The sequence below is a fragment of the Strongylocentrotus purpuratus genome, unplaced genomic scaffold (genome assembly GCF_000002235.5).
Source record: "Strongylocentrotus purpuratus isolate Spur 01 unplaced genomic scaffold, Spur_5.0 spur5_scaffold_7, whole genome shotgun sequence".
Classification (NCBI taxonomy): Eukaryota; Metazoa; Echinodermata; class Echinoidea; order Camarodonta; family Strongylocentrotidae; genus Strongylocentrotus; species Strongylocentrotus purpuratus.
This window is the reverse complement of record NW_022145613.1, coordinates 16062121-16134209: the sequence shown is the minus strand read 5'-3', so window position 1 is coordinate 16134209 and position 72089 is coordinate 16062121. Positions and strand designations below refer to the sequence as shown.

At 39.9% G+C, this 72089-nt stretch overlaps 7 protein-coding genes across 7 annotated transcripts in view; 3 read left to right on the top strand and 4 right to left on the bottom strand.

Annotated features, from left to right (window-relative positions):
- Positions 1-3780: 3780 nt before the first annotated feature.
- Positions 3781-5058, bottom strand: LOC100891994 (probable G-protein coupled receptor No18). The gene has a single exon (XM_003729935.2). It carries the CDS (start codon positions 5056-5058, stop codon positions 3781-3783), a length of 1278 nt encoding a protein of 425 aa, XP_003729983.2.
- A 12910-nt stretch (positions 5059-17968) lies between these two features.
- On the bottom strand, positions 17969-19247 carry LOC581527 (5-hydroxytryptamine receptor 2B-like). The gene has a single exon (XM_030974325.1). The coding sequence runs from the start codon at positions 19005-19007 to the stop codon at positions 17976-17978; it is 1032 nt and encodes a 343-aa protein (XP_030830185.1). The 5' UTR covers positions 19008-19247; the 3' UTR covers positions 17969-17975.
- Positions 19248-23471: 4224 nt separating this feature from the next.
- LOC581582 (alpha-1B adrenergic receptor-like) lies at positions 23472-24728 on the bottom strand. Its single transcript, XM_030974434.1, has one exon. It carries the CDS (start codon positions 24726-24728, stop codon positions 23472-23474), a length of 1257 nt encoding a protein of 418 aa, XP_030830294.1.
- A 5721-nt stretch (positions 24729-30449) lies between these two features.
- LOC584729 (exosome complex component MTR3-like) lies at positions 30450-42021 on the top strand. Its single transcript, XM_030974681.1, has 7 exons — positions 30450-30664; positions 32250-32307; positions 33326-33579; positions 34691-34751; positions 35729-35814; positions 36443-36613; positions 40661-42021. The coding sequence occupies exons 1-7, from the start codon at positions 30575-30577 to the stop codon at positions 40784-40786; spliced, it is 846 nt and encodes a 281-aa protein (XP_030830541.1). The 5' UTR covers positions 30450-30574; the 3' UTR covers positions 40787-42021.
- Positions 42022-45650: 3629 nt separating this feature from the next.
- On the bottom strand, positions 45651-53596 carry LOC584709 (arylsulfatase B-like). Its single transcript, XM_030974433.1, has 7 exons — positions 53588-53596; positions 52617-52803; positions 51328-51590; positions 50118-50325; positions 48919-49180; positions 48011-48162; positions 45651-45975 (listed from the first exon to the last, which is right to left on the bottom strand). The coding sequence occupies exons 1-7, from the start codon at positions 53594-53596 to the stop codon at positions 45707-45709; spliced, it is 1350 nt and encodes a 449-aa protein (XP_030830293.1). The 3' UTR covers positions 45651-45706.
- A 73-nt stretch (positions 53597-53669) lies between these two features.
- On the top strand, positions 53670-56699 carry LOC752633 (strongylocin 1; the record flags this gene model as incomplete). The annotated part of the gene is given in 4 exon segments (NM_001170817.2): positions 53670-53853; positions 54372-54443; positions 54877-54951; positions 56402-56699. Coding segments are annotated over 4 exon segments (252 nt in total). The 3' UTR covers positions 56413-56699.
- A 14564-nt stretch (positions 56700-71263) lies between these two features.
- LOC753728 (strongylocin 2) overlaps positions 71264-72089 on the top strand; it is a 6172-nt gene continuing 5346 nt past the window's right edge. The window contains 1 exon segment of the mRNA NM_001170818.2: positions 71264-71519. Coding sequence (NP_001164289.2) covers positions 71429-71519 — 91 coding nt within the window. The 5' untranslated portion in view covers positions 71264-71428.

The window sequence follows — 72089 nt, the reverse complement described above, 5'->3', positions numbered from 1 at the left end:
AAAAAATCCCACCCTCCATTTATTTGACACCTACAAGTAGAAACCATAATCATGACCGATTTTCACCTTAATTCGAAATTTTGACCACGATCCCGTCTTCTGATCAAAAATTGAATCTCATCACATGAGTAGAGTAAAGACGCAGCCCCATCATAATACACAGTTAGAACGGTGTTTAAAATATCGCTGTTTAAAAGAATGTTGTTTAAAAACGTAAACAACGTTGTTCAAAATCGAAAAATCAGTGCTCGATTGGCTTAAACAACTTTTTATTAAAAAACAAAAAGATTTAATTAAACAGAGTTGTTTAAAAAGTCCCGGGGGAAATATCACGTGATAGATTTAACCAATCATGATTTCGCGTCGATACGCGATTGCAATTCGCGCGCACACATGCGATTTGCACAAAGTACGTACATAGTATACATGCATGCAGCATGCAGTGCTATAGTGCAGTGCAGACGAAAATGGCGGAACAAGGGCAAGGCGACGACTTGGTTCTTCTCGGCTTCGCCGATCTGGTTTAGGTGAAGTTATAGAGACAAATAATAATGTTGTCTGTCACCGTTAAATTAATATGATGAACAAATGTTGAAGTATATTGGCAACAAACTCTACATGTAACAGTGTAATCTTTGTGATTATTGCAGGAGTGGTTCCAGTAGGTCATTTCACAAATTTAAACAACCAGGTAATAACCATTAAACAGTTCTGTTTAAAATTTAAGCAACTCCTTTTAAACAACCCTGTTGTGCAGTAATATTGAATAAACAACAGTTGCTTAGTAATTTAAACATTATTGTTTAAAATGTACACAACTTGCTTTAAACAACCGAGTTGTGCAATTTTATTACTAAACAACTGTTGTTTAAAAGTTTTCCTAATTTTTAAACAACTAAGTGTTCAAAACGTAAACAACCTTAAATTGTTTAATTTTTAAAGAACAGTTGAGCGATTCACTGGGTAATTTGGGGTTGTTTAAAATTTTAAACAACTTGTTTAATTTTTTTCTAACAGTGTAGGATTTTAAATCTTCAAAAAGGGCTGAAACGCGAAGTAAATTGGTTCAATAAGCATTTTCACCCACGTTTGACAAATGCGTACACGACCGCCATGGCGCGCGTACAGACATCGATATGACTTAAAGTTTACCCATGACGTCAATTCTATGCATATCAAATACCATTCAGAAATGACAAAGTATGACGGAATTATGGTCAATAATAGATATTAACAAAATGGCGCCTAGATGACGTAACGCATCAGTATTCAAGAAAAATCTCTTCGTTAGGATCAATAATCATGCATTTGGCACATGTCATGAAAATTCCATCGTCATTAACCATCTCGTTCATAAGATATAAAGCAAAAATTAACCATACATAAAGAATAGGGGAAAAGATAGATTCTGACGAAATCAATAGATCCTCTGCTAAGCTACAGATCACCTAATAATGATACCTCGTCGTTAACCGTGAGAATATTCACTTCTAAAATATACACTTCCATCTCTCTCTGCTAATTCCTGCGAACAATGGAATCAACCGAGTGCAATCCATCCATCCATCCATCCAAAAGATATTTGATATAGCGCCTTTTCCTTGCAGTTACAAAGCGCTGCACACACGCTCCACAATGTTTGGGCCACTTAAAAACAAAAATTAAACACTTCTCAGAGATCAGTAAAGTATATGTAGGCTGGTAATTAGTAGTTTCTAGCAGAATAGATGTGACTTGAGTACAGGGGCGTACGCGGGATTTTTTCAAGGGGGGGGGGGGAGGTTTTAAAAATCGGGCCCAAAATATTTTGCTCCCGAAAATTTTTAAAATCGCGCCGGCCGAAAAGTCGCTCAGTGGGGGGGGGGGGGGGGGGGTCTCTAAATTTGAAAATTTGACATTTTTCTTCGTTGGGGGGGGGTAAGGTCACCTTTTTTAGGTTAGCCGTGGGCATATTTAAAAAAAAAAAAAAAAATCCAAAGGTGGGGGGTTTTAGGTTTTTTTAGGGGGGTTTACACACATAAAAATACCAAAGGGGGGGGGGTTTGAACCCCCAACCCCCCCCCCCCCCCTGCGTACGCCCCTGCTTGAGTAGTTTCTTGAACTGGTCAACAGATGAGGCCGTCTGCACAGCAGTAGGTAGTTGGCTCCACAGTTATTTCGGACTCGAGGACGACGAAAAAAGCAGTCAGCTATGTACGGGGGACATCGGTGGTTGAGAGACTTGTAGACCAGTAGTAGGATCTTAAAAGCAATTCTCTGTCGTACAGGCAGCCAATGGAGTTCAAGTCGAAGAGGTTGTATGTGAGTCCGAAGAGGAGCAGAGAAGACAAGCCTTGCCGCTGAGTTTTGGAGTCTCTGAAGGCGATCAAGGTCCCTCTGGCTGAGAACACTGAAGAGGCTGTTGCAGTAGTCTAGTCTGGAAAGGACAAGAGCCCTTGCCGCAGCGTGGCATGTTGACTTCAATAAACCGCCTCACCCTCCACAGGTTACGTAGGTGGTACTTGATGCTTCTGCTGAGAAGGTTGACATGAAGACTTAAGTTCACAGATGGTTCAAGTGTTACTCCCAGATTGCGGATGGACTTACATGGTTGGAAGGATTTCTCACCAATCATCAGTTTGACATCGTTCATTAGATAGGATGACCGATGATGCGGTGAAGCAGAGACAAAGAATTCAGTCTTGCCATCGTTAAGTTTGAGCTTGTTCGCATTCATCCAACGCTGAATTTCAGTGATACAACTACTGAGTCTGCCAAGCGCAGCATCAATTGCAACTGGATCAGTTGGGTCAAACATCACTTAGATCTGAATGTCATCTGCATACATGTGAAAGAATACTCCATGAGCCCGAAGAATATTACCAATGGGACGAATGTAAAGGGTGAAAAACAAGGGTCCGATGACAGAACCTTGTGGAATTCCATGTGGCAATCTACAAGCTTTCAAAAGCCGACCAGAGATTAGAACATGGCTGTTCCGGTCTTCAAGGTATGAATGGATAAGCTTGAGAGCGAGACCTGTAATACCAAAATGGTCTTCAAGACGATTCAGCATAATCTTATGGTCTACTGTGTCAAACGCAGCAGAAAAGTCAAGCAGCACCATCATTTCTCCTTTCTGACTGTCAATGGCTTGAAGTAAATCCGTCTGAATGTAAAGTAGTGCTGTTTCAGTGCTATGGTGTTTTTTGTATGCCGATTGCATGGGCTCAGCAAGTCCATTGTCCTGGATGTGCTCAGTAAGTTGTCTAAGCATTATTCGCTCTATAATCTTAGACCGAAATTGTATATTTGACACAGGGCGATAACTCCGCAGATCATTTCTATCTAGTGACGCTTTCTTGATGACTGGTATCACTAGCGCCTCTTTGAGATCAGTAGGAAAGACACCACTAGACAGAACCTGGTTCGTAAGGTTTTTTGGTAAATTCTCAATGGCTGTCAACTGTTAAACTTATTTTTCATGAGTCCTGAAATATTTATTTGCTACTGCTTGTCATAGTAGTATGAAATCTTACCTCTCAAATGGTAATCATTCCGTCACGTAAGTTTCTCACTTTTCAACAGTTATTATAAGTACTTCTGTAATTTCTAATTCTGTTTTATTTGATGTAGATATTAAAGGGGGTATATATATATATATATATTTACAGCTATTGCTAAGGAGGCATTTATCCTGCGATTTCAAGTATTACTCTCTGACATTTTTTCTGTGACCGACAATGTATGGATGTGAAACCGTCTCGAGTGCTGTTGCTCTACTTGGACTATCCCATTCCATTAACGAAAGCGACGGATGCATGCGATTGGTTCAGTGATGTCCTTGAGGCGACAGCGAATGATGGCTAGCATCACCTTGCGGAACTCTGGCATTGTCCTGGTGTAAATCAGAGGGTTGACGCAACTGTTGAAGGTCAACATCAGGCCTGTCCAAGGGATACCCGGATTGCTTGAAGGAATGAGAACGCTCACAGTGAACGGAAGCAGGCAAATGACGAATGCTAGGACCACAACAGCAAGTCTTTTCGTAACCGTGACGTTGTAATTGTTCAGGTGTGGGTCTGCCTTGTTATCTGGCGAACGTTGCTTGATGGGTCTTAGACGTTTCTGATTAGCTTCGGTACTTTTTGGAGACTGCCTTGATTGATTCTCAGAATTTTCAAGGGGTGTGTTTTTTGGTAAATTCTCAATGGCTGTCAATTTGCCCTCTCCATTTGATATATCGGTTTCGGTTGTTTGTGATGTTTCAAGGTTTGAAGTTGACCGGCTTTGTGTGATGTTCTCTTCAGGTGTGAGAGTGCTCCGTTTAGTAGAGGGAAACTCTGATGAGCTAATTTCCATGTTGACATTGTCTATGCCTCGCATCTGGGGTGCTCCGGACTTTCTGAGCTGTTTCATCTTTTTACGTTGTCCCGAAACGAAAAGATAGATCCGAACGTAGATAACACCCATGACAATGAACGCAGGCATGATGGCGCATGCCCCGGCTATGAGGCTATATAGGAATGAAGTTGGAATTGAATTATCCTGGGCGCAGGCCTTAAAATTGTTAGAATATCCCAGTCGGCCCAACCCAGCAAAGTGAGGTAACAGGCACAAAAGAGCTGGGTACATCCAAGCGCTAAGCAGCATAAAGCATATGTTTCTAGTTGTGTAGAGTGTCTGGAAGTGCATCATTGACTTTGTCAGCAGGTACCAGCGGTTAAAGGCAATGAGGGCCAGCGTCATGACGCTGGCACCCAGACATATCCATGCCATGGCCGAATTGGCTGCGCAAATCCAACCGGGCAAAGGCCATCCGTCACGGCTTAGCATGGCGACAACATTAAACGGGAGACAGAGGCATATGAGAAGGTCGCAACAGCTTAAGTTGACAACGAACCAGTTGGTGGATGAGCGGAGTTTACGGGAAAGGACTACTGCGGTGATGACGAGTGTATTGCCGATGGATCCCACAACGAAGACGATACATAAGAAAGTCGCTATAGCAATGCGCTGGTTGTAATCTTCAAACACAAAGATATCCGTATCGCTACTCCTATTAGTGATTATGGCCATGGTTGTTGGGATGATATTACCTTCCATAATTATCTCGTCTTACGTCGTCGGCTCGTCTTCTGAAAAATAGAAATAGAAATCATGAAGAGAAGAAGTAGATTAAATCAGTTTAAACATACGCTACTGTCCGTTGCATATGCGGCGTCACTTGACTGACGTTTTGGACTGCGTCCATGATTAGTACTAGAGCGCTTTCGCAAACACGACGGAAGCAAAGGTGACGGGAGAATTCACTCAACTGAGATCAATTAATGTATGTAGTTCGGATTCTGTCTATTGGAATATTATTATTCTTATCAGGTGAATGAAATAATTTGTTTTGAGGTACTTCACAAAGACTTATGCATTAAATTGGGATATACGAAAATGGCCTATTGTACAGTGAAACAGCTTTCCCGTCGTGTTTGGAAAACGAAACTATTATGGTCGAGAACGGTCGTGAAAATCAACAAGACGGAGAAAATGCTGGTTCGCGCATGGGCAGATTGATTGTTTCGCTCGGTTACCCTCGTCTTTGCCTGCCGTCGTGTTTGCGAAAGCGCTCTAATGTCCTTTATGACGCGCAATGTTGGGATGATAAAAAGTGATCGTAAAATGAAAAGGGCATCCATCGATACGAAATGCTAGTTCAAGCACAAATTGCCAGCCATCAATGGTCTAATTAATATAGCCTTTATATATTACGCAATCGAATTGTCGCCCCGTGTGCAAAGCATAGGGCATAACATGTAACGCATACACGTAGCCTCTTTCGGATGAAATGGACGACATTATGTATTTCGTTTCAATTGCCGAAAAACAATACCGACTTTGTCAAGATTCGTGTTAGCCGGCTTCATGCATGAATGGACAACGCCATGATCACTTGATGAACGTTATGACGATGATCGTCATAATGTTCCAAATGCTGAAGGTACAATATCTGATATCACTATAGAACTAAATTAGCATGACACATACGATCTATGTCATAAACACCTTTATATAATACTTTCAGAGCGAACAAAAGAAAAGAAATAAAGGATGCTTCATGAAATTCGTTCATGATTGGATGTTAAGTAGAGCTTATCCATGATCATACCCATCATTTCTTTGACTTAAGTATATTTATTGTTGGTTATTAAAGGGACAGTTGAGTTCTTATTTAAAGGTACTGTGTCCCATTTGCAGCCAACATCATATGCATTTGGGTTTCACTTTAAAAGAAAACGTTGTATTTAACATGAATGAATACAAAATACCAGCACCAGCAAACTCGGTATTGATCGACGCCTTCTTCTTTCTGTTTTTTACTCTCCACGATCATTTACATGTATTCATGAATTGTATACATTAGGGCCCGAATTCACAAAGGAGGTTTGTCGACAAACCTTGGTTTTCGTGCGTCATATGACGCGTTTCGACGCGTTTTTACAAACCAGGTTTGTAAAAAAAACCTCCATGTTGAATTCGGGCCTATGAGTTGAGTTTGAGTTAAAGATAAAGGTGAGTTCTGGTCATCCGATTAATTGTGAAAGAAAAGGTGTTGAATGGATCAGAAAAAATTGATCATGTATGATGTAGCATGTAAGTATTAGTGTGTACTCCAAAGTTCTGGAGTCATCAAAATCATAATAAATTTGACCCAGTCTTGGTAAGGTAACAAGCACTGTACAGAAAGATTTATATGGGACTACACAAATGATGTCGGGGCTACTTACCTTGATTTCCTAATCTTTCAATGCTCATTGAATTGTTTGGTGAATGACATTTATTTGTAATCTTGAATATTCAGTGTAAGTTTCGTTTGATTCTGTGAGAATTCATTTTCATTTTTTTTTTACCAGAACTCACCTTTATCTTTAACAGAACTTAATGGTGAGTTTATATACTCTTGACAGATAGCAACCAAACTATCCATATTTCCAACAGGAAAAAGAAGCATTCCAGAATCAAATGTAAATATCAAAATAATATTTACTTACACGGTATGAAGATGAGCAGTTTGCACTACGATGGTTCTACAAACTGAGTGACTCCAACGCCGTATACATGTAGTAAATAGATTATGAAGTACACTGACTGCCATAAAAGACTTCCTGTACCCTGTTTGCCATCATCAGAGTGTGATTAAAGAAGCATGGCAGCCAAAGTGATATAGAAAGGGCGAGAGAGAGAGAGAGAGAGAGAGAGAGAAAGAGTGAGAGAGATATGGAAATATAGTTTTGTCCACACATGAAAATGGAAAACCTGTCATGACGAATGTTGGCAAAAGATAACAAATGATTCATTGAACCGATCGGTTTAACAAAGAAGTTATTCTTTTGTAGCGCGTCACAGTTTTTGTATAGGCTGAGCGATGGATACCCTCGCACGAATCAATGCTAGGAAATATTTTGAGAATCAATTCTTGACAATGTCGGGGTATATGGAATTAAAGTGACTCGGTAACATTGCTGAAGGTTGATGGAAAAAATGCGTCATTTTTGTATCAATGTTACTTATTATATTCCTTCTACTGTACTAATCCCCTGACATGCACAATTTCCTGAAACATTCTCAAACCACAAAGATATTTATAGTTTTCTTTGAAGGCTTCACTGTGCGACATCCTCTAAACAGTGAATTCTCCCAACCGTTTTTGAATTTACCCAACCGTTTATCTATGAGAAGAAGACATAATACAAGTTGTAAACAAAATGTCAACACTTAAATGTCTGGAACGGTATATAGAGCCAATTTTTTGCTATTTGTGACGATTTACATTCACCTAAAATGTAATTAAATTGTAATAATATAGTTGGGAGAATTAACGAATCGATCGGAACAGTTTTTCCCGATTTTTATCATTAATAATGGTCTGTTTTCACTCAAACTTCCAGACTATCTTTAATTGTATATGTAACATTGAAGTTACTACGTTAGCACCATTTTATCTCATCTGAACAATGTTACCAAGTCCCTTTAACAAAATGTTCCAGATAGTAGGGAACCTTGGAAATATTACCACGATCAAACTATATTCTTACGCCCAGGTGAGTTGTTTGCTTTGTGTGTTATTTCTGCAAATAGTTTCAGTTGAGTTCCTCCTTCGGAAGCACCTATACACGATGAAATGATACACACATTAAAAGAGTATTCGATAGAGAGCAAATGTGTCTTTAAACAAATGAAAAAAAGGAATATCTTTACAATAATTATCAAAAACAAAAGTTATTGTCGATGGCTAATGCCAACTCTCTTTGCAAGAGTTTATTATGAGATTTGAAACTGGGTCATGCATATCTGCATATTACATTTAGGCCTACAATGTACATGTATTATATTTGTTGTAAACGTTCAAATATTCTTGCATTCTATACAGTCTCTGGTATTAAAAGCAAATCGTAAAACGAGAAGTGTACTTCGTCTCATGAATTCTTATGAATCTGCTGAAAAAACGAACCGAATAGTACTTTAAAAAAAATTAAAACTTATAATTCCAACATGTCTAGCATGTTAAATGAACGATCTGAATAATATATATCAGTGGCACGTCCAGAAACCGATAGACTCGAGGGTGGGAAATTTCGATTCCTACATATAGGGAGGGGCCGGGAGCGAAGGCCTATACCTGCATGGGCAGCCCTGTGTGATTATATTTTTTTGTCGTGGCATCAAACGGGTGCGAACGTCAGCTCCATCCCTTGCTCAATACGCCACCGAATGAATGTTAATATGTGTTTGCTAACATTATATGCAGTAACAGAACGTTGTCGTTTCCACATCGACGTCTTCTAATTACATGTATATGCACTATTTCCGTGTTGAGGCCTCGTAACGTACTTGACTTACAATTTGTCCCTATTCAGGCATTGTTCGAATATCGAGGTTAAGTTGGTACAAACTGAGCCGTGTTAAAAATAAAGTTTGAATACCGTCCTCTCCGATTGCATCAAAAGTTGTATGCCCAATAATATTAAATTCCTGTATTTAAAAACATAATTTTTCGTTGATTTTTATATTGTTTTAGTACATTCGATAATAATTGATTTTGTTTGAATCATATTTCTTTATTTTGTGTGACAGCTAGATATAAGCATATCGATATAACAAGAGAGAGAGAAAGAGAGAAAGGGGGTACGAAATCCGTCAAGCAATAGAGAGGCTTCGGTAGAATAGACAGACAGAGGAAGAAGCTAGAGAGAAACTTGAGTATTGGGTTATTTAGACAAACAGAGAAAGCAAAAAGATTGATCATTGTGTGTGTGTGAGAGAGAGAGAGAGAGAGAGAAAGAGAGACTGAAATAGAAAGGGGAAGACTGTTTATATGTAGCTTATCAATCAGAGTTTCCACACGGTCATAAAGGTCCTGTTCACATTTAAAACAAACTTGGGTAACGTGTTTACACTTTGCTACAGTAAGTCTATGTAAGTGGCCACAGGCTTGTTCACATCCCAGTTGTCAGTTGTGAAATGGGTGCCACACACACTATCATATCATGAGGCGTTCATACACATCGTAAACATAATCCTACTCTTATTTTAAAGTGTATTGAATTAGTACACACATAATACTTGCAAAATTAACTCATCAATTCATTATACTGTTTAATAACATATACCGGCGATTTATTGTGTGTCTCAATACTGAAGTAAATCAGCATTAACTTACTCATCCAATTCTTCGGATGCATATTCACATCCAACACCTATTTACAAGCTCATTAAGAGATTTGCTACACTACGCGACCGATCATCTAATAACTCAAAGTCAATGAGAAATTCGGATTTTTAAGAAATAAATCCCACCCTCCATTCATTTAACACTAACAAGTAGAAACCATAATGACAGATTTTCACCTTGTATGGAATTTTTGACCACTATCCCGTCTTCTGATAAAAAAAAAACAAAAAACGAATCTTATCACATATGTACTGTAAAGTCGCAGCTCCATCATAATAGGCTTTTTAAATGTTAAAAAAGGACTGAAACGCGTAGTAAATTGGTTCAATAAGCATTTTGACCAATTATAAAGTTTGACGCACGCGTACACGACCGCCATGATGCGTGCACGGACATGGGTGTGACTTAAAGTTTATCTTTGACTTCAAGTCTATGCATATCAAATACCATTCAGAAATTACAATGAATGACGGAATTATGGTCAATAATAGATATTAACGAAATGGCGTCTAGATGACGTAACGCATCAGTAGTCAAGAAATATATCTTCGTAAGGATCAATAATCATGCATTTGGCAGATGTCATGAAAATTCCATCGTCATTAACCATCTCATTCATAAGATATAAAGCAAAAATTAACCATACATTAAAAATGGGGGAAAAGAATAGATTCTGACGAAATCAATGGGTGCTCTGCTATGCTACGCGACAGATCACCAATGATACATCGTCGTTTACCATGAGAATATTCACTTCTATCTCTCTCTGCTAATTCCTGCGAACAATGGAATCAACCGAGTGCAATCAACTGTTAAAAGAATTTGCAATGAGTCCTGAAATATTTATTTGCTATACTGATTGTCATACAAGTATTAAATCTTTCCTCTCAAATGGTAATCATTCCGTCACGTCAAGTTTCTCACTATTTATTACAAGTACTTTTGTAATTTCTAATTCTATTACATTTTATCTATATATTAAAGAGATAATATCTTTACAGCCGAATCCGGACACCTACCACCTGGACATCCACCCCCGGATAACCATCCCCAGTCAACTACCCACTAGGACACTAGGACAACTACCCCCTGGGACAACTACTCCGTAGGGTAACCACTCTCTAGGACGACTACCCCCAGGACAATTCCCCCTGTACAGTTACCCCCACACAACTACCCCCTAGGACAACTACCCTCTAGGACGACTACCCCCAGGACAACTAACTACGGATAAGTACCCCTAGGACAACTACCCCCGGACAACTACCCCCAGACAACTAGCCCCTACAACAACCATCCTCTGCGACAACTACCCCCCGAATAACTATTCTAGGGGGTAGTTGTCCTATGGGGTAGTTGACTGGGGTGGTTATCCGGGGGTGGATGTCCAGGAGGTAGGTGTCCTAGAACCCTTTACAGGAGGCATTTATCCTGCGAATTCAAGGACTACTCTGTGACATTTTCTCTGTGACCGACAATGTATGGCTGTGAAACTGTCTCGTGGGTTGTCGTTCTACTTGGACCATCCCATTCCATTAACGAAAGCACCGGATGCATGCGATTGGCTCAGTAATGTCCTTGAGGCGACAGCGAATGATGGCTAGCATCACCTTGCGGAACTCTGGCATTGTCCTGGCGTAAATTAGAGGGTTGACGCAACTGTTGAAGGTTAACATTACGCCTGTCCAAGGGATGCCCGGATCGCTCGAATAAATGAGAACGCACACACCGAACGGGAGCAGGCAGATGATGAATGCTAGCACCACAACGGCAAGTCTTTTCGTAACTGTGACATTGTACTTGTTCAGGTGTGTGTTGTGGTACTATATGAACAACACCAATAGTTCATTGATGTGCGTAATGAGGCCGCGATTGGCGGAAGGATATGGGAATAAAGCACTTTCAAGATGGCCACTTATACATGAACCTTGTCTACAGTGATCTCTTATTTATCCGTTCATCTGATCTTTCAACATGGTGGCAGCGGTCAAAAGAATTGCCATATCTATTACTAGTGAACTGCAGATCACATAGGGCAAGCAATAATCTTGAATGACTTATGAAAGATTGATAAGGGACGGTTTTTGGACTGCCGACAATCACACTGCACAGCCAGCAGAGTAAACTCACAGCCGCGTCTCCAATATGACTTTGTGTCGGCGTAAGGTTGCGCACTATATTACGCGGGAAACACTACGAGTAGACTAGTGTATTGACACTCAGACTAAAGCCCTATACATTCAGGACCAGAACTGATGCGGAGGCAGAACCAGAGCCTAGAGGCTCGCCAGGAGCAGAGCCTAGAGGCTCGCCAGGAGCAGAGCCTAGAGGCTCGACAAGACCAGAGCCTAGAGGCTCGACCGGGACCGGGAACAGTACAGCTCTAAGGCCGCTACCTCGGACTTCCAGCCCTGCACTGCATTATGGTTTTGGAACTAGCCGCCACTCGGACCCAGAGCGTTGTGTTGCGGACCGTGCAAGTAGATCCAGGACTGATTGCTGGACTTGGCCGGATCTGATTGCGGAATGAAAACTAGATACTCTCAATCAAATGGACTATAATCTAAGCAGACATATAATGTTTGGACTCGGTTTGAAACAATTTAACCATAATTAGTCTAATGTGCTTTGTCGTATAAAACTGGACTAGAGTCTAGTCTAGTCTAGGGGTCTAGATCAAGACCTAGCCTAGATAGATAGTCTAGACACTTTTTTCTAGTCTAGACTCCACTTATGGATCTAGACTAGACCGAGTATGAGAATGAGTATGACTAAGAAGGTGTAATTTGATCAAAATCTACTTTCACCTTGTTCTATATTACTGGACCTGGTCTAGATCTGGACTAGGCCTAGTCTAGATTTCTAGATGTGTTTACTTTAGACCTTAACAAGTCCAATTTCTACATGTGGACCTGTCCTAATTAAGTGAATGATACACACATATCTCTTACATGTATGTAGAAGTGCTGATGTACTATTACTAACTTAGATCTAGATCTAGTGGTGGTAGACTCTACTGCCACTGGTACTATAGACCAAACAGTGGTCCGTGGTATCCCCTTAAAGCGGGTCCAGGACCAGTTGTCTTTGCTAGACCAATTACACAAGGGGGTCTAATTGTCTATGGATCTAGACTTGATATATTTTGATACATTTGAACCTACATTTTGAAGTTGTACATATAGATCTAGTCTATAGTGTAAATGCTAATTGCTATGTAGGCCTACATGTCGATTTAAGTCACAATTCATGTATTACATGTAATTACCTGTGTAGTCCAAGACCCCATTGTAGAGACCAGGACCATAGCTCGCTATCCAGAGATGAAGTGGGACCCTCAGTGTGGTCTCGCTGAAGAATTCACGTTATTTCAACAGCGAATGGAACTTTGCCTTCTCGATAATGAGATAACTGATACTACAAAACAGGCAACAAAAATAAAGATAGCTCTTGAGAACGAAGGGTTACGCAGGATAAACGCCTCTAGCCTCAGTGTAGAGGATCAGAAGGACCCAGGCAAGCTATGGGCCCTAATCGAAGGCCAACTGAATGTCAAAGTGAACTTCAGGATTCATCGTCTCGAATTAATGCGATACAAGCAGATGTCTGGAGAAACGATCGACGAGTTCGTCAATAGATGTCGGAGTAAGGCAAAGGAATGCAAATTCACCGAGGGGGAATTGAGTGAAAGACTCATAGAGCTGGTGATTTCGTCTACACAACTCGAGTCATTTCAGAAAGACCTACTCGACAAAGAAAAGGGGTTCTCAATTGATAAGCTTCTCGAAGAAGGCCGCAAATATGAGGCCATTCAAGTCGGTAAACAGTGCCTGCAGACGCTCCACACCATTGGAAGTGGGAACATTGATGCTGTTAGTCACGACAGTAGGCAGAAATGCAGGAACTGTGGTCTTTCACACCTTCCAAAGAGGTGTCCAGCCTTCGGGGACCTGTGCAATTCGTGTGGCGTCAAAGGACACTGGGCGAAGATGTGTCGAAAGACGAAAGAACAGGTCAAACCGAAGATCCCTCCTAGACGTCCACCATCACAAGACAGGTGGAGCTCACAGCAGAGACAGCCCAGAAACAGGCAGTATAGGCCTACATCCTTTCATAGCAGGAACCAGCGTAAGGTTGACGAAATTGGACCGGACGACACAAACCAACCGGACAGTGGGGAACGTGAATTCCACATGATACATATATCGCTAAACTCTATTGACTCGGAGGAGACCGAAGCATATGCGAGTATCAACATCATATGTCCAGACCTGAGGGGTCATCATCGCCTCAATGCAAAGGTTGACACAGGAGCCAGCGGTAATGTTCTGCCACTGCGGACGCTGAAGGACATGTACAGGGCTCGATGGAAAGATGTTATCCGTCCCACTACTACGCGACTATCTGCCTACGGAGAAACGCCTTTACGCTGCTTAGGCACCTTGATGATGTCGATGATGTATGAAGGGTCGCCTTGGGTCGTAGACCAAACATGGTATGTTGCGGACGTAAAGGGACCAGTCATTGTCGGACTTCCTACTTCCAGAAAGCTAGGGATTGTTACGATTCACACAGTAGAACAACAGATGGGCCTGGACAGTCCAAATGATCTTCCTCCCATCAGGTCAGCTAAAGACCTACAGGCGGCTTACCCAGACCAGTTTGACCAGATTGGGAACTTCAGTGGCAAGGCAACGTTGCACTTGAAGAAGGATGCAACTCCATCAATTGATGCGCCTCGAAAATGCAGCATCCACCTGAGGGACAAGCTCAAGAAAGAGCTGGATCAGATGGAAAGTAACGGCATCATTAGGAAAGTTACTCATCACACAGATTGGTGCAGTTCCCTCACCACAGCCCTGAAGAAGGATGGGTCATTGCGAGTCTGCCTTGACCCCAAAAGGCTCAATCAAAACCTGAAAAGATGCCCTCACAAGATTCCAACTCTAGAGGAGCTCAATCCTGCATTCTCACAGGCCAAGTACTTCTCGAAATTGGACGCAAAGGCAGGATATTGGTCAGTCTACCTGGACGAAGAATCGCAGGAGCTTACTACATTCAGATCACCATTTGGAAGGTATTGCTTTCGCAGACTTCCATTTGGACTTTCGGTGAGTCAAGACATCTTTCAACAAAGGATGGACACAATCCTTGCACAGGCGCCAGGCTGTGAAGGTATAGCTGACGACATAGCTGTATTTGGCAAGACTGAACAGGAGCATGATGATAATCTCTGGAGACTGATGGGAGTTGCACAAAAAGAAGGTCTGGTGTTCAACAGTACAAAGTGTGTGATCAAGGCGAGAAGCATCAATTTCTTTGGTTCACTGTACACAGACAAAGGCATACAACCAGATCCTAGCAAGTTGGAGGATGTCAGAGAAATGCCTACACCACAGAACAAGGACGATCTTCAGCGAGTGTTAGGGATGATGACCTATTTATCACCATACATCTCAAACTATGCTGAAAAGTCAGCAATACTGCGTGATCTTCTGAGGAAAGATGTTCCCTTTACCTGGCAGGAGGACCATGAGGAATGCTTTCAACGATTGAAATCAGAAATTTCAGAAGGAAAGTGTCTACGGTACTATAACCCCAGTGTCCCAACAGTACTAGAGGTAGATGCATCGCTCAAAGGACTTGGAGCCTGCCTCCTTCAGAATGAAAGACCAGTCGCATTCGCCTCAAAGAGTTTGTCAGATGCACAATCAAACTACTCAAACATCGAGCGAGAGACATTGGCACTTGTTTTTGGGATCCCACGTTTCCATTCATATCTGTTTGGTAACCAGTTCACAGTCTACACTGACCACAAACCACTCGAAACGATCTGTAGAAAGCCCCTGGGGAGTGCGCCTCCAAGATTACAGAGGCTTCTCGTCAAAATACAGGGCTATGATTGTGATATCCTATACAAGCCCGGAAGTCAGATGACATTACCAGACACACTCAGTAGGTTGCCAAACCCCAGAAAAAGAGGAGACGTCATCGTTGAGCTCCATGTAGATGAAGTCATGGAATTAGAAGAGAATCATGACAATGATCTGGCAAGCTTCACACCTATGAAGCAGACACAGCTGCAGAGAGAGACAGCAAGCGATCCAAACTTGAAGCAGCTGAGTAGAATTATTCACGATGGATGGCCAGACGTGATTAAGCAGGTTCCAAGCAGCTCAAGGATTCACTGGTCGTACCGAGAGGAACTGGGTGTCGCCAACGGCATTATCTTCAAAGGAAGACAGGTGTTGATACTTTCAACGCTGCAATCAGACATCCTGGAGCAGCTACACACGAGTCATATGGGTATAGAGAGAACTCGTAGACTAGCAAGGGACACGGTATACTGGCCAGGCATCAATAAGGATATTGAAAACCTTGTCAAGACTTGCCCTGCTTGCCAGGAGAACCAGGATCGGCAACAAAGGGAACCACTACAACCGCACGAAGTTCCAATGACGCCATGGACAAAGGTAGCCACAGACCTGTTTTTTCTTGATGGAACTGAATACTTACTCATTACTGACTATCATTCCAAGTTCCCTGTGATCAGGAAAATGCACAGCACCACAAGTGCTTCAGTTGCTACCGTAATGAAAGAAACCTTCAGCCTCCTGGGAGTGCCCTCCGAAGTTATATCTGATAACGGACCCCAGTTCATTGGAAAAGCTTTCAAAGACATGTGTGAGTCATGGAACATCAAGCACACCACCTCATCGCCGAGATATCCGCGCTCCAATGGCCTAGCTGAGCGGATGGTACGCACCATAAAGTCGATGATTAAGAAGTGCAAACAGACAGGACAAGATGTCCAAAAGGCACTTCTCCACCTTCGAGCAACGCCTCAATCGGACCTGCCATCTCCTGCCGAAATGATGTTTGGGAGGCAAATGAAGACAACCCTTCCAGGTCGCCATGATCATGACAGACAGATGAGCGATGTCCACGACCAGCTCCAGCGAAGGCGGGATGTGATGAAGACCGACCATGACAGACATGCCGGTCGGGTACTGTCCCTCCTGAAGGTCGGCCAGAAAGTCAGAACTTTGCATCCAGACGACAATACATGGCTGCCGGCTGAGGTTTCAAGAGTTTGCCCAGAACCAAGATCATATGAAGTGACAACACCAAATGGCAGGGTGTTAAGGAGAAACAGGTCCCATCTTAGAGAGACGCCGATACAAATAGAGACGGCAACAGCACCCCCACCAGGGACAGAGCATCTTCCAAGAGAGGATGGTGACAACCGCACAACACCCGCAGGAACACAGGATTTCGATGGTTCAATCCCTCGTTCTGATTCTTTTGCCTATGTCACACGATATGGTCGCAAGGTTAATCCCCCATCTCGTTATCAAGAATAAAAACTTCATCGATTAATAGATTGATAAACAACAACTATACTTTATTTGTTTAATGATTTAGCATATCCGGTAGAATTACATTGATGATAGTAAAACCTCATATTTGACATAAGGTGATTCAATTTCTTAATCAGTATACATGTATAACCAAAGTGTTTTATATAACTGCCACGCTTAATATTGGTTATCTTTCAACAGAAAATCTCTTTTGTATACAGAACCGAATTTAGCAATTGTATGCCGTGCTCGTGCATGATATTTCAACTCTCCACACAAATACCAGGAATTATAGTTTTGTTACGCAGATTTGTCGTATTGCTAAGTCCTAATTAAAATGGGATGAAAAACGTTTTTCGAAGGAAAATGTTGTTTATAACTGTTTGTCAGAAAGCAATATGGAATCACTTTAGTTTATTCCAGCAAAAGTTATGTAAAGTATAAAAAGTTGAATTACATTATACAAATATGTCGATTCAGCAACAAAATATGCCTGTTATAGTGGAGGACACTATTTTACCATTCTAAAATTTGCTTTTCTTGTTGAAAGGTACTTGTAAGTTTTAGTTGAACAGTTTTTAGTACTGTGCTTCTCGAAAAAAAAAGAATATGTTTGGAATGTTTCCTCCTGTTGAAATTTCTAAATTGTGTTACTGTTTTAGTGGATAATTTCCGTCATGCACAGTGCATATTGAGCAGGGAAGATACAACTGGTTAAGGAGAGCACTATCAACTTGTCATTGAAAGAAGGGGGATGTTGTGGTACTATATGAACAACACCAATAGTTCATTGATGTGCGTAATGAGGCCGCGATTGGCGGAAGGATATGGGAATAAAGCACTTTCAAGATGGCCACTTATACATGAACCTTGTCTACAGTGATCTCTTATTTATCCGTTCATCTGATCTTTCAACAGTGTGGTCTTGCCTTGTTATCAGGCGAATTTTGCTGAATGGGTCTTAGACGTTTCTGATTAGCTTTGGTACCTTCTGGAGACAGCCTTGGTTGATTCCCAGACATTTCAAGGGGTGTGTTTTGGGGTAAATTCTCAATTCTCAATTTGCCCGTTTCATTTGATGTATCTGTTTCGGTTGATGGTGATGTGTCAAGGTTTGAAGTTGAACGGCTTTGTGTGATTGTCATTCCAGATGTGAGAGTGCTCGGTTCATTCGAAACAAACTCTGATGAGCTCATTTCCACGTTGACATTGTCTATGCCACGCGCCTGGGGTTCTCCTGCTATTTTGAGCTGGTTCATCTTTTTACTTTGTCTCGATACGAAAATATAGATCCGAACGTAGATAACAACGGTGACAATGAACACAGGGATGATGGCACATGCCCCGGCTGTAAGGCTATATAAGAATGAGGTTGGAATTGAATTATCCTGCCCGCATGCTTTGAACTTGTGAGAATATCCCAGTCTTCCCAAGCCAGCAAAGTGAGGTACCAGGACCAAAAGAGCTGGGTACATCCAAGCGCTAAGCAGCATAAAGCATATGTTTCTAGTTGTGTAGAGTTTCTGGAATTGAGTCCCTGATTTTGTCAGCAGGTACCAGCGGTTAAATGCAATGAAAGCCAACGTCGTGACACTGGCACCCAGACAGACCCACATCACGGCCGAATTGGCTGCGCAGATCCATCCGGGCAAAGGCCATCCGTCACTTACAGAGGCGACAACATTAAACGGAAGACAGAGACATGTGAGAAGGTCGGAACAGCCCAGGTTGACGATGAACCAGTTGGTGGATGAGCGGAGTTTACGGGAAAGGACTACGGCGGTGATGACGAGTGTGTTGCCGATGGATCCCACAAGGAAGACGATACAGAGGATAACGGCTATAGCAATTCGCTGGTTGTAATCTTCAAACACAAAGAGATCTGTATCGCTACTCCTGTTAGTGATTATGGCCATGGTTGTTGGGATGATATTACCTTCCATAATTATCTCGTCTTACGTCGTCGGCTCGTCTTCTGAAAAATAGAAATACAAATCATGAAGAGAAGAAGTAGATTACATCAGTTTAAACACATGCTACTGTCCGTTGCATATGCGGCGTCCATTGACTGACGTTTAGGACTGCGTCTGTGATTATTACTGTCCTTTATGACGTGCAATGTGGGGATGATAAAAAGTGATCGTAAAATGAAAAGGGCATCCATCGATACAAAATGCTAGTTTATGCACAAATTGCCATCAATGGTCTAATTAATATAGCCTATATATATATATATATTACGCAATCAAAATGACGCCCGTGTCCAAAGCATATGGCATAACATGTACCACATACACGTAGCCTCTATCGGATGAAATGGACGGCATTAGGTATATCCTTTCAATTACCGAAAAACAATACCCATTTTGTCAAGATTCCTGTTAACCCTCATGCATGAATGGACAACTTCATGAGCATTTGATGATTAGAATGACGATCATAGTCATAATGTTCCAAATGCTGATGGTGCAATATCTCTTGACAGATAGCAACCAAACTGTCCATATTTCCAATAGGAAAAAGAAGCATTCCAGAATCAAATGTAAACGTGAAAATAATGTAAACTTACATGATAATGAGGATTAGCAGGATGCACTACAAAGGTTTTCAGACTGAGTGCCTCAAAGACCTTATTGTATAATAGTATTAATTATGAAGTACACCGACTGCCATAAAAGACTTCCTGTACCCTGTTTGCCATCATCAGAGTGTGATTAAAGAAGCATGGCAGCAAATGTGATATAGAAAGGGAGAGAGAGAGAGAGAAGGAGAGAGAGAAAAATATATATGGAAATATACTTTTGTCCACGCATTAAAATGGAAAACCTGTCATGACAAATGTTGGCAAAAGATAACAAATGATTCATTGAACCGATCGGTTTAACAAATAAGTTATTCTTTTGTAGCGCGGCACAGTTTTTGTATAGGCTGAGCGATGGATACCCTCGCACGAATCAATGCTGGGAAATATTTTGAGAATCAACTCTTGACAAGGTCGGGGTATATGGAATTAAAGTGACTCGGTAACATTGTTGAAGGTTGATGGAAAAAATGCGTCATTTTTGTATCAAATGTTACTTATTATATTCCTTCTACTGTACTAATCCCCTGACATGCACAATTTCCTGAAAAATTCTCAAACCACAAAGATATTTATAGTTTTCTTTGAAGACTTCACTGTGCGACATCCTCTAAACAGTTAATTCTCCCAACTATTTTTGAATTTAACCAACCGTTTTTCTATGAGAAGAAGACATAAGACAAGTTGTAAACAAAATGTGAACACTTAAATGTCTGGAAAGGTATATAGAGCCAATTTTTTGCTATTTGTGACGATTTACATTCACCTAAAATGTAATTAAATTGTTATAATATAGTTGGGAGAATTAACGAATCGATCGGATCAGTTTTTCCCGATTTTTATCATTAATAAGGGTCTGTTTTCACTCAAACTTGCAGACTATCTTTAATTGTACATCTAACATTGAAGTTACTACCTTAGCACCATTTTATCTCATCTGAACAATGTTACCAAGTCCCTTTAACAAAATGTTCCAGATAGTAGGGAACCTGGGAAATATTACCACGATCAAACTATATTCTTACGCCCAGGTGAGTTGTTTGCTTTGTGTGTTATTTCTGCAATTAGTTTCAGTTGAGTTCTTCCTTAGGAAGCACCTATACACGACGAAATGATACACAAATTAAAAGAGTATTCGATGTGTGTCTTTAAACAAATGAAAAAAGGAATATCTTTACAATAATTATCAAAAACAAAAGTTATTTTCGATGGCTATTGCCAACTCTTTTTGAAAGAGTTTGTTGTTATGAGATATGAAACTGGGTCATGCATATCTGCATATTACGTTTAGGCCTACAATGTACATGTATCATTGTAAACGTTTACATATTCTTGCATTCTAGTAACAGTCTCTGATATTAAAAGCAAATCGAAAATCGAAAAAAGTGTACTTCGTCTAATGAGATCTTATGAATCTGCTAAAAAACGAACTGAATAATCCTTCCAAAAGGTTTAAATCTTATAGCATGTAAAATGAACGATATATAATATATCAGTGGCACGTCCAGAAACAGAAAGACTCGAACAGGGCCCTGGGAACGATTTTTTCACCGGGAGTGCTGAGATATATGTACGTATATATACAAAGTGAGTCAGAAATAATGTCCCACTTTTTAAAATTTGTATTGTTTGAAGTATGAATATTTAGTCATGGTTTTCATGATATGTTTTGATAGAGTTATCCTTCCAGTACATTTAGGTACCACTTTCATTTGAATCTGTGCATGCATGACTGAACACCAGACAATCTTTACAATCTCACTTGGGCCAAGTTGTACATACAATATCAATGTTTAATCATAGTAATTTACAAATGCACTAATATCGATCCCCCTCGCCTCATCACCCCCTCCCGCCACACTCTCGATACTGCCAACCCTTCCCGCTACCCCCTTCGAAGTCCTCCTGGGTATATTACAAAGGACAATCATAAATTGGTATTAATATTATCTAAAAAGAAATTTCTCTGATATAACATTTCAAAGTGATTATTATTTCTTTATTAAATATAGCCAAACTTCTTGATTGTTGAGTGTGCTGCATAGATAATTCGTTATACAATTTACTTCCGCGATACAGAAACGTACGCTTACAATTCTGTGTTTTCGCTCTAGGCAAAATTAAATTTTCTAAGGGCATAGTTTGTAGTCTATACTGGTGCCAAATACATATCGTAAACATAATCCTACTCTTTTACCGATTCTATACGTTCTAAAGTGTATAAATATACATTGGAATAGTACACACTTATGTACTTGCAAAACTCATCAATTCATTAATTTTTATACTGTTTAATAACATATACCGGCGATTTATTGTGTGTTAACACACTCATCCAATTCTCCGGATGCAAATTCACATCCAACGCATATTTATCAGCTCATTAAAAGATTTGCTATACGCTACGCGGCCGATCATCGAAATTCGGACTGTGAAAAAACAATCCCACCCTCCATTCATATAACAAGTACAAGTAGATCGGAATTAAATCGGGAATTTTGACGACGATCCCGTCTTCTGATCAAAAATCTAATATTACCACAGAGTATAGGGATCGGTAGATGGATCGATACATTCAAAACAACAACGGCAAATATTACCTAATCGAATCAAATTCAATTGATTTCCTTGAGCAACACTAGGTTGACGTCAAAGCATTTTAACAGCAAACGTGATACATAAAATCGCATCTCCAATTCATACCCTATCAGAACTAAAAGAAAATTTTTTTTTTTATGAGCGACAGTGTATCAGCAACACAAAACAAGTAAAAACAAAAAATATGCGCGCACAAAATTTTGAAAAGTTACATTATGTCTGAAACGTGTATTTAATTTGCACAATAAACATTTTGACCAATTTTAAAGTTATACGCGTGCACGGACATTGGTGTGACCAAAAGTTTACCTTTGATAACAAGCGTATGTATATCAAATACTATTTAGAAATGATAAATATGAGGGAATTATGGTCAATAATAGAAATAAACAAAATGGCGCCTAGATGACGGCACGCATCAGTAATCAAGAATAATCTCTTCGTTAGGATAACAAATCATGCATATATGGCACATGTCATGCAAGTGTTAATAGTCATCAGATATGAAAAAAACATACAGAAAGAATGACGGGGGAAACGATAGATCCTGACAAAAGCAAAAGACGCTACCCCGCAGATGGAATGATACGTCGTCGTCAACCGTGAGAATATGGACTTTTAGATTTGCAAAACGACAACGTGGATTGCTACGATCGACGTCCTTTTAATCCACTGCCTTGAATGGACGTCACACGTATCAGTCCACGCAAATCTAAAAGTCCCTAACGTTAACTTTAATCTCTCTCTGCTAATTACTGTGAACATGGCATTAACCGAGTGCAATCAACTTTTAAACGAATATGTCATGAGTCCTGAAATATTAATTTGATCTGCTTGTCATAGTAGTATTAAATCTTTTCCTCTCAAATTGTAATCTTTCCGTCAATTAAAGTTCTTTACTATTCAGTACTTATAATAAGTAGTTCTGTAAAAATATTTTATTTTATGTATTTAATGAAGGGTTATAATCATCTTTACAGCTTTTGCAAGAGGCATTTATCCTGCAAATTCAAGCCTTACTGTGTGATGTTACCAAAGTTTGTATGTCCAAATTCGTTGTTGTAGTGATCTCTTAATTATTTGAACCCACATGTTTTCGTTTTATTAGTCACATACTTTTATTTTCTTCTTGTTTAAATGCTTCTGAACTGTCTTGTTCTCATTTTGTAACACTTTGTTAAATGTATGCAGGGCTGTATTATCTCTTTGGGTCATGGGGATAATTTCATTAACGAAAGCGACGGATGCATGCGATTGGCTCAGTGATGTCCTTGAGCCGACAGCGAATGATGGCTAGCATCACCTTGCGGAACTCTGGCATTGTCCTGGCGTAAATCAGAGGGTTGACGCAACTGTTGAAGGTCACCATCAGGCCTGTCCAGGGGATGCCCGGATCGCTTGAATAAATGAGAACGCTTACACCGAACGGGAGCAGGCAGATGATGAATGCTAGCACCACAACGGCAAGTCTTTCCGTAACCGTGACGTTGTACTTGGTCAGGTATGGTCTTGCCTTGTCATCAGGCAAATTATGCTTGATCGATCTTGAACGCTTCTGATTAGCTTTGGTTCCTTCTGGAGACCGCCTTGACCGATTCTCAGAAATGTCAAGGGGTGTGTTATTTGGTAAATTTTCAATGGCTATCAATTTGCCCTCTCCGTTTGATGTGGATGTGTCAAGGTTTGAAGTTGAACGGCTTTGTGTGATTGTCATTTCAGATGTGAGAGTGCTCGGTTCATTCGAAACAAACTCTGATGAGCTCATTTCCACGTTGACATTGTCTATGCCACGTGCTTGTGCTCCTGCTTTTTTGAGCTGGATCATCTTTTTACTTTGTCGCGAAACGAAAAGATAGATCCGAACGTAGATAACAACGGTGACAATGAACACAGGGATGACAGCGCATGCCCCAGCTGTAAGGCTATATAAGAATGCCGTTGGAATTGAATTATCCTGCGCGCATGCCTTGTACTTGTAAGAATATCCCAATCGGCCCAAACCAGCAAAGTGAGGTACCAGGACCAAAGTAGCTGGGTACATCCAAGCGCTAAGCAGCATGAAGCATATGTTTCTAGTTGTGTAGAGTTTCTGGAACTGTATCCCTGATTTTGTCAGTAGGTACCAGCGGTTATAGGCAATGAGGGCCAGCGTCATGATACTGGAACCCAGACAGATCCATGTCACGGCTGAATTGACCGAACAGATCCAACCGGGTAAAGGCCATCCGTCACGGCTTAGCAAGGCAACAACATTAAACGGGAGACAGAGGCATGTAAGAAGGTCGGAACAGCCCAAGTTGACGATGAACCAGTTGGTGGTTGAGCGGAGTTTACGGGAAAGGACTACGGCGGTGATGACGAGTGTGTTGCCGATGGATCCCACAAGGAAGACGATACAGACGATAACGGCTATAGCAATGCGCTGGTTGTAATCTTCAAACACAAAGACTTCTGTATCGCTACTCCTGTTAGTGATTTTGGCCATGGTTGTTTGGATAATATTATTATCATCCATAATTATCTTGCCTTTCGTCGTCGATTCGTCTTCTGAAAATAGACATTAACAAAAATAATCATAGAGAAGTAGATTACATTACTTTTAAACACCTCCTACTGTCCGTTGCATACGCGGCGTCATTTGGCTGACGTATAGGACTGTGTCAGACAGTGGTTAGTGCGGTCCTTGATGACGCACCATGATAAAAAGTGATTGTAAAATGAAAAAGGTAACTATTGATTCGAAATACTTGTCTGATAGTATGCACAAATTGCCTTCAAGGTACTATGTCCCACTTGCAGGCCTATAAATGAAAAAAAAATTGATGGCATTTGAAATGGCCGCGAAAATATTCAATCAGCTTAATTTGGCCATTAGAAGAAGTGGTTTATTAATGTAAACAAATTCTCATGTACCTTTTATAGCTCATTTCATGTATGTTACTACCAAAGAAGAAAAAAAGTCAGTCAGTCACTCAATAGTGTCTGACAGTGAAGTCTAGAAAGTGAACGGATTTCCTAGCATTATATAAATACTGCTTACGTTTAATTTCACAGATAGGACATACATGACATATCCATAACTCCTGCAAAATCCTTCAAAATTTCATGTTGGCTGCAAAAGGGATTCACTACATAATATACAGTGCGTTAGTGCGTATAACAAAAATTGTACCCAACTTTGGTAACTTCTAATTATGAAGTCATACCTATATGACCTTGAATCATTATTGGATCGTGAGTAGGGTCTATTATGATCATGCCCATGTCTTAGATCTAAATACTTTTGTTTCACTTCAAATGATTATGTTGTATTTAATATGAATGAATGAAAATACAAGCAGACTTTGGATTGATTGACGATTTCTTTCTTGTGATAATATACGCTTCAACATTATTAACATATTCATGAATTCTATACATGATACATGTAATATAAACTTGAGTATATTTGTTACTAAGGAAGAGGAAATGGTAGAAAATAAATGTTAAGTTGAGGTGAATGGAATGTAATTTATTATCATGGAATTAACTGAAGTTATTGGTGAGTTAATAAACTCTTGACAGATAGCAGCCAACCTATTCACATTTCGAACAGGACGAAATACATCCTAGAATGTATGTATTCATGAATTGTATACATTTTCATAAATGTAAGTATTTGTTAACAAGGAAGAGGAAATTGACGAAAATAAGTGTTAAAGGCACCCTCAACCCCCCAAAATAACTTTACTTATTCTGGGAGATTTATTTTAATCTACAAAATTCACCATCAAGTGTTTATGAGAGAGGCTTAAACAAAGAATAATGTACAGTATCTCAGCACGACAAGGGCATCGCAATTTTCCTGATAACGTGACGCACTATGTGAATTCGTTTATTTTTTTTGATAAATGTATTCAAATTAATGGATGAAGAATTTCATTCACCTGCTATTATCCTCTGTACTTCTATTTCCAGAACGTAAATTGGATAAATAAGCTGGCATCTTCTGGGATAAAGGTTTTTCATAAATGTAGTAGATTTGTCAACAGCTATATTTTAGTATTTAAAATGATTTAGTTACTATTGTCCCGCGTTATGAATTCTTTTTACCAAATATAATTTGTATCATCTCACCTACGACTTTTCCTCATTGAAAAGCAAAGGTTTTATTATTGATTTAAACAGTCTTTCCAACTAAAGCTTGGTACATGATGCATTTACAACTCCAACTGGTACGTCACATTTCCAAGGAAATGGCTGCGCACCTCAAATGCCAAAGGCATCACATCATGCCAAGAATATCTTCATTTATATATATCCTGTACATTTTCGTAAGAAATATTGTAAAGCAAAGAGCAGGACTACATCTCATTTTTCAGAATACCTACTTTTAGTCTTTGGGGTGAGATTTCCTTTAAGTTTAATTGAGTGGAAAGGAATTTTACAGAACTTGTTGGTGAATTCATATACTCTTGACAAATAGCAGCTAACCTATTCGCATTTCAAACATGGAAAAGAAGCATTCCAGAATCAAATGTATATAATTATGAAAATAAAATAATAAATACTTACATGATATGAAGATTAGCAGGATGCACTACGATGTTTTACAGACGTAATAGCTTAAACACCTTACAATAGTATTAATTATGAAGTACACCGACTGACACCAACTAAACTTCCTGTATGCTGTTTGCCATTATCAGAGTGTGATTATGGGGAGAAAAGGCATGAGAGAAAAAGCATGGGAGCAAAGGTGATCAAGAAGGGGCGAAAGAGAGAAAAAGAGAGAGAGAGGTGGAAACATACTTTTGTCCACATATGAAAAGGGAAAATCTGTCATGACAAAATTAGTCAAAAGAGAAAAAATGATTCATTGAACCGATCGGTTCAACAAAGTAGTTATTCTTTTGAAGCGCGTCACGATTGTTTGTAAACTGAGCGTTGAACACCCACGCACATAATTTATCAATGTTGAGAAATAATATTTACAATTATATTTTCTAGATAGTATAGGAACCTGGGAAATAATACCCCCACAGGGGTGGATCTAGCTTTTTGCTCAGGGGGGGGTTGACCAATAATGACGATGCGGAGCATCGTCCACGAGCCGCGAAGCGGCGAGCCGATTTTTTTGGGTGTTTATTTGAACCCCGTAAGTGATGTTTTCCTGGCATCTATTAACACAATGGAGACCATAAAAAGCAGTGCATGATAACGTCTTTTTAAATCAAGTAACAGTTAAATACACAGGTATATCCAGAGTTATCATGTGTTTGGTTAAGTTACCAGATGAGTTGAATATCTTCTCACAATATTTGCACTTGAAAGGGTTTCTCTCCAGCGTGCGTTCTTTTTTCTTTCTTTTTTTCTTTTTTTTCTTTTCTTTTTTTTTTTCCTTTTTTTTTTTTTTTTTTTTTTTAATGTGGGGATTTTGGGGATGAGAATCGGCAACGCTGGCCTAGCTTGTCACTTCGGCGGTGGCCCGTGTCCTCAAAAAAGCTGATGGGGGGGGGGGGGAAGGGACTCTGTGACATTTGTTCGCCCAACCCCCCCCCCCCCCTCCCCCCAAAAAGAAATAATAATAATAATAATAATAATAATAATAATAATAATAGTAATAATAATAAATGAAATAAATACATAGAAATAGAATAAAATAAAATTACAAGTTTTAAAAAAAAGATAAGATTTAAAAAATGGTCCCCGGATTTTTTTTTCGGGGGGTTGCAACCCCCCCAACCCCCCCTCTAGATCCGCTTCTGCCCCATCAATGTGTAGTTTTACGCCCGGGCGAGTTATTTTGATTGGTATGTTATTTGTTTGTTCCTTTTATCTAGTAGAGTTCCTCTTTCGGGAACACCTTCCCACGACCAAATATACAAACTAAAGGAGTATTCAATGGAGACCAAATGACATGTGAATTAAACAAATAAGAATGAAATATGTTTACAATGATTACGAAAAACAAATTTTCGATGCATATTGTCATCTCTCTATATATAGCTTGTTATCAGATATGAAACGGGGTCATGCCTATATATCTGCTTTACATTTAGGCCTACAATGTACATGTATTATATTTCTTTGTAAACGTTCTAACATTCTTCCATTCTATAATATTATGCAGTCTTTTGTAATTATCAAGAAAAAATACAAAAACGATTAGAGGACTCCTTCTTGCGAAATCTTATGAATCTGCTGAAAAAACATGATAGTCCTTCCAAAAGCTTTTATCATTCCAACATGTCCAGTAATTTAAATGAATGATTTGAATAGAATCTGTCAGTAGCATGTCCAGAAACTGATAAACCCAAGGGGTGGGGGCTATTGATTTCTTCATAATATTAGATAATTTAAACCAAACAATAGGCAGCCGTATTGAGAACAGATGGAGAAGGGTGAAAATGAAACTTGGGATAGACAGACAAACAGAGAAAGAAAACCATTGATGGGACAAAAAATAAAAGCAATAGCAGGCTTAGGAGAGACAGAGAGAGAGAGAGAGAGAGAGAGCGGGTAGGAAGATAGAGTGAGAGGAAGAGAGAGGGACAGAGGGGCCCGCAGAGGCGGTGTAGGAAGAGAGAGAGAGAGAGATAAAGAGAGAGAGAGCGGGTAGGAAGATAGAGTGAGAGGAAGAGAGAGGGACAGAGGGGCCCGCAGAGGTGGTGTAGGAAGAGAGAGAGAGAGAGAGATAAAGAGAGAGAGAGCGGGTAGGAAGATAGAGTGAGAGGAGGAGAGAGGGACAGAGGGGCCCGCAGAGGTGGTGTAGGAAGAGAGAGAGAGAGAGATAAAGAGAGAGAGAGCGGGTAGGAAGATAGAGTGAGAGGAGGAGAGAGGGACAGAGGGGCCCGCAGAGGTGGTGTAGGAAGAGAGAGAGAGAGAGATAAAGAGAGAGAGAGAGCGGGTAGGAAGATAGAGTGAGAGGAAGAGAGAGGGACAGAGGGGCTCGCAGAGGCGGTGTAGGAAGAGAGAGAGAGAGATAAAGAGAGAGAGAGCGGGTAGGAAGATAGAGTGAGAGGAAGAGAGAGGGACAGAGGGGCTCGCAGAGGCGGTGTAGGAAGAGAGAGAGAGAGAGAGATAAAGAGAGAGAGAGCGGGTAGGAAGATAGAGTGAGAGGAAGAGAGAGGGACAGAGGGGCCCGCAGAGGCGGTGTAGGGAGAGAGAGAGAGAGAGCGGGTAGGAAGATAGAGTGAGAGGAGGAGAGAGGGACAGAGGGGCTCGCAGAGGCGGTGTAGGAAGAGAGAGAGAGAGAGAGATAAAGAGAGAGAGAGCGGGTAGGAAGATAGAGTGAGAGGAGGAGAGAGGGACAGAGGGGCCCGCAGAGGTGGTGTAGGAAGAGAGAGAGAGAGAGATAAAGAGAGAGAGAGCGGGTAGGAAGATAGAGTGAGAGGAAGAGAGAGGGACAGAGGGGCTCGCAGAGGCGGTGTAGGAAGAGAGAGAGAGAGAGATAAAGAGAGAGAGAGCGGGTAGGAAGATAGAGTGAGAGGAGGAGAGAGGGACAGAGGGGCCCGCAGAGGTGGTGTAGGAAGAGAGAGAGAGAGAGAGATAAAGAGAGAGAGAGCGGGTAGGAAGATAGAGTGAGAGGAAGAGAGAGGGACAGAGGGGCTCGCAGAGGCGGTGTAGGGAGAGAGAGAGAGAGAGAGAGAGCGGGTAGGAAGATAGAGTGAGAGGAAGAGAGAGGGACAGAGGGGCCCGCAGAGGTGGTGTAGGAAGAGAGAGAGAGAGAGATAAAGAGAGAGAGAGCGGGTAGGAAGATAGAGTGAGAGGAAGAGAGAGGGACAGAGGGGCCCGCAGAGGTGGTGTAGGAAGAGAGAGAGAGAGAGATAAAGAGAGAGAGAGCGGGTAGGAAGATAGAGTGAGAGGAAGAGAGAGGGACAGAGGGGCCCGCAGAGGTGGTGTAGGGAGAGAGAGAGAGAGAGAGAGAGAGAGAGAGACGGACAGAGAGAGCTAGAGGGAGGATTACAGAAAAAGGGGGTATACGTACACTGTGAAACGTAGACAAATTGCGTTAATGGGCCTATTATGCATGAGGATATCTAGACAGGATATGGAAAATGTACGATGGCATTTCCTATAATATTGATTATTAGATATTTTAGGGATTTTAAGGTGGACATGCAGCCTTCGGTTAATCATAGTCCACGTTCAATTTTAAAGACGCCCCCCCCCCCCCCCCCGTGTTTTAGCACATAACTGCTTTAGCACTTTATCGGGTCGTCATCGCTGAACCCGAAAGTATCTCATGACAGCACATCCTTTAAGAACAGCTGGCGCATGCATGCTGCTAAAACTTCAAAGTGCTGGAAACTTTAAAATTTAGTTGGAAACGGAAAAAATAGATTTACAATGCCGACGGATACCAAACGAATTCAAGGGCCAGATGCGTCGCAGAGTACTTTTCTGTATAAGAAAAGGGCCAATACAGTTCAACCAGCGGTAAGTAGAGCCATTTTATCGCCGACTAGATCTGAAGAGCAGGGGTGCTGCTGACGATAACGGAACCTTACCTCTGTGGTGCCCGTGTCCGTCGGTGCAGTTGTCCATCGGGTTGGTGATGAATGCCACTGCACTGCCAGTGAAATGGCAATGTCGATCTCGATGGCATGTGGCTCCAGGCGCGGATCCACGAGCCCAATTCTTTCGGCCCGGCTATGGCAAGCCCATTGTGTAAAAACTAGATAAACTCAGTTTATCAGAAAAACTGTGTTTATCAATGATAAACTGAGTTTACCAACTGATAAACTGAGTTTTTCTGATAAACTGAGTTTATCAACTGATAAACTCCGTTTATCTGATAAACTCTGTTTATCTGTTGATAAACTGAGTTTATCTGAGAAAAACAGAGTTTATCTAGTTTTTACACAAAGGGCTTGCCATAGCCGGGCCGAAAGAATTGGGCTCGTGGATCCGCGCCTGTGTGGCTCTGCCTTTGCCTTTTGCTTTGGGGTCTTTGTCTGTTGTGAAGACCCTCTTAGTCTTAGCAAAGATAATCAGAATAAAGATAGGAAATGTCAAGAAACTAATAGAATTTGGCACTAGTTCAGAAGTCTATCCAAACTTTGACCCATAACTAAAAAGTGTGGTGGTGCAAGAAAACATTTCCGCTGGCCTAGATCTAGACCTATATTTCATTGATAACTCTAGTCTAAGAGAAATGCCACTCCTAATTAACTGCCAGTCATTTCATGCTGTAACTTGTTACTTTATAACCCGTGTCAGACAGCTGAGCAGTGGTTTTACAAAATCATATTATTAGCAGAGCTACCAAGTGTCGAGCATTAGGCGTGACATCACGTATTTCGAGGGTCTGAAAACACTCGCGCAAGACGCGCGTGCTTGATTTCGAAAAAACGCTATACCTTAAACGTGTGTTATACCCTCGCACGCACACTCGCGGGCCGAATCATGAAAATGTTAGCATTGCCGATCTTTGAACTTGGCGTCTCTGTATTAGATCTAGTCCTAAAAGCTAAGCAGTAAATATTATACCGTATACCCTCTCATGAAAAAGCCTAGATCTATGGACTTTACGTGTTAAAAAGCAGGAAATATAAGACCATATTAACTGCACCGTATTTTGTCATTTTCATTGCGCATCTATTATGTGTACGAGAACCTGCGCACTTTGCGCGGAATCTATTGTGACGTAATAATAATCACACCAAAGGCACACTGTTTGCAGTGTATCAAAAATTTTGTCAAGCACTGGATGCATAGTGCTGGTTTGTTCAGTTCTTTGAGAATGTCATGGTTGATTTATGTATTTGCTCTAGATGTCTGATTTTGATAACAATAACAATATTGCTTGGCTTAACTTTCGGGAGATGCCACATATATTGCCCTCACAAGACCCATATTGCCCTCGTCTTTGACTCGGGGCTATATGAGTCTAGTTTGGGAAATATATGTTATATCTCCCTCAAGGCCAGTCCATATTATATAAATATTAGAATGATACTCTTTAAGAAATAATGATAAGATAAATCATTCTCTTCCTTTTTATTATTTTCAATTCATGTAGCTACTAGAGGAAGGAAAGCGACAAGATGGAAGATCACCTCTAGAAATCAGACCAATATGTGAGTAGTTATTTAAGATTACAATTTTCATGCATACCTGTTCACGAGTAGACCTAGGTCAGTTTTCTACTTTTATTTCCCGATGATACCTTTTAAATCTGTTTGTTTATTTTTAGTTTATTGCATTATGTTGTTGCTGTTATTGTTTTTTTGCTTGAGAATTAGCTTTTAGTCCTCTTATACAAATGCTGTCATTACATTTATAAGGGGAAAACAGAAAAGAGACTGTCATTTTGATTTTTACATTTCATCTCTTCCAATACATATGTTTATGCTTAATTTCACTTTTTGTAATAGAAATGTTTTTATAGCAATTGTTGAATACTCTCTGAACTCTTTCGCTCGAACAACTTCTATTTTCCCCCTCCATTCTCTCCCTTTCTCTCCCTTTCACAGTCTTGGTCTTTCAACATAAAAGTGTATTACTGCATTTAATAAACACATACATGTAACTTTGTTTTGCAATTTCCATTTTATCTTACCAATGCTATGTAATTTCTGCAAAAGTTGACTTACAATATATGTATTTTAGTTTTGTATGTGTTTGTATCTCTCTATATTCTAAATTTCTTTGTAAATTGATCATTTTCAGACTGCGAGCTGCTTGTTTGATATGATTTTACAATAAACCAAACAATTTAATTCAATTCAAGATGTTATATTCAACAAATTATGTTGCAAAAAATTAAGATTGTATTACAAAGTACTTCAAAAGTTTGCTTGGGCTTGGGCTACAAGTACAGTCAAACCTACCTTAGTGATCACCTGTCTACAACAACCACATTTTTTGTTTTCCTTGAAAATGGTTTCTCATTGAACCATGTGCTAAAGGAACCTGTCCACAAAGACAACTTTTTGTCTTTCCCTTGGGCGGTCACTATAGACAGGTTTGACTATACCTGGCACAGTTTTGTAGTTTGTACTTATTTTCCCCTCCCTTCTCCCCCACTACTGCATTTCACGCTCTCTACCATGTATCAAGCTAACAAATCACATCATGCATCACCTCATTTTGCAGTTCTCAAAGCTGGGGCGGTCAGTCAGGCCAAAGGATCGTGCTACATGGAGATGAAGAACACCAAGGTCATCTGCGCTGTGTATGGGCCGCGAGAGGTGCCGCGGAGAGACGGCTTTGTCATCAATGGTCAGCTCAGGTGTGAGTTCAAATTCGCCACCTTCGCCAGTGAAGTGAGGCACGGACACTTGACCAGTCACACTGAGAAGGACCTGGCGTTGCAGGTTCAACAAGCCCTGGAACCAGCGGTTTGTTTGGTAGGCATTGTTTTGCTTTAATACTTTGTGGTGTGACATGTGTGGTCCAGTAGCAACTGCTCCCTGGAAAATTTCCTTCATTAATAATAATAATAATAATGACATTTATAGGGTGCTTTTTACAGGCATTTCTAAGCGCGCGTACTGCAACCTGTACTGCAACCCTGGACCACACACTATGCCCAATCCTAACCCTAAGCTTAAGGATAATTTGAGTTCTGGTTATGCGATTGCATTGTGAAAAAAATGGTGTGGAATCAACAAGAAAAAGTTGATCATGTAGCAAATAAGTATTGGTATGTACTGCAAGGTTTTGTAGTCATCAAAATGATAAGAAAGTTTGCCCAGTCTTGGTAAAGTAAATAGCACTATACACAGAAAGATGTATATGGGACTACACAAACATGTGGCTTGAAAATCGGGCCTCATTTTTAAGCTGGTATTTGTCATATTTAGAATATAAATACATTTGAAGAGCCATGCTTTTCAGGGAACATTTTTTTCTCTGATGTTGTTCCACACTTGCATAATAATAATAATAATAATACAGCATTTGTTATGCTCCATCAATCTAGTGAACTATTCTGAGGTGCAGAGGGATAGAATTAGAATGAGTAGAATAATAACAATGATAATGCTCACAAATTAGTTTTCACTCCCCTCAGAACATAGGCCGGTCGGTCAGAATTTTTTTTTTTTACTTCTCTTTTTCTTTTTTTCTCCCTCTTTGTGCTGATATTTCTCAGATTTGAATGCTTTATTATTTTTTTTTTTCTCTAATAAACGGTAACAAAATAAAAACTTTTATGAAAAGCGGACTGTAGATTTCAAGATTTTGGGGTCGGTCGCAAAGGGCATACAACAACTTTTTTTTTTAAGGCCTGATAGTAAGGGTTACATACTCACTGACATTATTCATCCATGAATTCATTTTTATTATTAAAAAAAAAAATAGTGATATTTTATGCAATTATGATTCGATTAAATGGAAAGCACCTATTGAGGGTGTGTATTTTTTTAGTGAAGGATGATGTATAGAAGGAAGAAGAGAGGAAAATTGAAAGGCGTTAACCCCTTTTTTGTCTTTCATTTCATTTATTTTGTTTTACAGCACAAGATACCAAAGTCCCAAGTTGATATATTTATCACAGTACTTGAAAACGATGGGAGTGGTAAGTTTACACGTGTGCTGTATCAAAGTCTACTAATCAGTAACAAAAAGTAAATTATTCTGTATGTTAGTGGTTCCATATTCCATAATACTACATTCCGAATATGAGTTTAAGATATTTCTTCTGTGAAGAGATTTTGCAAGTTTAGATACATGTACACTCTCAATAAACATAAAAGTGACAGGTGAGAAGACTTCTTAATGCCACCCATACGCATTAGCTTGGAATAAGGCCCACACAGAACCCAATTTAGACTTGGTTCCTGTGCACGGCTACACATGGTTTTATCATGGAGATTCTTATCTCCATGGTTTTATGTTCTTTTTCACTTTTTTCATACTTCTTTCCGGTAGCCTAAAGATTGCCGGGTGAAGTTTTTTAGGTTGATTTAGACATTCTGTCTATACACAAATGATTTATTGAGGTGGTTATTACACTTTAATTAATACGAACTGTTTCCCATGCTGTACGTTCATGGAGATCTGTGCTAGTGTGAATGTAGGTTTGGCTGAAACATCAACCATTTTATAAACCAGTGTGAATGAGGCATTCAATCATGCTGCCTTTTCCATTTGGGCTGGCTGACATTCCACAAACGGATCTTTTAGAATTTGAAGAACAGCACACAATCATAAACCTTCAACCCCCCCCCCCCCCCCCCCCCCCCCCACACGCTCAAAATAAGAAGACATGAGGGTTCAACAAAATATACTGGAAAACCAGAGCTTTCATGCATATTCATTGTTCATTTAGTAGTTTTACTACCCTGGTAGTAAAGATTGGCAAATCTTTGCATGGTATGAAATAATTGAAACACACAACTGGCTCAACACCAAATTTTTACGATTTGAGATTGCTCTTGTTTACATTTGTGAAAGTTTTCATGTCATGTAAGTTTCTGGTTTTTACGCTATTTCTTTTGTTTTCCATTGAAAGCTGAACACAATGCAATCATAGATCTTTTTTTTTTGGTACAGTTCTGTCAGCAGCCATTACATGCGCATCCATTGCCGTTGCAAATGCTGGGATCGAGATGTATGACCTTGTTATTGGCAGTTCGTTGGTAAGTCTTTTATCACTATCATTTAAAGCTAATCTGTACTAGTTTATAGAAGGGATTAGAGCACCCTGCAAGGTCACTGCACATGTAATAATAATAATAATAATAATAATAATAATAGCCTAATAGTCCACTCCAAATTTTATTAAACCGAAACGGAAATTCTTTTTGCCCAATTGTGGTTATCTTATCAACTCAGCTCTCAAATAACATGAGAAAAAGATGATCATGGGGGACCAACAGGCACCGATTGCGGAAGTTTTCTATATAGAGGGAGCAAGTAGCTACAAGCAGTACGGTGGGGATTTAAGGAAAAGATTTTGAGTGCTCTTAAGGCAAGTGCACTGTGATGGAAGTGTCTTGAAGTAATTTGGAAGGGTTGGATATATATTACATAAGACTGATTGGGTAGTGTGGGTTTTTGAACCATGAGATGGCGCTGTGCAATAAACGTTATGCTAAGGCAGAGAGTTCATCAGTTCAGTATTGCTTTGAACAGGTCAAGAGCTTTCAAGTTTCATGAACAGATTTTGGAGGTTAGGAGTCCTATGAATAAGCAGTATTTGTCATTTTCTTACATGTTTCATTGCTGCAATTTGTGTTGAATCATTTGATGTGTTAATCATTTCAGAGACAAACCGGAGAAACACTGCTGCTAGATCCAACAGCATTTGATGAAACTGCCGAGTCAGAGTCTACAGATGATACACAAGCAATCGTCACTGTGGGGTTTCTTCCTTCTCTCAAACAAGTCTCGTGCTCGGTCCAACAAGGACAGCTCCAATGTGAAGACTCTATCAAGGTAAGCTATCAAATCTCTTGTCTGGTCCTAAAACGAAACTTTAAAACCTGTCTGCACTAGTGTGGCCAGGGGGGATTAGACCTCCTTGCAAGGTCACTGACAGGTGTTTATCTCATCAAATCAGCTCTCAATTACCATAAGAAAAAAAAAACATCATAGGGGACCAACAGGCACCGATGAAATATTGTTTGCAATATAGAGGGCGCAAGTAGCTATGGTAGTGCAGTGGGGCTTTAAAGGACGACTTTACATTGGTATGTTCTTATAGTAGCCTTTGTAGGTGTTTAGGTGGTCTGTCGTTTACGACAGATCACCTATTGTTTTCGTCGGAATTTTCTTTCTTATTATTATTATTATTATTATTATTATTATTTATTTTTATTTCTCCACACTTTTTTGTTCCGATGATAACTCAGATCGGTTCAGTCAATTTCGTCCAATTTTGGCACAGTCATAGGTCATTGCCATAACACGTGACAGGAACATTTTCAAGGTCATCAAGTCTTTGTGACGTCATCCAGGCGCCATTTTGTGTTTTTTTTGGTTCTTTCAACTCATGATCATATCTTCATAACGAAAAGGCATTTCTTATTCATGTTTATCATGATCAAGGTCAATATCCGTCTGGTCAATTTCAGGTCAAAGAACGCGCGCGCATGCGTACGTCCGCGCGTCAGCGCGCGCTCAAAAAATAAAAATGCTCAAAATCGTCTCAAATTCATTTTGCATATATGTTTCAGGCCATTTTAAGCATTTTGCAAAAAAACGTGCACGCGCGTGCGTTTTAGCGCGTACTGGTATTTTCCAACATAGAATCGCCAAATTTTCTCTGTCATCATATTTGGCACATTTTTTCAAGCATTTTGATACCTTTTTCACCTTTTTCTGCCCATTACTAACGGAATGAGCGTCCGTTTAAGATGATTTCCGTGCGTGCGAGCTCTTGTAATACATAGCATACATGGGCAAAAACATGCCTATACAAAATCCATTGTAGCGCTTTAGGATGCAAGGTGGACCCAATTTTTTGTTCATATTTTGATAGAGTATGAATTGGAGATAGGATTTCATGTCTCATTTGACCCTCAATTAACTCATGACGTCATCATAATGGCCTCCGAACTCAAAATTTCAATTTGCATATTATGACGTCAGCATATTTATGGAAAATTGATTGTATCTCTGTAAATATTGATCAATTTTCTTCCAAATTTTGATATGTTCTAGCTGAGAATAATTTCTACAAATGCAGTCATCACGATATTTCATTTTGACGAAAGCATTATGGCGTATTTTTGCGATTAAAGGAGGCATGTCAATTTTTCACATTTTGCGTGTATTCTCTATGGGACATGACTTTTTCTCAAAACTGGATTCTACATCCTGTCTTTTGCGAGCAATATCTTCGTCGTTTTAGCTTTGTTTTCGCTGAGCTTTGAGTATGTTGTAGCTGAGACAATAAGCTATCACAAGTGTGCCCTTTATTTTTCGATCAGATGCCAAGATCCCCGGCCCCCCCAACTCAGTGTTATTTAGGATACGCGTATGCTTGTACCCTCTTTTTGAAAAGGCCCCCTATCTGAGCACTGCCAACATTTCCGAACCCCCCTTTCGCAGGCTTTTCACTGGCTTTTCCTGCCTTGGAGACCCCCCTAAATCCGGAACGCTGCTCAATGTACCCCCCTATCTCAGGACATGCAGACACCCCCCCCCCCCCCCCCCCCCCCTCATCTCAGATAAGCTGTCATTACTGGTTGGCACTTCTTCAAGTTCTTCTTCTTGATCATTTTGAAGCACAATTCTTTTTAGGGCTTCAATATTACACCATATCACAGACACTGATAACATATAGGGCCTTGCATCTCAGATTTAACATTGTTTAACGATTCCTTTAATTCACAGCCAGGATAGTATTACTAATGCAGCTGTGTGTGAATTAGGGTAGCCTACACTAGGCCTACAGTACAAAACTACATAGGTCTAGATCCAAGTCCCACATATTCATTTTTATGGGTGTAGGAAAATGAGTTTGAAAGTGTTACTATTGCGATCAAACTATAGGGCAAACTACTCACCTGAATGTGCCACCCTGTGAGCCACAGGTAGACGGCCACAATATCCACAACGAGGAGACTGTGGGTCCTGCTCAAAGACGTCGCAATCATGACAATTTTGGCAGGGCCCACGCCTCATACCCCATCTTGATGCCCCGGCTTGATGCCGAGCCTAGCCCGATGTGCATGCTGAGCGTGCAGCTAGCGGATGCACCGTACAGACTATACGTTCTGTTGTTATCTCTCTCTCTCTCTCTCTCTCACACAGATTTCGAGAAGTCCGTACTGCCGCCGTACTGGGACGGGAGTGCATGGGACTCACTGATTTTACTTTTCATAATGAAATAATCCTGAATGAGCTTTCAAAACTAGCAGGAATTTCTGAAATCTGATCGCGGGATTTCATCAATTTTTCTATGTTCAACTTCAAGATATTTTATAACCCCCTTTTTTAATTACAAACAGATGAGAGAAAAACACCCCCTTTTTAAAGAAATCTCCGGGTGAAAGTCAAATACACCCCCTTTTTTTACATTTCTCGGGCCGGACTTTGTCGCACGAAAAGTACCCCTTTACCGGACATTTTGGCAACACGCATGCGGTCATTTCGAAACCTGAGTGGGGGGGCCGGGCCGGGATCATGCTCATATCTCACTTGCAAAGTGGGATTTGATAATTCAATTTTCCGTTTACTTGTAATCGCTATGGGAAATGTTTTGGTATATCGGTAACGCACTTGACTTCCGACCTCGAGGTCCCTGGTTCGAGTCCGGGCGTCTCCAACAATTTTTTTCTTCACTTTTTTTTCTTTTTGAACTTTCACTATACCATCTCCTTTGAATATTAAAACACGTACAATCGCAAATAATGTAATAAACAACCATATTTACTTTATTATTACCCTAATATCACTTGATCCATTATTCTTCATTCATCAATTCATATCTCAATACATCATTTTACATTAACATCATTTTATTGGGTAATTCAATTGAAGATGAGCATGATCATAAGAATTGAAGACAGACCACCTAATTCGTCCCCATGACAAATTAAATTTCTAGTTTCAATTTGTTTCATTTTAGTTGACATTTGTTTCCTTCATCAGGACAATATACACAAAGACAAAAGATGGAATGTCATAACAGATAACAATATCGAAATTACATATAAATTTACATAATAACGTTCAAAATATAAAGAAAATATGAAAGCAGAAACCATAGTTTAAATGGTGCATCCTTAAAAGCCAATAAGTCTTGGCAATTGAGTGCACCAGGCACACAAGTAATACTAACATATATTTATATTTTTTAATTAAAAGGGGGGGGGTTGATATTTTACATATTACAAAGGAAAGACAGGTTTCCTCCCTTGATATAAAGCTAGATATATATTGATAAGGATATTAGCTTGATCTGTTTAATCAATCTACAGTTGATTTCTGAACAACTTTTTATTATTATTATTTATTCGGCATTTCAAAATACAAGAACAATACAGAGTAATATGCAAATTACAGCAATTACAGGAACATATATATATACATGATAAAGAAAGGACCTGAATCAGAGATGATGGGGCTGCCTGGGTTTGGAAAAGGTTAACTAAATTACCATGACCCACAGGTCTTCCTTCCCACACCCCTTCAACTCCATCCAGGTCAGGATAAGAAAATCCAAAGAAAACATATTATATAAATTAACAGTGTATAACTGGAAACTGGCAACACTCCACAACACCACAAGATCACTGTTATGTTGTAGCCACTGTGCTCCTTTAGCTGAAAACATATAGTCTGTTACCATAATACATCTGCAACACCTGATAAAATATAGATATTATACAGTCAATTTGATGGCATTACTAAAAGAGAAGTGTTGTTATATTCTAGCGCTAATGTAAAGGCACACTTTATTAGGACAGGCAAGAGATTGTGATATTGAAGGACTTTCTAAGGTAATGATATAACTTCTTATCTTCCTTGTCACAGGCTTTACAGCAGTGTATTGATGTGTGTGAACGTTACTACCAAGTTGTCTACGAGTGCTTGAAGAAATCGGTCAAGAAATTAAAGTCACCAGTGGAGTCCCCCATGGACGAAGCTCCTGCATCATGACACTGATAGACGGCGCTATGTCAGGTGGACCATATGAAAGCATTAAGGCTGTAACCTATAACAGACTCTTATGTTGAAATTAAGTGAAGTTTTTGATGATTTCAGCTGAGCAACCATACATGTGAAGAGTTATAAGGGTTAAGAGATCACCTCGTATACCTATTTCTTATACTGGATTGACTACTTGGGTCGGTCATGGATTATCAAGGATTGATCCAGGGTAGATTAGTCTGCAAGAACACAGTCCAATTTGACACTTTACTACTATTACTAAAGCCTTGAGCAGAGCCTGGCTCTGAATGTCTCCGGTTGTGTCTGGAGCAGCGTAAGTACAGAGCCTGTGCAGTTTACCGTCATCTTAGTCTTGCAGTGCAAACACTAGAGCGCTTTCGCAAAAACGAGGGAAGCAAAGACGACGGGAGAATTACTGCGATACAGCTCTTCCATCGTGGTTAGGGAACGAACGCTATCATGGCCGCGTACGGTCGTGAAAATCAACAGGACGGAGAAAATTCTGGTTCGGGCATGCGCAGATTGTTTTTTCGCTTGTGCTACCGTCGTCTTTGCCTTCCGTCATGTTTGCGAAAGCGCCCTACTGTTAAGCACTGTGACTGACAAGAGTTTGTGCCGGCAAACGAGGGTAGGTCACACATGTGGAGAGGGAAATGAGCTTGTAATTCATTTATTTTCAGGTTTTCATATTTGTAGCAGAGCAAGACTTTGTTATAACAAGTCCCAACATGTTTTGGCAAAAGCTTGTTTAACACCTTCCCGGTAACATTTTGAATAATTGTCATAATTGGACTTTCAGGAGTGAATGTTTGACGTTAAAGTTGCTCAAGTGTGGGTATACAGAGGGCAGCACACGGACGTACGCACAGGAGTGTAATACCCATGGGCTCAATGTTATGTAGTGATCGCCAAGTTGTCTACTTTACTTTGCCTATATACCCACGCATGAACATCTTTAAATGCTTCTGTGATAAATTGGACTTATATATTTTCTTCGGAAAGGAAAAAACCTTCTTCAAAGAGGTTACGGTTTCTGCTTCTGGAGAAAAATATAGACCTTTTTACTTCAAACACATCATTCAGAACATGGGATTTGCTGCTCGCAGCACTGAAGAGGTTAATAATCCTGTCATGTATTTTACTTGTTAAGGATGTTTCAAACATCAATTTATATTTGTAAATCTTGTAATAAAGGGAACATTTCTCATGTCTTTTTAATGAGAGGCATATCGTTTTGCTATCCATTGATTGGTGTACATGCAGTTCTGGCATGAATTGAGGAATAAATGGGAAAGGGAGAGAATAGAAAGGAAGAGAGATGGGGGGCAACAGCAGGAGAGTTGGAGATAAAAAGAGGCCTAGGTGGATATAGATGAGAGAACTGGAGAGAGAGGGAAAAAAGAGTAAAGAGAAAGAAAGAGAGACGAAAAAAATAGTGAGGGAAAATAGAGAGAGATTGGGTGGATATAGGGGGTGGGGGCGTGGTAGGAGATTGGGTGATTATATACGAGACAATTGGAAAGAGAAAGTGTATGGGAGCGGGAGAGACAAGTGAGAGAAAGAAAGAGGAAGATCAAGAGAGGATATATACAAGATTACTGGAGAGAGAGAGAGAGAGGGAAAAAGAGTAAAGAGAAAGAAAGAGAGATGGAAAATAGGGAAAACAGAGAGATTGAATGGATATATACGAGATTGGGGAAAGAGAGAAAGTGAGTGAGAGATAGAGAGGATTTGAGGGAGAGGAGAAACGTAAAAATGGAGGGGATATCGAGAAAAAGTAGGGGAGAGAGTTTAAACTTCTAGTTCTTAATACCTCCCACCAGCACATTGAAATAAGTTCGATCTTACTTTAGTTCCGACCTGAGCTTTTGTGCGAAGTTCATTTTGACATATTGCATCCTCTACTACAAATATGCTCTCATATACTTTTTTTCCTTCAATTTTGAAAAAAAGGGTATACGAAATCTGCAAGTAAATTGACAAAATTCAGTTTATTTGGAGGACTTGCATTTCTCTTTTTTCCAGGTCTGTTTTTGACATACGCATGTTTTGGGAGTCTTACGGTCATTTTGTTAACAAAATCTCGTGAAGATTTTTTTTTTATAAGCCGGTGTTTTGCTATCTTACAAGTAACGCTGACATAAGACTTAATATTGATGTTCCATCTTGCAGTCTGATTAGCTTTTTTTCTCAGTTTTGTAGCGTTAGAATACAAAATATATATGTCATTTTCAATGTTTTCTCTTTGTTGAATATTTACAAAGTATGCACATCATGAATATGTCGTCATTAATATCATTTATTCATTTGTTTAAAAAAACAGGGTAGCATAGTCAATTAACGCCGAAGCTGCTTTACACACAAACATATCCAATATTTTAAATTCGTGGACTAAAGACAACAAGACACATCGTCCAGCTCAATTTGACAGAGTAAAATTTCCTTGAAACATGTCTCAGTATAATAGAAAAGTCCCATTGCATTGACTAAATGCAAATAAATGAATTATGAAACACCAATTTCCCGTGTTATCACCATTCGATCGGGGAACATTTGCACCTGACATCAACTATAGAAATCTACTTCATTTTATTGGCAGAAACCGTGAGCCAAAGCCTGATATGATCTGCAGTCCGACACGTATCGGCGGATAGGTGATTTCAGTCGAATTTTCTTTTACCGGGAATCGAATCAGCGCTCCGATTCGGAACCCGGAACTGCATCGAATCTCACACGACAATGGCGTACCTAAATACCCCATCGCCTTTCCAACTGTTTGCAGGCCTCGTAATTTTAAAAAAATTGAGAGAGACCGAATTATTACCCGTTTTTCGAGAAGAGATTCAATAGTATATCGTAGAATACATAATGGTAAAGTTGATAAACTTGCAAGGTCGAAAATTATAAATACACCCTCAAGCTATTCCTGAAAACAACAACGATAGACAAAAATTACAGCTGCGAATTTCATCTGTAAACATTGAAAAAACGATTGCATTTTCATATGACACAAAGTATAATAAACTAACCTCGATCTTCTGCAAGCTAGGCTATTTAACATTACACAAATGAAACATCGGTCATTACGCTTTTATAGGACAAACAAGTATTAAAAAGGTTTTTTTTTAGCAGAAGAATACTATCTATAATGTCTATGTAATGATACTTATCTTTACAACGATATTTATGTATATGTTATGTAAAGTTGTAGGTTAACTGCATGTGAGCATAGAATATTTCCTTTGGACAATAAACTAAAATTGAAACAAAAATTGACATCATTGATTTCGCTTTTCATAACCTGGAGACTACGTTACGGTAACAAAGTGAGACAAGTATTATAATGAAGAAACCTGGGGAAGCCAAAATGTACCAATAAAATATAGGTTGACTATGAATTCTCAAACTAAGAACATTCTTAATTTTACTGAAATATTTATAGAAAGGGCATCGTTAACTTAGCCCTTACCAAGCTACCCTTGTTGTTGTTGACGATGATGATTTTTATTTGTTGTTTTTTGTTTATTTAATGTTATTATAATTTTAATTTTTAAAAAGACTGCTTTGCAGAAATGAGCGTATACTCTATATACTGTAAAGTCGCCCACAGTGCCCCTCTCTTTGCCCAGACTATATACACCTGTAATTCTCTTGAAAATGGAATGTTTAGTTTGATGAAGGTTAAAGAGCTGACACTTCGTCAGATTCAAGATTTTTCAACTTCAACATTTAGCGTTCATAAGTAAAAGCATTGCGTTCCCTGAAAGGAGAGACTGATATACGAAACGACAAATACAAAATATTTTTTATATATTTATTCTAAATCTTGATTATGCTTCGTTGTAATATTCCATAAACACGATCGCGAAGACTTTCGAGAAGTCAAATTAAGGCCAATTTCGGTATGCTATTGTGTATCACATACGAATCATATTCGGATTACGTAGAGGTGTCGTGGTCAAACACGTACCCATGGGGGGGGGGGGGCACGCGCCTCCAAAATGTCCAAGATCGGATGAACTTTTTTGGACCCCTCCCCCAGGACGTCGATCGATTGCATGTGCCCCCCCCCCCCCCCCCAACATCAAACTCTGGCTACGGCCCTGGTCGTGGTCGAGTGGATATGTCACCAAACTCTCGATCACAAGGTCCGCGGCACTAATGTCCTTAAGCATGACGTTGATCTACATTTGCCACACTCAACCCAGGTGATGTAAATGGGTACCTGGCAGGAATTAATTCCGTGAAATGCAAGATCGCCGCATGGCAGCCATGCTAAATTAGCCAGGGTAATAATCGGGAGCGCTAGGAGTGTACGGTCTGACAGACATGAGCGCTATACAAGAACCCACTATTATTATTATTATTATTATTATTAATACGTAGTCATTTTTATGTTCAAACATTTCAGTACGTGTATGCTTTTCAGATTGTCCGAGGTTGATTTCTGAAAGTCTTTGCGATCTCGTTCCTGTCATTGACAATTTCTTTGCAAAAAAGATTTATAAAAAAAATATGAACGATTGTCAACAAATCTTTATCGAGTGAGAATGATCCTGATTTCATTACCGTTGTGATTCTTCTCATTGATGTACACAGCCTCTAAACACACAAGTAACTACTAGTGAGGAATGTAGAATGAAGTTGGCCATAAGATGGCGCTGTGCAATAAACGGTACCAGAGCCATGTACAGAGTTTGGCCAACTTGGTTTCACTGGGTCACAACATGGCGTATATTCTTTTGTTTTGTGCTTGCCCAACAAATCAGTAGTCGCCATATTGTGACCAACTCGAACCGGGTTGGCCAAACTCTGTATATAGATGGCTCTGAACGGTACGCTTGACAGTACGGGTTGAATGTTCATCAGTTCAGTATCGCTTTAAGTATAGAAAATTTCATGACATATTCACAGAATCCAGTCGCTAAACGAACCGTTATGCAGAGAAGGGTTCGCTCGTATATCTGGTCCGGGGTATCGTATAGGAACAGAACCTCGTAGATATGACCCAAGACGCCTTAAAAGGAAGTAAGTAATATCTGTCCTCTCTAAGGATAAATCGTTCATTTCTTTCGGATCTTCGGATATGTCGAAGAGCCATACTCGCTTTTCGGGTGTATCCGTTGAGTGGATGGTGTTCTCCCCGGATTCTGGGGGTGGTACCCAGCTTCTGTTTCCTGCGAAAGGGAAACAAGCATGTTATTCAGTCATTGCGTGACATATATTGTCAATATTCAATAATGATGATATATTTGTGTTAATATATAATGTATAACGAATCCTTAAACAATTCGTGCAGCTCTTGTGGAAATAAATAATTGCGAGAGGAAATGAGATGATCACTGAATAAGAGCAACGAATACAGACATACTGAAACTTTTCATCTTGCACTCATGAGCGTGAATCAAAAGAATGAACAAGAAGCTAAAGTCGGACATTATAAGCGGAAGCTATTAAAGCCCCAAAATGATTTCGGCTTTCTGTTCATTCTGGCACTTTACGCTGGCGAGTGCAAGACGAAAAGCTTCAGTATGTTTGAATACATCCCTATCCTATTCTTCGATTACCAGTTTTAATCATCTCTAAGAGAAGACCATTTTATACATGACTACTTCAATCTAGACCCTTTCTTTTCGGTTATCTGTATGAACAAAATTAATGATTTCATTTCACTTTTGTACGCGTTGTCGAAAATTGCAGAGACTTACAGGGGGTGAATGAAATGTATGCTTATACATCAATTTATAAACATACTTTTCAACCTGGAGCAATCATGATTCAGATCGAACAATTTATGTTCATGTATTGTTGTACCGAATGCATGATCTCTGCTCTAGGCCTAAGTATGTGGACATGAACTGCGTTCTTGATCACAAGCATAATGGAAATAAAGTATATATATATATATATAATATATCAGAAGCGGATCTAGAGGGGGGGTTGGGGGGGGGGTTGCAACCCCCCCCCCAAAAAAAAAAAAAAATCCGGGGACCATTTTTTTAAATCTTATCTTTTTTTTAAAACTTGTAATTTTATTTTATTCTATTTCTATGTATTTATTTCATTTATTATTATTATTATTATTATTATTATTATTATTATTATTATTATTATTATTATTATTTCTTTTTGGGGTAGGGGGGGGGGTTGGGCGAAAAAATGTCACAGAGTCCCTTGCCCCCCCCCCCCCCCCCCATCAGCTTTTTTGAGGACACGGGCCACCGCCGAAGTGACAAGCTAGGCCAGCGTTGCCGATTCTCATCCCCCAAATCCCCACATTAAAACAAAATTGGGGGATTGTTGAAGTCTTTGGGGATGAAAAATAAATATTTGGGAATGAAAATAATATTGAGTTTTATGAAAAACGAATTTGGGGATTTTCTGTCAAAATTTGGCAACTTTGGGGATATTTTAAGTGTCGTTTGGGTAGGGATTTTGTGAAGATTTCCTGGATTACTTGTTCAAGTTGCTCACTTTTTTATCAGTCTGGTCTGAGTGTAGTGACAAGCAATATGGAAGCAAACAGGGCAAAGAAGTTGCGGCAATCCAGTCTCGCATCTTTTTTTACTGGAAGGTATGTTTGAATCATGCAAAAAAGTTGGCATACAGGGTAAATTACCATACATGGGGGTGTAATACGGACGTGTTCATGCACTGCTTTTTATGGTCTCCATTGTGTTAATAGATGCCAGGAAAACATCACTTACGGGGTTCAAATAAACCCCAAAAAAAAATTGGCTCGCCGCTTCGCGGCTCGTCGACGATGCTCCGCATCGTCATTATTGGTCAACCCCCCCGTTAGCAAAAAGCTAGATCCGCCCCTGTATATATATATATATATATATATAGTATAAAGAAGTACATAATTATATTTCCACATCGGCGAAAAAAAAAGTTCATGGATCGCCCTATTCCCTATGTCCTTCAACATCAGCGGACCTTTCCGAAAAAGATGAATTTACTGATTTAACAATAATTAGATAGTAAAATGTCATTGTTGGGGACACTTTTTTTCTCCATCGAAGCCTGTAAGGTATAAGATTGTTACAGAAGGAAGGGGTGGGGTTGAGGGCTCGGGGGGGGGGGTAGCATTGTTTTCTATACATATTGTGTCTCGCGTAAATTCGTTTATACTCAACATTTATTGAGAAGGGGGCCGTGGGCGTTAACCCCCAACCCCCACCCTTTCTCCTTTAGAAATGTCATACTAACCGATTTGAGACGTGATAAGTTTCCAGTTCTCATAACGAATCGCTGCTGGGAAGTTAATTGAAAACCATCGAGGTAGCTCACTGAAAATAGGAGAATACGGGTCGATGTTGTGCAGTATCTCTTTCCGCGGCCAACTGTCTTTACCCCGGGTCCTGAGAGACACAGAAATCAAAGGAGAAAATGGGAGGAATTATACCAATCCATCGAACAAGCGAAATAGTAACATGGTAATGGCCAAATATGATTGAAGCCCCCATGGTTCCGATCTCGCTCGACCGCGGAGTGACGAAATAATGACAATGAAATTATAAAACTTAGATTTAAAAAAAAGTAGTATGCAGCAATTCCATTTAAATTCATGTATGTATTTGAAAGTGTTCCTGAATTATTGTTAATTAAAACATGATATTCATGTATCAAACACTTTGTAGAAAGAGTGAGGGCTAATTTTTCAATTTTGTCTTATTATACGCGATAATAAGTGAATGTAAATCGGGTTGGTATTCACGATTAAATCTCGAAGACAGGAAAATCTACAAACCAATTCATCCGAAAATAGATCTACTAACTTGTCAATGCGAAAAAAGATCTAAACAATATTTAATCCTGGAAAAGACCTACAAAATAACATGTCTAATTAATCTGAGAGGAGACCTATGAACCATGCAACTAATCGGGGGAAATATTCACGAACTGGTCAATTACTGTAACAAATCTACAAATTAATTGGCAATTAAAGGCGGAAAATAAAAAAGAACTAAACAATGAGGAAAAGATCTACGAACTAGTCAATGTGGAGAAAAGGGAATTATTAATGTGGGGAAAGTACAGAAAGGAGATCAGGCAGATTCCACCCCTGGCCCTTTTACATTTAGGTACCACATTTGAATGTGTGTATCATTGCTTACTTCTTTTTGTTTAGCAGATGCTTCCATAGATTGTGTCCATCAAGGTGTGTGCCCTTCAGACTACCTCTGGCCACGCCCCTGACTAGGGTGGGAAACCAGTCGGTTACGTGAAATAGATTATTGTTGACGGTTCCGCGAACAAGTTTCGGCAGTAAGGGACTGGCGATGAAACCTACGGACTTGATACCGCCTTCCCACAGGGATCTTTTCATCCCACGCAAAGGCCAGTTGCTACCGCCATAGTTGAAATTAGCTCCGTTGTCTGCCAAAGAAAAATGCTAGATGTTTATTTTGGTGAAATAAATTTTTCACAAACATTGTGTTATTACATAATGTGCATATCCTCGGAGGTATAGAGCCATAAGTTACTTGTAGACCCAACGATCAACGACATCAAAATAATGAATAAAGAAAGATTAGCACTATATCTATATTATAACTTATATATTTGGAGGAAAGAGTTTGCGCCATTAGCATGATTAGTGTGCCTCCGAAAAAATATTCATAAAGAGGGGTCCTAATAATTATGATTCTTGCCATAACAAAACTGTAAGAAAGCAAGTTTGACTGTTTGGGGACGATTACTCATTCACGGAGAAGTCGTGCTACAGTTCGTTATTAAACTTGACTCTTAATCTAAAGGTTGAGGGTTCAGATCCCAGCTCGGCACTAACGTCCTTTGGCGAGATATTAATTCCACATTTGCCACTCTCCGCCCTGGTGTATATGGATAATTACAGGGCCCTCAGGAATAACGGCAATAATGCAGATAGGGTTTCACTGAATAACAAAATCATTATTAATATTATTATTACTATAGTTAAGCCTGAATTTTTAACACATGCGCGTCGTCGAAAAAATTGCTCTTCTTTCTATAGAAATACTATATTATATTCCACTTACTAAGAATCTTGCTCTACGATTGGTCAAAAGTAAATTACGTGATGAAAAATAGTTCGCTCATCATTGATGGGAGAAGAAAAGTTCGTTACACTGTGTAGCTAGTACTACTATTTTCAGTGAAAGTGCGTTGCACTCGGTATCTACACTGTACAACGCAAGACCCGCGGAAAGACAGAAGGGCGGAGCAACACCTGCTTTAACCAGAGGTGCACCTTCGGCATTGCATCAGGTTAAAAAATTGCTCTTCTTTTTTTCGCGTACGTGGTACATAAAAAAGACTATCGGAATTGTATTACCTGAAGAGAAGATGATTATGGTGTTGTTCCACAATCCGGTTTTCTTCAGCGTTCTGGTGAGGTTGCCGACCGCTTCGTCCATACATTTCACCATGCCGGCGTAGGTCCGTCTCCGCTCATCAGCAATGTAGTTGAAGTCTTCCATGTACCGGGGAGGGACCTCAAGCGGATAGTGGACAGCTTGGAAGGAGTGGTAGAGGAACAGTGGCTGCAATTTCACAGAACATGTAAAACTTAAAGAACATGATGTGTCCAGAATGGTTATCATATTAAAAAGTTATGGCAATTTCTCGGTATTATGAACAGTTTTCGGCATATCTAATGTAATTTGGAAGTTTGCTTTTCAATATTTATTCCAATGGCAGGATTATATATAGAAAGGTGCGAGGTAAAGACCTGGGGGTGTTTCACAAAGATCCTAAGTCAAACTTAACTCTAAGTTGGACTTAAACATTATGGAGAGCTATTTGTAGCCTTAAAATAAAATATATCAAAAAGCAAAAAATGTAAGTACTCAAGACTTTTCATAAATTCCACATCAAGAACATGAAATTTTCTTGATAAGAAACAATGTGAATGATTTGAATCAACATTTTATGCCTTTTGATATGACTTTTACAAAATATTTTCAAAGATGCTAACGGCTTTACATAATTGTTAAGTCTAACTTAGAGATAAGTTCAACTTAGAGATAAATTCAACTTAGGATCTTTGTGAAACACCCTAGAAATCTTGAAGAGGCCGAGTACGTATCGCCACTGGACCATAAACAACCACCACAGAAATCGTCACAAGAACAGGATGACTTCAGTTTATCATGGGCGACGACCTTTGAGTTATCTCGATGTTCTCGATCCGTCAATCGAAATGTACTATTAAAAATCATCTAAAGTGAATTCGGAAGATAAACATTGTTTATAGATACTCCGAAATCTTTAAATCTATCCAATTATAATTTCGAGCAAGAGGAGAGAAGGGTTCTTATCTTTGTTGTTTACTGATCACATTGCAAACAAACGTTGGAAAATGTTTGATGGTTTCTATTATTTTTTCACGGAAGTTACACTATTCTTTTAGTGTTCTTATCTTTCTTTTTTATGATGACTCCTGCGAACAAACGTTGGAAACTGTTAGATGGTTTCTATTAATTTGTTACGGAAGTTACACTTTACTTATAGTGTTTGTTTTTCCTGTATCATCGACCTCTTCAAAACTTTCCCATGACAAAAGCCGACCACAATTTTAAACAACGGAACATATTTTGTTCACTGACCTTTGACCTGTTATGCCGACGAATAATATTTTGTGATTTCTGAGTGAAGAGATGGGTGGAGTAGACACCTTGGTAGTCCTGTGCTACCTGCTCCAGATTGTCCCTTAGGTCGTACCCGGACCAATTCTTCGAGTCTACCAATCCAGGGTGTCCTCCGTAGTGTTTGTGTGTGTAGAAACCCCCTCTACCCGTTAACAATCCTGCATTAGTATGTTAACGAGAAATATGTTAGGGATGGTCCATTTCAACGTTACGGTGTGAAATTTTTGGAGAATTTTCAATTTTGAAGAAAAAAAAATATATCATGGAAATTTTAAATGATACAAATTAATGATATAATATATGAAAGAGTAAGATGTTCTTTTACAACAGTTTTAAGTTTCCTACCAACCATTAATCTGGTTTCTAAAACATATTGTATTTTCAATAGGTTTGTTACGGAATAACCAGAATTTGCCCTTCTATATGTCATTCCGTAACAAAGTATATGCAATTCTATATTATCATAAACTCGATGAATGGTTTATAAGATACCAAAATGTTGTTAAAGTACCTGATATTGTAGTTGTTTATTAAATTGTTTAAGATATTCTTTATGAAATACTCTGGAAATTTGTCAATCCGTAATGCTTTGAATTGACCTACAATAGTTCATATGACGTGTACCTTTCTCCTCATTCAGTATCCATCGGTTAATCTGGTTATTGTTTCACTTGGTTGCCATTTGGTCGCCATAATCGTATAATTTCATGCTTTTCCAAATTCCCCCGTGATACCCTGCCCTAAAAGCATTGACACCCCCCCCCCCCCACACACACACACATACTCTCTCTCTCTCTCTCTCTCTCTCACTCTCTCTCTCTCTCTCTCTCTCTCTCTCTAAAAACACCTGGCTACTAAACCGCTATACCTATTCAATTTGTCTAACTGGGTTACAGTGGCGTAGTTGCAGGGGTACACGCCCCCCCCCCTCCCCAAGTGATTGTCGAGAAAAATAAAAGGGACAAAATAGAGAAGTCAAGGTTGAAGGGAAAAAGAACGAGAAAAGAAGACGCCAGGACCATAGGAGTATGACCGGTGCCCCCTACCCCCCCCCCCCCCCCTCCTCCATCATTCCAGTAGACTCCTCACGCTAATACGCCACTGCTGGGTTAACATATATTTTTTGAAAGAATTAAGGCATATAAGAACATTTAGAATATTTGTCCATGCTGGTATATGCTTACCAAAGAAGGAATCGAACCCTCGATTTGTTGGCCAGCAACCCTTTTTGTAGTAGCCCATGTGCCATTTGCCCACTGCGTGAGTGGCGTAGCCAGCCTTCCTGAGCTTGTCCGCCATGGTGGGGTCGCTGAGGGGGTGGCACAGTGGTTGTGCGACCCAGATTATACTGTGCTGCATGCCAGTGTGAATCTGTATAGGTGAGATAATAAAACACTATGAAAATATAGGATTATATTAATATATATGTGGGCTGATTTTTTAATCTCCTTCTCTCTCTCTCTTTCTCTCTCTTTCCCCCTCTCTCTCTCTCTCTATCTCTCGCTCTCTCTCTCTCTCTCTCTCTCCCTCTCTCTCTCTCTCTCTCTCTCTCGCTCTCTCTCTCCCCTCCCTCTCTCTATCTCCTGCGTGCGTGCCAGTAGGTCAACGTGCCAGCCTGCATCCTCGGTTCGTTGACTTTTTTTAGATAAATTGTAGAGAGTGAGGAAGGGATGGGGCGAGAGAGAGAGAGAGAGAGAGAGAGAGAGAGAGAGAGAGAGAGAGAGAGAGAGAAAAGGGAGAAAATAATATTATATGCAGCCTGCTTCTTTCTCTGATATGAAATTGAAATGAATATCTAACCAGTATAATCTAGGCAAGATTGATGGGTTGTTTTTCAATATGGTTTATATTCTTGATAGCAGGGTAGGGTTGACCCTGGTTCCGACTGTTCATGTTATGAACATGTTAAGATGAAGAAGAAGTAAAAAAAAATAAAATAAGAAGAAGTCAAAACAATTGAATGATCGAGAGGAGAACGAGACCGGAAAGAAAAGGTTAGATCCGGAGTCATTACATCGCGTGATTGTGATTAATCTTAAGTGATTCATTTGCCCAGTCTTAGAGGCCGTATGGCACAGTCAACAAGAACTGATCACCCAGGATATAGCCATCTATCTTGTTCTTCAAGATCGATGACAACCATTCTACTCCTAACCTTGACCATGCCTATTAAAAGTGGAAGAAACCAGTGACTAGCTTTATTCTGGTCTGCACCTTAGCCTGTCGTTACCAAAGGCTGTGTCGTTGAGTGATCTCTCAGTCAGTAGCTGTTCGCAAGTTTCCTTGGAAGTTGTCCAAAGACAAGTCCATTCCAACCCAATTTCGAAATGGATCTCAGGAGCGCATCCTTGGTCTTCCTGGTGGTAGTTATGGTGCTATCATACTCCATGGCCGCACCTCTTGATGCAGATAACGATGAAGGTAAGAATATACTTGAAGTTATCAAGAATAAGCCAAGTATGATGGGGTTCTAATTTAATATCAGTGGACCTAAGATTAGACTTGAAATTGAACAAGGATTACAGAAAAAACATTCCTCTAATGTTCAATCTTATATTACCCCGAACAAAATTTTCCATGAAATCGTGTCAAAATTTGAACAAGAACAGTAGTAGTAGTAGTAGTAGTAGTAGTAGTAGTAGTAGTAGTGGTAGTAGTAGTAGTAGTAGTAGTAGTAGTAGTAGTAGTAGTAGTAGTAGTAGTAGTAATAGTAGAAGTAGTAGTAGTAGTAGTAGTAGTAGTAGTAGTAGTAGTAGTAGTAGTAGAAGTAGTAGTAGTAGTAGTAGTAGTAGTAGTAGTAGTAGTAGTTGTAGTAGTAGTAGTAGTTGTTGTAGTAGTAGTAGTAGTAGTAGTAGTAGTAGTAGTAGTAGTAGTAGTAGTAATAGTAGTAGAAGTATGATACAATTACTACCGCTATCATTGTTTTTGTTTTTTTACAGAAATGGAGGAAATCTTCAACTCGATCTATCATCGCAAATGCGTCGTAAAAAACAGATGCGAAACCGTCAGCGGTAAGTATACAGGCTGACATTATGAAAAAGTATTAAACGCGTGAGTGGAACGACTTGAAGAAAAAAAAAGAACCTTTCATTTAACGTTCATGAATTCCGCGACTAGTTCATTATCATTTATGTATTAGTTTATTTACCCTACACCTAAACCTTACCTAAAACCCAATCGCAACCTTATCCCTATACTTTTGACGTAATGAAGCCTGGAGCAAATGTCGAATCATCCAGAAATAAATTGCAAGACGTACCAGAAATCATCACTTTATGACACCTTTACACTGCTTGAAATTATTAAGAAAGATATTGCAAAGTGTTTTGCTATTTAATTATGGTTGTCTTTTAATAATTCGTTGTTCATTGAACCTGCAATATCCTTTTCCATCTCACCTAGATTATTTTTGTTCTTCTGTTACTTATTTATTTATTTGTATAGGTCACAAGACGTGCAAGGACTTAACATGTTGCCGAGCCGTGATCTTCAGGCATGAGCGCCCCGAAGTATGCCGACGTAAGTAAAACAAAAATATTTTTAAAATACCATCTTGCCGCTTGGCCTATAAGTAGGTGTACTAGGATTTGTTTTCTTTCGCATAACCATCCCGTGGTATGTCAAGAAGTTAATGGGGAAGGGGAGGAAGAGGGGGATAATGATGCCTATGATGGACATGAGATTCTCCGGCCGGCCGGCGGGGGGGGGGGGGGGGCAAGACCCAAATATCACGGACAAGCAGGAAAATAGAAGAAAAGTTGTCATCAAGATCAGGTGCCATATTAATCAAACTTCTTCGTCAGTATTAAAGAAAATATAATCACTTTTTCACGTTATACTTTTGGGACTAAAATTGCTGCTGGGGTCGGGACACAATTAGTAGCGGGCACATACTTCTTTGGTTTTCAATGTGTACTTTATGGTATGCCAGAGAGTGCTATGCCGGAGGAGGGGCTGTATATAAAATAATGAAAAGGGTTCAATTTTCACAAATGATCTTAAATATTTAATTTTCTCTATTTCATGGGCATCACCCTTTATCATGATTATCACTATAATGTAATATGAGCTTTTGTCGAACTTAAAGATAAACTTGAGTTGTGGTAAAAAAAGAAAATGAATTCTCACAGAATCTAACGAAATTTACACTGAATGTTCAAGATTACAAATAAATGTCATGTGCCAAACAATTTCGGAAGAAAATGTATACTGGCGGAGTAATGAGCATAGAAAGATAAGGAAATCAGTACCAGTACTCAAGTTTATCTTTAAGTCAGCCACTTGTTGATTTCATCTGAAGTGAATGTTGCTTTTGCCTTGTTGATATCATCAATCACCTCTAGCTCTATAATGTCAATTTCGTCATTTCATTGAACCCGGGTATTTTCACCCGAAAAAGGGTAAAGAAAGTTCTTCCCTGTCATAGTTCGTCGTCGGAATTTAATCATTGATTAAATTCCCTCCTTCTTCATTTGGACATGTTCATGAAAAGAAAACTATAAAAAACAAATATTTAAAAATGGCCGAGAACCCATAAGATTCGTTTTCTACAAATTCAGTTAAAGGCCCACTGTACTACTTGTATCTTCTTGCTCCCTCTATATAGAAAACAATGCCTAATCGGTGACCATTGGTCCCCATGATCCTCTCTTTCTTATGGCAATTGAGAGCTGAGTTGATGAGATAGCCACATGTCAGTGACCTCCCTGGGTGGTAATCCCTCCTAGCCAAACTAGTACAGACGGCCTTTAAATTAAACCCTGGGTCTAAGGTCACGTTTTAAAAGAAAATTAGGAACAAGCTTAGACCTCAAACTTACTTCCTTTCATGAACCCGATTTTCAACAAAGACTTTAGCCCAGCGTCTAGTTTAAATTTGAATATGAAGCCATAGTATGATATTAACGAGATACCATACGTCTTGATTATTATTTATTCATATATTCAACTTTGTCTGTTCTTACATGCAGCATCAACCTAGACAGGATTCACCATTCATGGGAAGATGAAGCTACCCATCTAGAGTGTATTTAGATCAGTGGCTGAAACCATGGACCTATACATGCTGAAACCAATGCTATACTATGTCAAACCGTCGTATCTTGCGTATTTCATTTCTCTTTGGTTTTTATAATCTTTCAGTGTTTATATTCTGAAATTTCGAAGTATCCCTGAAATCAAACAACTCAATTTTCTTTTGCAAAGGCAATAAACAAATAAATTGATCATTGTTTATTTTCTTACATATACAAAACTATACACCCCTTTTACGTTAAAGCTTCCACTGCCTAGACAGAATCATAATTCAGTAAACTTGAAGCCACCGATCTAGAGGGTATTTAGATCAGTAGCTGAAATCAATGTTATACTATGTCAAATCGTAGTTGCATGCCGATTTTTGTTTTCGTTATAATAATTCTATTATCGTTTCGAATGAAATTGATATTTAATTAAATTCTTAATAAATAGCATGGTTTAATGACAGTTGAATGACCCAAGTATCATTTTATGGTGTATTGAACGACTAGTGTGTGAAATGGATTTAAATGGTATGTGCTGGGGGGGGGGGGAGGGATTTACTTGATTATGTGTGAAAAAAGAGGAAATGGATTTAACATTTAAGTGGAGTGTGAGAATATGGATTTTAATGGTTTGAGCGAAAACGGACTTAATTTAATTCAGGTGGTGTATGCGAAGGCAGATATGCATAGATTTAAATGGTATGTGCATGCAAACGAACATTTGAATTGTTTGAACGAGAAAAAAAATCAAAATAAATTTAAATTTAAACACAAATTACATATTCTTTTATCAATATTTGTCTTCAACCACATTTATTTTATTTGGTGAGGGGGGGGGGATCTTTGCAGAATTGTTTCTTAAATGACATTCTCTTTCACAATATGATACAATTTAGTGACATTTTGCCATCAACTTTTTGGCGAATTTGGGGCTCACAACCAAGGGTGTCGATTTGTATCCGTGGTTGGGGGGGGGGGGGGGATGATAGGTGCCAAAATATTTTCGGCAATGGATCAAAGCAATCAAGAGGTACAAGCGTGTGGCAAGTTGCACCCCTCCCAAGCGCGTAGCCAGGATTTCATTTTAGGGGGCGGTAGTGAGCACGCGAAGTGCGGTCCCTAGGGGGTTGCGTGCAGGGAGGGGGAGTCCCCCTCCCCCCAAGCGAAGCACGGAAGCTTTGACGTTTCACTTAATTGTTAGAGAAAGAAGACGATTCGTTGGACCGTTCTCGACTCTTAATCCTTGTTTGAATCAAGTTCCCCTTCCTCTGCGCGTAGCGCGGAAGCTCTGACGTTTCATTAGATTATTAAAGACAGAAGACGAAACGATGTACCATTCTCAACTCTTAATCCTTGCTTGAATCAAGTTCCCCTTCCTCCGCGCGTAGCGCGGAAGCTCTGACGTTTCATCAGATTATTAAAGAAAGAAGACGATTCGATGTACCATTCTCGACTCTTAATCCTTAATGTTTTAATCAAATTCCCCCCCTTCCCCGCGCGTAGCGCGGAAGCTCTGATGTTTCATTAGATGATTAAAGAAAGAAGACGATCCTATGTACCATTCTCGACTCTTAATCCTTGTCTGAATTCATTTTCGCCCATTCCTGCACGAAGCGCGGAAGCTTTCACATTAGTGAAAGAAGACGATTTGTTGTATCGTGTCCTTCATGAACTCAGTTTCCCCCCTACCGCGCGAAGCGCGGAAGCTTTAACGTTTCAATAAATTATTACTCTTAATCCTTGTCTGTATTCATTTTCGCCCACATATACTACTACTATTACTACCATTGCTATTTCTACGCCACATTCCATGAAGCTTTCACGTTTCATTAAATTATTCGTAAAAGAAGACGTTTCGTTGTATCGTGTACTTTGACGTTTCATTTGATTATTACGCTTAATCCACGTCTGAATTCAGTTTCCCCCTAACAGCTTTGCCCTTTTCACTGAATTATTAGAGAAAGAAGACGATTCGTTGTACTGTTCTCTATATTAATCCTTGTCTGAATTCAGTTTCCCCACTGAAAATAATTTGTGTTACAAATAAGTTGTGACATAATAATCTTTCTCCAAAATTGAAAAATCTTTTAGGATATATCAGGAAATAAAATGAGTGAAAAAAACAAAAATAAAGATACGATGACGTGAATTTTAAAAAGGGTGAACGGAAACAACATAACAACTAGAAAACTTTTTTATAAGTCAAACTAATGTCTGAAAATCTTTCTCCTTGTCTCCGATCTCATAACGAAATCGTCACAGAGTTCATTTATGTTTACACTGTCCAGGATTGTCTGATGTGCATTGCAGATTGCTATTTTTGCGCTTCGCGCTTAATGCCTTGGTCACAAATACCCTTACGGGCTGCTACGAACGCCGTACGAACGATTTTTAGACCATTTCGTAAGATCTTCTTAAGAAGGCCGTACGAAACAAGCGCTCGTAAACCGTTCGTAGACCGTTCGTAAGAACGCAGATTGGTCGATGGTCTTGTCCAAGATTTTTTTTAACATCGTACGAAACCCTCTCTTCGTAAGGCGGCCGTACGAACGCCGTAATTACATCGTAAGAACCACGCAAGATCTACGTACATTTCTTAGGGTCGAGGGACAATTCTAGAAGCTTCAAATTATTACGATGACCGTAAGAACGCCTCAAGTTGTTCAAAGAGGGCTCCTACGGCGTTCGTAAGAACGCCTTACGAGCGGAGATTCTTATGGTATTCGCACGAATGACTCCTGGCGTTCGTTAGACGTTCGTAAGGTGCTCGTAAGGTGTACGTACACAATTTATGCAAATTTTTAGTTTTAACGGTTATAAAGCCTCACTCTGTTCATAGTGTTCGTCGAGGGTGCATCTCCTGTCGAAGAAATATGGGACCAAAGGGGAAATCTGTTAGAGGGAAGAGAGGGAAGGGAAACAAACTTAAGGAAAGAGATGAGGAGGAAGGAGAAAGAGGAGGAGAGCAGCAACAACAATATCAAGCAGAGGCGCCGGAAGTGGAGGGGGAGGGGGAGGGGGGGGGGCAGGGGGGCATTCGCCCCCCTCCAACCCCCCTTTAAAAAAGCAGTAAAGGGACAAAGATGATTTGTATTTTTTAACCAAAAAGAACATACAAAAGAACAAAATCTGAATTGAATCACATATCAATTATATTCGATTCAAAGAAAAGAAAAATTAACAGGGATTAAATGTCGTATACATTCCGCTTGCTCCTACATTTTATCAATGGAGGTTTTTATAATATATGCGATTTGCGCATATCGTGGAAATATTGTAAGAGGATGGGAAAGTGTTTTTTTATTTTTTTTATTATAGTGGTGAGAAGACATAAGCCCCTGAACACTGGCGTACTTATGGGCGGGGAGTATTTCTAATTCGATACCAGTGATTTACAAACGTTGCTGAAATGACATGATTTTCCGGTATTTTTTCTCATTTTTTTTGCAAATCATAACTTTTTATGCGTTTGTTTGAAAACTACTAATTCCCAAAGTAACAGCTAGGCATAAAAATATGCTTATTTAGAAGCCTTCATGTCAGGGCCTGCAGAACGGCGGGGCTCGGGGCTCGAGCCCCCCCCCCCCTCACTTTTGTAAAAAAAGAGGAAAGGAAAGAAAGAGAGAGAACAAAATGTGTGACCTACCAATGTCACAAATGAGATATCAAAATATGCTCATCTGACCGTAATTAGATGCCGAAAACCTTTGAGCTTCCAGGGGCTCTGGCCCCTGAACCCCAACAAGGGCTCTAAGACAGCCCCCTGGATGCTCATCTGACCGTACTTTAATACCCAAAACCTTTGAGCTTCCAGGGGCTCTGCCCCCTGGACCTCACCAAGGGCCCTAAGGTGGGCCCCTGGATGCTCATCTGACCGTAATTGAATACCTAAAACCCCTGAGCTTCCGTGGGCTCTGCTCCCTGGAACCCCCGACAATTAGTGACCTGCCAGTGACACAAATAAGGTATCTAAATATGCTTATCTGACCCCAATTTAATGCCTAAAAACCATGAGCTTCCGGGCGCTTAGTCCCTTGACCCCCGCCGGTGCAAAGCCCCCTGACCCCACGCCAATTTACGCTACGCTCGCTAAACTCTAACCTGATCGTTAATACTCCACTTTGAAAAATGTTCCGTGGGGCCTGCATGTAACATGTAGGCCTGCCTAGGAGTGGTGGTGATGCACATTTTCCTTCTGCCCCCCCCCCCCTCCTCCAAACGATTTTGCTCATTACGCCACTGGCCCTGGAAGGTGAGCCCCCTGGAATTTTTGCCACCTCAATCCAAAACTGCTTTCGGCGCGCTTGATATCAAGAATGATGGCCATATCGGAAGCGACCGGGAGGAGGCGGTGGAAGACAGGCGCGGATCCAGGGGGGCCGAGCGGGCCTTTGCCCCCCCCCCCCCCCCGCAAAAAAAAAAAAAAAAAAAAAAAAAAAAAGAGAGAGAGAGAAGGAAAGAAGTGAAAGGGAAAGAGGAGAGAAAGGGAAAAAAGAAGAGGAAGAAGAAAAGAAAAGAGGGAAGAAGTAGATCGGGGGGGGGGGGGGCAAAAGGACTTGCCTCCCAGGCTGTTGCCCCCCCCCCCAATCAAAAAATAAAAGAGAAGCAAGGAAAGGGAAAGAAAAAAAGGAAAAGAGGAGATACAAGAAAGGAAAAAAGAGGAAGAAGAAAAGAAAAAAAAAAGGGGATAACCACACAACAAATCATCTTCTTTCTCTAATGATTTAATGAAACGTAAGCTTCCGCTTAGCGCGGGAGGAAGAAAACTCAATTCAGACGAGGATTATTTTTTGGGAACGGTACAGCAAATCGTCTTCTTTCTCTAATAATTTATTGAAATGTCAAAGCTTCCGCGTTTCGCGGAGGAGGGAGGGGGAAATCGCCCCTCCCTGCACCCACCCACCCACCCCCAATTACGTCACTGCTGGTCACCATTACGAACCAATATTTGGCTCGCATAATTTCAAATTTTGCCCCCCCCCCCCCCCAAGAAATCCTGGATCCGCGCCTGATGTATATATACAGCGGCAACAGTTTTAATATAAAATGTAAGTTCTTCTTACTTAAATCATTGGTCTGGAAACAATTATTTGCCCATTGTTGTGTATTGTATTACATTTTCACTGACAATGAATTCACATTGTAATGCAATTTTCAAGTTTCCCAGGCCTATTTAGGAGAACAGAAGATTGATATTGTTTAGTTGTACGATAACATCGCTCAGTTTGATTTGATTTGATTGGAGATATATCTCATTAAAAACAGAGTAAAGGCTATACAGTTTCAAACAAACCTACACCATTAAACTTCAAGCTCACTCACACATGATTTATTGCGACACTTTCAAGGCTACTTATTATTTCAAGTTCATGTATATACAAAGGGCAACAGCTTCAATATTAAACGTAATTAAATCAATGGTCTGGAAAATGTTAATGCCCATTGTTGTATATTATACAACATTTTCCATAACGATGAATATACATTGTATGATGCAATTTTCAGGAAAACCATACTTGTCATTACTGTTATATTTGTTATATGATACTAAAGCAAATCGTTTCGCTTATCGATAAGATAAATCAATGTGAAGTACGTGTCAAATAATGAAATCATTACGTGCTATTTTTAACCAGACTAGACATTTGAAACGTATAAAAAATGTATACACTATTGACAGCAAGCAAGTTTTTTAAACAAAGAATTCAGAAATTGAACAACATTGCACATTTTAGTCTACACGATATGCTCTACACCCTTAGTTGGACTGTAAACAGTTGTCTTCTTAAGTCTTCCATATTAATATAAATTTAAAGGAGGTCAATAATCATTACGAAAACACCACTTTCGTAAGGTTGACACATCAATATATATTGTGCACACATGTAACAATGTGATAATATTTTTTCTGGGGGGGGGGCGGGAGGAGGGCGATCCAAAAAGGGACTGATATGTGAACATTAATATTCATAGGTCGCTTCACAAAAGGGGCATACATAGTCCTTTTTTGTGGATAGTTTTTTGAGCAAAACACAAAATAGGTGGAAGGACGGGGTACACGTCTTTCTTCAATTTTCTGAGGGGGATCGTCCCCCATGGATAATTTGAAAAGGTGCACACCAACAAAATGTATAGCAAATACTGACTAAAGACTGCAACACGCTTTAAGGCTCTGGTGGGCCCAAGAGTACAGCGTTTAGACTAATAGAAATGCTAAAATCTTCTCGCTCGGTCGCTACGCTCCTTCGCATAATATCCTAAAAATATACAAGTAAATATTGAAGAAAATATGTATTCTGTTGGTATCACGTATGTACAAATTACACTGTATGTTAACAAGATTAAAAGTTATAGAAATACATCAGTGTTCCAAAAATGAATATTCAGCTTGCTCTTTTAAGAAGTCCCTTCCTGCTCAGTCAAACTAAAATTTACCTAGTAAATATTTACAACCCTTCGGACTGCACACTAGATATCGGCAAAGTAAAAGTGAAGCGTGAAAAAAGTATATTGCTTGTTTTTATGCTGTAGTTTTGCTAAAGAATGTAATTTTGTAACACAACAAAACTTCAAAAACCTGTGAGGGGTTTACATATAAGACTTATCATACAGCTTTATGGGGGTAGTCCCTTCCGTCACCTCCGCCTCTTTCACTGGCGTACTGATGGGGGGGGGGGGGCAGTAACCCCCCCCCCCCCCCAATACAATTTAAACATGGGTTATTTTTAATTTGATACCAGTGATTTACAAGTATTGCTAAAATGGCAGTATTTTTCCATGAGCTCCCGGGGGCTCTACCCCCTGGAACCCACCAAGGGCCCTAAGGCGGGCCCTGTTTGCTCATCTGGCCGTAATTAAATGCCTAAAGTCCTTGAGCTTTCGGGGGCTCTGCCCTTTGGACCCAACCAAGGGGCCTAAGGCGGGTCCCTAGATGCGTAATTTGGTGCCTAAAAGCCCTTCCGTTATGTATTTCTTATGTATTTCTTTGTCTTTCTTTCTCCATATCCTCTGCACTCTCCTTATGTATTTTTTTGTTTTCCCTTTTCTATTACCTTCTCTTCCCTGGGTATACGTGCTTGCACATGAACTATATATGGCTAAACAGTTTTGTAAAAAAAAATATGCGCGAACGGTCAAGGAGTAAGAAGAAGGCAAAAAGAGAACAAAGACGGCATCCATGGAAGCCATGTGAGAGTGTCCACTTTTTTCGCTTTTACTTTCACCCTTGCATTCTTTCCTGAATCAGAGTTTTCTCACACCTTGTAGACTCGTGCAGGTTATGATCTTGTGTGTGTGTGTGTGTGCGTGTGTGTGTGTGTGTGTGTGTGTGTGTGTGCGTGTGTTTGTGTTTGTTCGTGTAACGAAATAACGTATACAATAGCTTGGCAATTCTCATGGTTATGAGATACAATGTGAAAGGAATTGAGAGAATAATGGTCGCGTAGCTTAAATCAAAGTTCCCCATTGCAGTCCTCTCTTTTTGGATATTTTTGCATTTTGTTTTTGTAAGAGGTGTAGCGCCAGAAAAAAGAAGAGGAAGAAGAAAAGAAACGGGTGAAGAAGGAGATCGGGGGGGGGGGCGAAAGGGCCTTGCCTCCCAGGCTGTTGCACCCCCCCCCCCCCTCTAATAAAAAAAAAAGAGAAAAGGAAGGAAAGGGAAAGGGTAAGAGGAGATAAAGGGAAGGAAAAAGAAGAAAAGAAAAGAAAGGGGATATCATTTGCAATTTTCCCCGGTGGATCGAGGAGGGGCAAAAGGCCCTTACCTCCCCCGCCCCCGCTATAACAAAGAGAGATAGAAGAAAAAGGGAAAGAGGAGAGCTAAAAGGGAACAAAAAAGAGGAAGAAGAAAAGAAAAGGGTGAAAAGAACGTGAGATCAGTTCCGGTTAATCCCGCCAACAACGTGTGGATCGGGGTGGGGACCGAAAGGCCCTTGCCCCCCACCCCCCTCGGCAAACCTTAAGGAGGAGAGAAAGGGAAAGAATAAAAAAGAGAAAGAAGAAAAGGGGGGCACTGGCGTACTGATAGGGGGGGGGGGCTTGGGGGAATTCAAATTCAAACGTGGTAAATTTCTAATTCCATAACGGTGGCTTACAAATAATGCTGAATTCTTTCCGAGATTTTTCCTCAGTTTTTAGTAAATTATACTTTTGTATGCGTTTGTTGGAAAATGACAAGTTCCTAAATTTACATCCAGGCAAGAAATATGATTCTTGAGAAAAGTTAGGGCCCGGGGATCGGCTGGAATCGCAAGCCTCGAGCTCCCCCCCCCCCCCCCCCCCCCCCCCCTCCCCTCCACTTTTTTTTTAAAAGGTATAGTAAAGAGAAATAGAAATAAAGAGAGAAAGAATAGTTAACTAGCTGCTCATCTGACCGAAATTAAACGCCTAAAAACCCCTGAGCTTCCGGGGTTCCGTCCCTTGCACCCCGCCTAGACTCCCCTGGATGCTAATCTGACAGAAATGTAATGCCTAAAACCCCTGTTTTCTGGGGGCTTCGCCCGCTGGACCTCACGCCAATTAGTGTCCTGCCAGTGTCACAAATAAGGTATAAAAATATGTTCATCTGACCGTAATCAAATGCCTAAAACCCCTGAGCTTCTCGGGTCGGACAAGGTATCAAAATTTGTTTATCTGACCGTAGGCGCGTAGCCAGGGGGGGGGGGGGGGTAGAAAAAAATAGAGAGGAGAGGAAAGGAAGAGGACGTAGGGAGAAAAAGTAGCAGACAAAAGACATCTTTGAAATTCAGACAAGAATTAAGAGTATAGAGAACGGTACAACGATTCGTCTTCTATCTCTAATAATTTAATGAATCGTCAAAGCGTCCGCGCTTCGCGGAGGGGGGGGGGGACTGAATTAAGACAAGGATTAAGAGTCGAGAACGATTCAACGAATAAAGAGAAATAGAAATAAAGAGAGAAAGAATAGTTAACTAGCTGCTCATCTGACCGAAATTAAACGCCTAAAAACCCCTGAGCTTCCGGGGTTCCGTCCCTTGCACCCCGCCCTAGACTCCCCTGGATGCTAATCTGACAGAAATGTAATGCCTAAAACCCCTGTTTTCTGGGGGCTTCGCCCGCTGGACCTCACGCCAATTAGTGTCCTGCCAGTGTCACAAATAAGGTATAAAAATATGTTCATCTGACCGTAATCAAATGCCTAAAACCCCTGAGCTTCTCGGGTCGGACAAGGTATCAAAATTTGTTTATCTGACCGTAGGCGCGTAGCCAGGGGGGGGGGGGGGTAGAAAAAAATAGAGAGGAGAGGAAAGGAAGAGGACGTAGGGAGAAAAAGTAGCAGACAAAAGACATCTTTGAAATTCAGACAAGAATTAAGAGTATAGAGAACGGTACAACGATTCGTCTTCTATCTCTAATAATTTAATGAATCGTCAAAGCGTCCGCGCTTCGCGGAGGGGGGGGGGGGGGACTGAATTAAGACAAGGATTAAGAGTCGAGAACGATTCAACGAATCGCTTTCTTTCTCCAATGATTTAATGAAACGTAAAAGCTTCCGCGCTTCGCGCGAGACGGGGGGGGGGGGGAGGGGGGCTGAATTAAGACAAGGATTAAGAGTCGAGAACGGTACAACGAATCGTTTTCTTTCGTCAATGATTTAATGAAACGTAAAAGTTTCCGCGCTTCACGCGGGAGAGGAAAATTGCATTCAAACGAGGATAATTTTCGAGAACGCTATAACGAATCGTCTTCTTTCAATAATAGTTTAATGAAACGTCAAAGCTTCCGCGCTGCGCGGAGGGGGGGGGGTGAATTAAGAGAAGGATTAAGAGTCGAGAACGGTACAACGACTTGTATTCTTTCTCTAATACTTTAATGAAACGTCATATATAGCTTCCGCGCTTTGCAGAGGAGGGAGGGGGGAAACTCACCCCTCCCTACATCCCCCTGCATTACGTCACTGCTGGTCACCATTACGTACCAATATTTGGCTCGCATAATTTCAAATTTGGGCCCCCCCCCCCCTAAGAAATCCTGGATCCGCGCCTGGTGGAAGATGACGACGACGAGGAGGAGGGAGAACCATCAAGACGGCAGTTTGACGGCGATGAAACTAAGAAAGGAGAAGCAGTCCTATGACTTTGATGCCACCACAGAGCAAAACCTTGTTGACTTCTTCGGTTAACATGACTGCTTTTATAATAAAGGAAGTAACAGATATGCTAACAGCAAGTTCAAGAAACATTTTATGGAGTTGCAGTTGCAGTTGTAGTCTTCTTGGTAATACTGTCATCGTGTAATATCAAACTTTCAACAGTCATAGAATTTTCGACAGTATACGGCAGCGTTTTTTTTTGCAACCCGACCAAATAGGTTTTTTTTTGTAAGATCTTCTTACGAATGACTTGTGAATGCCGTGAGTTAAACGTACGAACACCTTGCGAGAACAAAACTCATAAGATTGGCGTAAGTCTGACGTAAGAAGAACACAAGGCGTTCTTACGAAAACGTACGAACTCTGGGGCCATTGTATAACCGAAAATCACTTCGTTTCTCAAGAAGGTCTTGAGTTGTTCTCGCGAATTAAACGGCGTTCGTACGAACTCCGTAAGAAGGACGTAAGAAACTATGCACCATCTGCGAATCTCTACGAACTCTGAAATTCGTAGGAACAGGGAGATTCGTACGAACGAATCGTTCGTATGAACATTTGTGACCGTAGCATAACATTTAGCTCGTTGCTTTTTAACGCTGCGTCTTTGCATTTGGCGCACTGCATTTCTATGATGCTGTTGATTGAACAAATTGAATAAATTCATCAATTCCTGATGAAGCCGTATAAGCGAGAATTCATTTTTTTCTTGTCTCATGTACGGTTGTCTTATTTACTTCGTTTATATGTATGTATTATGAAAATGAGATAGCAAAATGTGTATATTGATGGTCATCTTGCGAGTAATAACCATTAACTACTCTCATCGGGCTCTCATCCTTAATTTTTCTCTTCATTTTTTTTTTTTTTTTTGATGGTGAATTATGGGGGGGGGGGATGATTGTACAGGCCATCCCCCCACCTGAAATATTGGGGGGGGGATATATCCCCCCGCCCCCCATCCCCCCCGGGATCGACACCCATGCTCACAACACTTTAGAGGGGCTTTAAGATAAGAAGACGATTAATAAATTGATTTTTAGCTTGAAATAGTATGTAATGAAACATTGTTGGGCCATAATGTTATGACACTATACTCGTGCTTTAAGAAGTTTGAAATGAAAATATGAAATTTAACCAAAAATTGAGTAGGTACGACAAGTGTGCTCACCTATTCAAAGCACATGCACTTTTAGATGTGTCATAGTCGAGTGCTTTGAGCACTTGAATGAAAATGAAGTGCAAAGTTTTGATCCCCGGAACGGCACTTATGTCCTTAAAAAGGCATTAAATCCACATTTGTCACTCTATAGCCTATAGAGATATGGGTACCCGATAGGATGACGAGAGTCCTTGTGATTGTTATTGCCATATGCCCTTACGGTGACCAGATGGTAGGTCAAATCCGCAGGCAGGGGAGATGGTGCACACTGTGCGTGAATTAATCTAGAGACCATTTCCCATACTGGTCTATACCTTTAAGCGCTTAGAGAGACAGTATTTCGTATTTAGCCCTACATAAATCCAGATTTATTAACATTATTACATCCCATCTAAAAATGGGTAAAACGTAGAACCTATAATATGGCACTAAAAATGATATGTAGGCCATCAAAAATATCTGAAATTATATTGCGGTATACTATTACCATAGACTTATAAACGGTCACAGTGGTATTTCCAATCACTCGATTATGAGTGCGACAATTTATTGATGGAGAAATCTGTCAAAGATATCCGAAATGTTATCTGTTATACCCTGCCGTATGTTCGATTAGAATCCGGTTAATATGATCTTAAATTTGATTGATTGGTTGAAAGGGAAGAATCCATCCGTATGGTACTATTCGATTATCCTGATTATAAGCTCTACAGGCCTGTTTATTAACTTATTTGATTCTGAGGAGGAGTTTCTGAAGAGTTTCCGTGGTCTGTTCAATGAAGGAGACATGGTTCGACCCAAGAAGAGAGAGAGAGAGAGAGAGAGAGGGGGGGGGGGTGGCCGAGAGGGATAAGTGAACATGTAGAGGTAGTATATAAATAAAAGGCAAGAGTGATAGAGGTAAATTGAATGACTGATTGAAGAAGAAAGAAAGAGAGAGAGAAAATAGGGGGAGAGGGGTGGGGAGAGGGATGAAAAGGGGAAGGGGGGGGGGGGGAGGAGGACACATCGCGCCAGACGGAGAAAGGAGGGTGAGAGAGCCACATTCGCATTCAAAATACCCAGCATATACAGGGCTACATTTGTTTTTAATCGGTATAGTTTGAAAGGAATCATTTGGGAGGGGCTTGGGACCACTACATGCTCTCTCTCTCTCTCTCGCTGAGGAAAGAGAGATGGAGATCACAAGCTGAAAAGGGAGGGGCTGTTATCAACTTTAGCCGGGAGCCACGCGACTAAAAACATATTTACAATTTCAGCTGTTTGGGATTGCAAAGACTTTCGAAAATCAACTCAAGGGCAATTAATCCCCTCATAAACGTTTTTACTCGAAATGGTCTTTTCTTCTTAGAGGACCTGTTAATAACATACTCTCCATAATAAATTTTGATTAGTGCCCAAGGATGAATGCCCTTGGGAGAAAAACAGAAATAAGTGATAATTTTGTACACGACAATCGGGAGAGTTATCCGTCACTACGTCACAATCCACTTACACAATTGTCAATTTGAGATTCGCATAGCTGTAGTGAACTCATATGTCAAACATTCATAATTTTCCTATTATTCGTCCGATTTATTTTAAACTTTCGCCTTTCTGTAACTCTGTTTAGTCCTGCTTTCATTCAAATGAACTTATTACAAGGGTTGGATTGTCCACGGTTCTCGCCTATAGAAAATTGGGTTGATGAAGAGAACAGTGTCATCAAAAGGTGGGTATTAATATTCTAATCCAATCTATCATAACTATACTCCACATAACATGGGCGCATATATCCTTTTTGTAGATGATATCTCTTTCAATACTCATAACTGATCTGAATTGGAGTTACCTTACAAGGATATAATATGCAGAGAATGGATTGATTGTGTCTTCGATTTCACTGACGGATTGGGGGAGGGGCGTCACATCTGACTCGTGCCGACCCCTTAAAACGAGCGACCTTTGTATTTTGTTGATGATATCGAGTTACAGAGATGTAGAGGTGTTGTTTTCCATTGTATAAGTCTCTGAAATGTGAACCACACGGTACGCGGTTCGAGTCCCTTTAGCGGCTCAGATGTCCTTTTATTTATATTAACAATTTTGAACAATTTTGAAAAACGCTTATTCCAAATCTTATCTGGGTGTTGATTACTTAATATTTTGTTAACCATTTAAAAAACGCCCTTTTTTAACGTTCGCTTCGCTCGTTCGCAAAATTTAGAAAGAAATGTGCCCGAATGTGCGTATATGGCACTTGAAGAGTGCCAGAGCGATGCAAAATCTTCTGTGATGTATTTCAAGTTCAAGTTCAGTTTATTTCACATCCAAAAAAAAAATTACAGCATTATAACATTAAAAATTACAAAATATTTGGGATCGAGGTGGACACAAAAACTTTTATTTCTTAAAAGGGTGCCGTGACTATAAAAAAAAGGTTGAAAAAACGCTGCATTACTCTACATTTACCACACTCCTCCTAAATGAGGTCAATGGTTACCCGGTAGTTTGTTTGTTTTTGTCAAGTTTATTCGTTTCCACTTTATCGAAAACAACATAGTTGACATAACATTCATGGTAATGATTAGAACTGAACATACAATATTGGGAACATAATGTACATGGTAATAGTTATGACAAAACATACAGTTATGGAATAATCATAAGTATGATTGATACATTAAAGGCTAAATAAAGTTGGGGATCTACTACAAAGCAAAGCTTGCATTATATAGGTCCCAATTAATGGTCGTTTATATCAATTAGGATATCTGAATAAGCATAAGGCATTTACATAAGCATATGATTATGCGATGGTTATCTTTAATTAACGTATTTTACTAAATATTAACGTTAACAATAATGAAATAAGGGAAAAGTTCTGTGCTTTCGTCAGCATAACCGAATGTATACAAATTAAATAAAAGGATCAGTGCTTAATTTAGCGCTACTTGTAAGGAAGAAAGAGTAATTGCAAGGAAACCAAGTAAGAAGAGAGAAAAGGTACCTCAGAGAAAGGAAAGTAAATAAGAAAAACGCAATAAGACAAATAAAGCTATTCAAAATTAAATTAAATAAGACATAGAAAGACAAAATGGGAACGTTGTGAACAAGCGGGAAAGAAAGAAAAAGGAAGAGAGCTAAAGGGAGGGGCAGAGATATCGGGGGAGGATTGGCATAGGGATAAAGCCGCCTTTGACTGTGCCATACGGTCTTTTGTCTAGACAGGCCTGGACAGATACATGACCAATTCATCCTATCCTTGTAACTTATCGCCGCCCTGATAATACCGTGGTAATAGTAAAGGAGCACCAGCGGTCGAAATGTGCTAAACATGGCGTTGAGACTCCACTACCATCATAAGTATCGCCCTTCAATCAATATACCTGACTGATTTGAATTGGACTTAAGTTGCACGGATATTCATGCAGAGGATGAATTAATCATGTATCTATTCCCTTTCAGACAGTGACCGTATGGCACAGTCATCAAGAAATGATCATCCAGGATCTTCCATCCATCATTCTTAAACATCAAAATAGATGATAGCCCTTCTGTTCCTAACCCGATCTTCAATTATTATAAAGAAGGACGTAATCTACTGAGTGGCTATTCTGTCCTATATAGATCTCGGTCGTGTAGTGATCTCTCAGTCAGTCAGTGAGCGTTCGCAAGTTTTCTTAGGAGTTGTCCAAAGACTAGTTCAAACCTACTCAACTTCAATATGGATCTCAGGAGCGCATCCTTGGTCTTCCTGGTGGTAGCTATGGTGCTATCATACTCCATGGCTGAATCTTTCGAGGTCGATGATGCCGGTAAGAAGAATCGTACATTCAATCTCAAACAATTACCTCACACTATGAGTCCACACAATGTGAATGTTATTGGGTTTTTAAAAATTGCCCACCATGAGGGTAATGACCGACCAAATTTGGGCAATTAGATTCCCAATTTGGGTTATGTCTTGCCCGATCAAGGTCATCTTTAACTTGTGCAAAAATCACCCAAGTTGGACAGGAAATTGTCCTCGAGGTGGTTGGGCGCATAACCACCCAAATATAAGCATTTATTTTTTTACCTGACATGGATTTCGTTAGTATAAGTTCAATAAGTTCAATATCAACTGGTACATTTACTTATAATAATATCTGAATTTATTTTGATTGTTTTCTTCACAAGTGCACCTTCAGAGTTTGATTTTTAGTGGCGCCTTATAGATATCATAATAATAGCTCACATTTATAATGCGCCTAATACTTTGTTTCTATGTGCAGTATAAATATTCAGTCATTATTATCATTATCATTACTATTTTTATCATCAACATCTTTAGCATCATCAAAAAACTGTTTTAGAAACGTAACCAATTCTTTTTTTTTAAATAT

Coding starts and splice junctions, on each gene's coding strand:
- LOC581582 (XM_030974434.1), bottom strand. CDS start 24,728: ATGGCCAAAATCACTAACAGGAGTAGCGATACAGAAGTCTTTGTGTTT.
- LOC584709 (XM_030974433.1), bottom strand. Junction 48,163..48,918: donor CATCTGCTAAACAAAAAGAA/GTAAGCAATGAT, acceptor TGTGTCTCTCAG/GACCCGGGGTAAAGACAGTT. Junction 45,976..48,010: donor ACTTATCACGTCTCAAATCG/GTTAGTATGACA, acceptor TCCCTTTCGCAG/GAAACAGAAGCTGGGTACCA.
- LOC581527 (XM_030974325.1), bottom strand. CDS start 19,007: ATGGAAGGTAATATCATCCCAACAACCATGGCCATAATCACTAACAGG.
- LOC584729 (XM_030974681.1), top strand. CDS start 30,575: ATGCCGACGGATACCAAACGAATTCAAGGGCCAGATGCGTCGCAGAGT. Junction 30,665..32,249: donor CCAATACAGTTCAACCAGCG/GTAAGTAGAGCC, acceptor CAATTCATGTAG/CTACTAGAGGAAGGAAAGCG. Junction 34,752..35,728: donor ACTTGAAAACGATGGGAGTG/GTAAGTTTACAC, acceptor TTTTTGGTACAG/TTCTGTCAGCAGCCATTACA.
- LOC100891994 (XM_003729935.2), bottom strand. CDS start 5,058: ATGGCCATAATCACTAATAGGAGTAGCGATACGGATATCTTTGTGTTT.